This window comes from Salmo salar, chromosome ssa18 (assembly GCF_905237065.1).
Source record: "Salmo salar chromosome ssa18, Ssal_v3.1, whole genome shotgun sequence".
NCBI lineage: Eukaryota > Metazoa > Chordata > Actinopteri > Salmoniformes > Salmonidae > Salmo > Salmo salar.
In genome coordinates this window covers 74,078,992-74,146,653 of record NC_059459.1, presented here as the reverse complement: position 1 = coordinate 74,146,653, position 67,662 = coordinate 74,078,992, and the positions used below count along the sequence as shown (strand labels likewise).

General features: G+C 42.1%; 1 protein-coding gene and 1 non-coding gene across 2 annotated transcripts; one reads left to right on the top strand and one right to left on the bottom strand.

Annotated features, from left to right (window-relative positions):
• Positions 1–19,700: 19,700 nt before the first annotated feature.
• Positions 19,701–19,782, bottom strand: trnal-aag (transfer RNA leucine (anticodon AAG)). The gene has a single exon. It is a non-coding gene; the product is annotated as a tRNA-Leu (tRNA).
• Positions 19,783–30,934: 11,152 nt separating this feature from the next.
• Positions 30,935–64,094, top strand: LOC106577893 (histidine N-acetyltransferase). Its single transcript, XM_014156325.2, has 5 exons — positions 30,935–31,162; positions 51,266–51,489; positions 52,074–52,298; positions 52,674–52,943; positions 53,152–64,094. Exons 2-5 carry the CDS (start codon positions 51,274–51,276, stop codon positions 53,482–53,484), a joined length of 1,044 nt encoding a protein of 347 aa, XP_014011800.1. The 5' UTR covers positions 30,935–31,162; positions 51,266–51,273; the 3' UTR covers positions 53,485–64,094.
• Positions 64,095–67,662: the final 3,568 nt, after the last annotated feature.

Sequence of the window (67,662 nt, the reverse complement as noted above, 5' to 3'; positions counted from 1 at the left end):
ATCTGGCAGCCCACCAATAGCCGCACACCTCCCTCCTTCTAGCTGACTCTCCTGCAGTGTTTGAGGTGGGGCCCCCGCCTTGTCTCCAGCATCTAAACTGAAGGGCATTTTCATGGCCATCTTCTCTTCTTTGATCTACGGCCGTTGTTCTTCCTCCCGCCGCCACCGGGGACTACCAGGACCGGTGCCTTCCCGGAATGCCTTGGGAACCAGGGCTGAAGACCTCTCATGTACCTAGGGGTGATACGAAAAAAAGATTACACGAGTAATGTCATTTACATTGTGTACAAAACATTAGGAACACCTGCTCTTTCCATGACATAGACTGACCAGGTGAATCCAGGTGAAAGCTATGATCCCTTATTGATGTCACCTGTAAATCCACTTCAATCAGTGTAGATGAAGGGGAGGAGACAGGTTAAAGAAGGATTTTTAATCCTTGAGACAATTGAGATGGGGATAGTGTATGTGTACCATTTAGAGGATGAATGTGCCTGACAAAATATTTAAGTGCCTTTGAATCGGGTATGGTAGTAAGTGCCAGGCACACCGGTTTGAGTGTGTCAAGAACTGCAACGCTGCTGGGTTTTTCACGCTTAACAGTTACAAATTGAAGCTGTGCTGTGGGCAAAAGGGGGTGCAACTTAATATTAGGAAGGTGTTCCTAATGTTATGTACACTCAGTATATATCTCAAACGGGAGAGATGGTGGAAATAATATATTAAAGAGAAAAAAATGTAAGATGGTGGAGAGGTCTCACTAGCAAGAGGGCAAACTCCCTCCCACAGAAATTACTGAGGTGAAGATCTGTTACCCATCAGTAATTCTAGGCCTGGGGGCCTGTACTCACAAAGCGCATCAGAGTAGGAGTGCTGATCTAGGATCAGGTCCCAACTCTTATTTATTAAGATCAGCACTCTTAATCTAGGGGCAGGGCAATTGGATCCTAGATCTGTGGTTTGAGTGTAGAGGCAGAGACATCAGCAGATCCAGTATAACACTTTCTGGGAAGAAGAAGGTAGTGATGAGGAAAATGGGACTGACTGTCATAAGGTACAAAGTGTATAATTGACACACACACACACACACACACACACACACACACACACACACACACACACACACACACACACACACACACACACACACACATTAGGTATCGTCTCAACCATTGGAATCAGTCTATAACATTCACTCTGCACATGGACCGTACTCAGGAACATGCTCCCTAGGCCTGTGTATCTAGGAGTGTTCTCATCGCCATGTTACATTTTTCTAGGCCCCAGGATGCTGATGCTGTGACCCAGTAGAGGAGGCTGCAGCAAAGGGCTGTTGTTATGTTGACATACTGGCAGCATCTGGCCCAGTGGAGGTAGTGGTTTGTTGTTCTTGTTGTGTTGTCACACCAGCAGAGACCGGAGAGAACGTTCCTGCCAGCTGAATGACTGGCTGAGTAAAAGTGACGTTGGACGGGCGAGTGTGAGTACCACCTTGTGGCACAGACTGGGACTGCAGTGTTGTAGTAGGACCAGATGAGGCAGAATGGGGCTGTACTGATGGTACAGTGGCTGTGGCAGCCATTTGCACTGATAGCACACTGGACATGGCCAACGGTGAGGATGGCTCCGGAACGGAGCAAAATGGAACGGCATCAAACATGGAAAACCATGTGTTTGATGTATTTGATACCATTCCGCTCCAGCCATTACCACAAGCCCGTCCTCCCGAATTAAGGTGCCACCAACCTCCTGTCGAAATCTGATGGAGGCTGCTGGAGTCGAAGTCGTTGGGTTTACGTCCCATTCTACATTCTGATATTACCATGTTCTAACCAATAGATAATACTGTTCCTGCTATTAATTAGGTGATATAAAAATACTCCCCCATTTATTTATTTTCTCTAAACAGAGGGGGGGGGGACATCACCAAATTCACTGAGAAGACATTACACAGGATGAAGAAACAATACTCTGAGCCGCAGTTCCACGCTACTTGTCCAACTGATACTACATACTCATTGTTGGGGTGGAATTGGCGGGGGGTGTGGGGAGACTGTGGGTGGCTATTTACCATTTCTGTAGATTCCTCATGTTAGAAAAAAGGGTTGGTCCAAATCGGATGTTAGGTACTATATTTATTGAATATTATTAAAATCATATAAATTAAAGTGGCCAATTTGGGTGCAATCAGGTTAATTTCAACAAACATCTGAGACGGCTGGTGTTGATATCTTTTTTTCTTGTGCTTTTTGAGGTGGAACGACCAATGAGCGAAGGCCGAGGTGATGGGCTCCTCCAGGGCTCCAGCAATATCGTGAGCCAGCTCAGCCCACAGCTGGACGACCTTCTGCTGACTCCTCTGCCTCTTCACCAGCCCCACCACCGGTCTCATCACACACATCTGAGACTCCAACCGGTACTGAATCGGAGTAGATAAAGGAGAAACACAATTACATACCGGTAATATAATACCATAATATAACAAACAGAATTGGGTATTTTATATACAGTACAGTACAGTATATATCCATAGGAAACACTGTTGATATGTTGCCAACGAGTATAGCTACAGTGGAAACAGTAATGTTAGCAGACAAAGTTTACACACAAACCACTCGCACTCTCTCTCTCTCACACAGACAGACACAAAGAGAGACAGAGAAACCAAAGAGAGAGAAATAACTAACTTCTGCTGTGGACTGATTGGAAGAGTTTTGTCATCTTCAAATCAAATCAAAAAGATTGTCACATGCGCTGAATACAACAGGTGTAGACCTTACCGTGAAATGTTTACTTACAAGCCCTTAACCAACAATGCAGTTCAAGAAATAGAGTTCAGAAAATATTTACTAAATAAACAAATCTATATCTTCAAAAAGTAACACAAGAAAATGACATAACAATAACGAGGCTATATACAGGGGGTACCGAGTCAATGTGCGTGGGTACAGGGTAGTTGAAGTGATTATGCATAGATAATAAACAGCGAGTAGCAGCAGTGGTCCTGGATGTCAGGAAGCTTGGCCCCAGTGATGTACTGGGCCGTACTCACTACCCTCTGTAGCGCCTTACAGTCAGATGCGGAGCAGTTGCCAAACCAGGCAGTTATGCAACCGGTCAGGATGCTCTCGATCTTGCTCTGCTTGTTGAGGCAGCGCAGCAAGTTTACTTCGGAGCCTGCTTCACGACTGTCTTTTCAGTCTTCTTGTTCACATAGTGCGTTGGTTTTATTCGCGGACGAGAGGGTGTGCTAGCTAGGTATCAAAGACAAACAGTGAGACGGCAAGTAGCAAGCTCTGGTCGGATTTTAACTACGAGCTGACGTTCGACCAGAGCTAGCACGGCGGTAAGAAAAGTCAAGTGGGGTAGCTGCAGACCAATATGGTGACCAGAGTTAAACATTTTATTATTGAAATTCCAAACATTTTGAAGGATACAAATTCAAATGTTTGAAAAATCTATGCATCCTTCTTAAAATGTTTCACATAAAACATCACAAACAGATAAACACAAAAACACACACAGGGTTTTAACATTAAAAGAAATTTGAAAAGGTTAAGAGTATGAATTGATTTCAATACCTTTCTTATCCTTACAAAACATACTTTTCAATGTGGCAAAGTCATTATTTAAGTCTACCTTAAAACATATTGAATAAGATGTATTTTTCCTTCATTTAATTTTATGGATGTGATATTTAGCAAGAATCATAATCAAATGTATTACACACTTTTCGTTAGTGGAGAATCTTGAACTATCCGTAACAAAAAGAACATCACCAGCTTGTAGATGGATGTCCAGCCGAAGAGCCACCCAGAACATAGCCTCATACACACATTGGAAAAACAAATGCCAAAGTGATTCAGTCCCAGATTGACAACATGTACATTTCTCATCAACATTTCAAATGCTTTCATTGGACGGGAAAATATCTAGGAGTTATTTTAAAGAGTGTTTCCCTCACTTTGTTTGTGAGCACACATTTGCATGAGAAAGTCCATACCTTTCACCAATTCACAACATATTGTAAGTTCCACCTACATTTTGCTATTGGAACATCACTATCATAAAAAGCTTTTTCTAAAGAATGAATTACTGAATTGTTTTTTTTTAAATCAGTAATTGCCTAATAACTAGTATGGTTGAATTTCCAAGGGATGGATCTGGATTGACCACAGTTTGTTTCTAAAGGGTTAGAACACCCCCTGGTATTGCTTTACACACTGTTTCATGTTCCTTTGGTGAGACAGGGAGCTCATACGTTGTTAAAAAGTAATTGTACCTTATTTACCTTATTTATATATGTTTTCAAAATCTTTGCTATGAGACTCGAAATTGCCTCCTGTTTCCATTGATCATCCTTGATGTTTCCACATCTTGTATTAAATTCAATTGATTGGACATGACTTGGAAAGGCACACACCTGTCTATGCAAGGTCCCACAGTTGACAGTGCATGTCAGAGCAAAAACCAAGCCATGAGGTTGAAGGACTTGTCCGTAGAGCTCCGAGACAGGATTGTGTCAAGGCACAGATCTGGGGAAGGGTACCAAAACATTTCTGCAGCATTGAAGGTCCCCAAGAACAGTGGCCTCCATCATTCTTAAATGGAAGAGGTTTGGAACCACCAAGACTTCCTAGAGCTGGCCAGCCGGCCAAACTGAGCAATCGGGGGAGAAGGTCTTTGGTCAGGGAGGTGACCAAGAACCCGATGGTCACTCTGACAGAGCTACAGAGTTCCTCTGTGGAGATGGTAGAACCTTCCAGAAGGACAACCATCTCTGCAGCACTCCATCAATCAAGGTTTTTATGGTAGAGTGGCCAGACGGAAGCCACTCCTCAGTAAAAGGCACATGACAGCCCATTTGGAGATTGCCAAAGGGCACTGTGGTGGCTAATTTCTGCATTACCAAATGAGGAGAGTTAAACTTCACACAAGTCAGTTATACTTAAAACTACATCTTAAATTAAGAGCTTTGCAAAAGCACTTGACTTTCAACGATTCCCCATTTCTAATGAACCGTTGAGAGTGTCAACACAATGGCTACTGAGATCTTTATAGCAAAGATCCACCCCCCTTTGACATGACAAACCACAGATAGTTAGGAACGGTTCACAAAGAAAGACTGTTACTTGAGAGAGGGGTATCCACAGCCAGATAGCATTCGCTATAAATTATCATTCAGTTTGGTTCCCTTGACGAGGTTTCTAATCTCGTTCCTGGTACTTCATAGTACAAAAACACCAACTCATCCAATGGCATATTTCAATTGTCAACTCTAAATACTCCCATCTCAAGAAAAACCCCTCTTGACCCCACTCCTGGACAAGCTCACTGAGGGGAGTGAGCCTCTAGGTCATACACTATCCCAGGATAAGTGCAAGATCTAGAGAGAGGACATACAATGGTCCCAGACACTGGCATAAACCTCCTCACAACATAGAAAAGGAGGGAGTGACATGCGCATAGACATTGTGGAGACAAGTAATTGGTTCCCCATTAATCACGCCATCCCTTTACATGGATTAAGAATAGGTAAAGACACAATCACATATGAAGACAATGTTTCATTCTGACTTCTTCCCTCTCTGGGCCCCAAGTGACTGAGCCCTAGCTAAGGGAAAAGTACAACTGTCAACACCAGAGTCCAAAGGGCACGCCATCCTAATGACAAGTATCTCACATAAGCATATTATACAAATAAAACATCTTAATTATCTATGTTACCCAACTAATTCTGATTCATCCACCACAGCACCTAAAGGACTCTCAGACCATGAGAAACAAGATTCTCTGGTCTGATGAAACAAGATTGAACTCTTTGGCCTGAATGCCAAGCTTCACGTCCAGAGGAAACCTGGCACCATCCCTATGGTGTAGCATGGTGGTGGCAGCTTCATGCTGTGGGGATATTTATCAGCAGCAGGGACTGGGAGACTAGTCAGGATTGAGAGAAACATGTAAAGTACAGAGAAATCCTTGATGAAAACCTGCTCCAAAACCTGTTTTTGCTTTGTCATTACGGGGTATTGTGCGTAGATTGATGAGGGAAAAAAAACATTTAATCAATTTTAGAGTAAGGCTGTATCGTAAAACAAAATGTGGGAAAAAAGGGGTCTGAATACTTTCCGAATGCACTGCATGTATACAGATGTCCATCCGAGTTGAGCAGCTGGCACACAAGTAAAATGTCCTTCCTAAACCAATATTCTAAAAACAGTGATTATTCCATAAAACATATTTATTAGGGGAAAAATTTATGTTTGTATAGAAGGGACCAACAGATAAGCATTTGTTTCTGGAAATCAGCCAGTTTAACAGAACATTTTTTAACTACATAAGGACACTGCAAAGGGAAACGTAAGACACCAATTGTTCTGAAAAAAAGATTTGGTATTGTAAACCAAAAGCTGTTTGGTCCTTAAAGTATTGCTTTATCCAATAGATCTTTCAGTTGGTTAAATGTACAGTTGAAGTCGGAAGTTTACATACACCTTAGCCAAATACATTTAAACTCAGTTTCTCCCAAATCCTGACATTTAATCCTAGTAAAAAAAATCCCTGTTTTAGGTGAAATGTCAGAATAATAGTAGGGAGAATGATTTATTTCAGCATTTATCGCTTTCATCACATTCCCAGTGGGTCAGAAGTTTACATACACTCAATTAGTATTTGGGAGCATTGCCTTTAAATTGTTTAACTTGGGTCAAACGTTTCGGGTAGCCTTCCATAAACTTCCCACAATAAGTTGGGTGAATTTTGGCCCATTCCTCCTGACATAGCTGGTGTAACTCAGTCAGGTTTCTAGGCCTCCTTGCTCGCACACGCTTTTTCAGTTCTGCCCACAAATTGTCTATAGGCTTGAGGTCAGGGCTTTGTGATGGCCACTCCAATACCTTGACTTTGTTGTCCTTAAGCCATTTTGCCACAACTTTGGAAATATGCTTGGGGTCATTGTCCATTTGGAAGACCCAATTGCGACCAAGCTTTAACTACCTGACTGATGTCTTGAGATGTTGCTTCAAAATATCCACATCATTTTCCTGCCTCATGATGCCATCTATTTTGTGAAGTGCACCAGTCCCTCCTGCAGCAAAGCACCCCCACAAGATGATGCTGCCACCCCCGTACTTCACAGTTGGGATGGTGTTCTTCGGCTTGCAAGCGTTCCCCTTTTTCCTCCAAACATAACGATGGTCATTATGGCCAAATAGTTCTATTTTTGTTTCATCAGACCAGAGGACATTTCTCCAAAAAGTACAATCTTTGTCCCCATGTGCAGTTGCAAACCATAGTCTGGCTTTTTTATGGCGGTTTTGGAGCAGTGGCTACTTCCTTGCTGAGGGGCCTTTCAGGTTATATAGGACTCCTTTTACTGTGGATATAGATACTTTTGTACCTGTTTCCTCCAGCATCTCCACAAGGTCCTTTGCTGTTGTTCTGGGATTGATTTGCATTTTTCACATCAAAGTACGACAGAACACATCTCCTTCCCGAGCAGTATGACAGCTGCATGGTCCCATGGTGTTTAGTACTTGCGTACTATTGTTTATACAGATGAACATGGTACCTTCAGGCATTTGAAAATTGCTCCCATGGATGATCCAGACTTGTGGAGGTCTACAAATCTTTTTCTGAGGTCTTGGCTGATTTCTTTTGATTTTCCCGTGATGTCAAGCAGAGGCACTGAGTTTGAAGGTAGACCTTGAAATACATTTACATTTTAGTCATTTAGCAGACGCTCTTATCCAGAGCGACTTACAGTAGTGAATGCATACATTTCATACACTGGCCCCCCGTGGGAATCAAACCCACAACTCTGGCGTTGCACACACCATGCTGGCGTTGCAAACACCATGCTCTACCAACTGAGCCACAGGGATCCACAGGTACGCCTCCAATTGACTCAAATAATGTCAATTAGCATATCAGAAGCTTCTAAAGCCATGACATAATTTTATGGAATTTTCCAAGCTTAAAGGCACTGTCAAGACAGGAGAACACATAATAACATGCAAGCCAAATTTTAATCGCTTTGCTAAAATGGAGGCACGTACCTGCTAATCATTATTCAGAAGTGTGAAAGACCATGCTTTGGGGAAGAGGGTAATTCATCATAGATTCATCATAAACTACCAGAATACATTTTGTAATGTTATCTATAGAGGCTTTGTAAAACTTTGCCATTAACCCATAATTGCCCGGGGATTTATTGTTTTTGAAACTTTTATTTTTATTTCATCTATAGTTATGATTTTGGAACATTTAGTTTTTAATTCCTCATTTACATTACTGGATTAATAATTGGCTGAAATACACTGAACAAAAATATAAAGGCCAAAAATTTTCCATAGGGACAATAAGCTTATTTCTCTCAAATGTTGTTGTCGTGTCTTTGGGGGTACCATTAAACTGAAGACATGTTTATCAATTAGCTCCCTGTAATTACTATCACGCGACTAAACTGATTAATCGTTTAATTGTAATTAACTAGGAGATCGGGGCACCAAGGAGAATATTCAGATTACAAAGCTATAATTTTCCTAATATAACTTTCCTGTACTATAATATTCTATTCTATTATAGTATAGGCCGATTATCTTCTGGTTTAAATGGTGTATTTTACCTCGCGTTCAGTCTCATTCCAAACATCGTAAATTGTTGTATCTGCACGAACCCAGTCTTTACTAAAATCATCCATACATCAATTGTCTTAAAATCATTTATTTACTACACTAAGTAATTAACAGAAAACATACAAACAGTAATTATCGTCACAAAGGATTGGTATAGTAATGTGCGCTAATGGCTAACAGGCATGGCTGGTCTGTTAGACAATGGGTCATAAACGGTCAGCTGAGGAGTTACACAGAGTTCATTAATATTAACAATTGACAATTGAAGGCTCACTCATTCGGGAACAATTGCAATCAATATATATTTACGCTCAGTGTGTCGTCGTTCTTTGTTGGAGAGTTCGGTTCTGTTGGGGAGTTTTCTCCGCGTTCTCTCTCTCTCTCTCTCGGTTAGAATGGATCTTTCAGAGCGACATTCATTAATGTCGTCATAGAATGGATGTTTCGTTGGTCTTCGCGTTCGATGATATAATTTACTTAGCTGCAGACTAATAATTAATATCAAAGACTTGTTCTTATTCTGTCGGTATCAATAGTCTAAAAGTTAACCACGTGGTATGGTTCACTTTCAGTAGAGGAATTGGATGGTAAAACCTATTGGCCATGGAGTGGAGGCCTGGTCTGAAGAAATGTAAATCAGGGGGTGTTTTATAGTGCCCATCGAACAGGCTTGTCAAATGACGCCTGGTCCTGTATGTGTCCCTGGGGCGTGCCTATGACTGAGCTAGACTTGGTTACAGAAATACAATTCTATCACATTAACATCAGTACAATAGCATCTCAATGTATTATAAAAGCTTTATCCTTATTAATACATTCTATACACCCCTTATGATGCAAGTCTCAAGCTGAGGCTATTATATAAACAGTTTTATGGTAATATGGCTATATTGTCTCTTCTGAGTATCACAAAATTGTACCAAGCGGATCAGTTCGTAGCTGGATTCTTCTCCAGAACACAAAATGTCGCTTGGCTCTCCAATTCTATGAGTTGGAAGAATTTCCTGTGTCTCTCTATGGGCCATGTGGCCAGAGACTCTCCTGGAATTTTAGAGTTTTTACAACCCTTTACACACAGGGCCTGGGTTGGGGGGAAGGTAGGTTGGGTGGTGGTGCAAAAGGGAGGGGGTCAACTGTCCTCCCTGTACCAAAAGAGGCCAACGTCATGACATTGTGCACAAATTTGTTTACACCCCTGTTAGTGAGCATATCTTCTTTGCCAAGATAATCCATCCACCTGACAGGTGTGGCATATCAAGAAGCATGTTGACTGCAGGAATGTCAGTTAGAGCTGTTGCCAAATACTTTAATGTTAATTTCTCTACCTTAAACTGCCTCCAACATAGTTTTTGAAAATTTGGCAGTACGTCCAACCGTAAGCTACAGACAACAAACACAATTGCATTTTATCGATGGCAATTTGAATGCACAGAGATATTGTAATGAGATCCTGAGGCCCATTGTCGTGCCATTCATCCGCTGCCATCACCTTATGTTTCAGCATGATAATGTGTGGCCCCATGTCGCAAGGATCTATACACAATTCCTGGAAGCTGAAAATGCCCTGGTTCTTCCATGGCCTGCATACTCACCAGATATGTAAACCATTGAGCATGTTTGGGATGCTCTGGAGTGACTTGTAGGATAGCGTGTTCCAGTTCCTGACAATATCCAGCAACTGCGCAACGATTGAAGAGTAGTGGGACAACATCCCACAGGCCACAATCAACAGCCTGATCAACTCTATAGTATGTGAAGGAGATGTGTCGCTCTGCATGAGACAAATGGTGGTCACACCAGATACTGACTGGTTTTCTGATCCACGCCCCTACCTTTTTTTAAAGGTATCTGTGACCAACAGATGCATATCTGTATTTCCAATCATGTGAAATCCATATATTAGGGCCTAATGAATTTATTTCAATAGACTGATTTCCTTATATGAACTGTAACTCAGTAAAAACTTGTTGAAATTGTTGCATTTATATTTTTGTTCAGTATATTTCTGAACTTCCTTGTTGAAGAGTCCCCCGTGCATCCGGCAAAGGCGGAGGTGTTGCTAACATTTATGATAGCAAATTTAAATTTACAAAAAAAAACAATGACGTTTTCGTCTTTTGAGCTTCTAGTCATGAAATCTATGCAGCCTACTCAATCACTTTTTATAGCTACTGTTTACAGGCCTCCTGGGCCATATGCAGTGTTCCTCACTGAGTTCCCTGAATTCCTATCGGATCTTGTAGTCATAGCAGATAATATTCAAATTTTTGGTGACTTTAACATTCACATGGAAAAGTCCACAGACCCACTCCCAAAGGCTTTCGGAGCCATCATCGACTCAGTGGGTTTTGTCCAACATGTCTCTGGACCTACTCACTGCCACAGTCATACTCTGGACCTAGTTTTGTCCCATGGAATAAATGTTGTGGATCTTAATGTTTTTCCTCATAATCCTGGATTATCGGACCACCATTTTATTGCGTTTGCAATTGCAACAAATAATCTGCTCAGACCCCAACCAAGGAGCATTAAAAGTCGTGCTATAAATTCTCAGACAACCCAAAGATTCCTTGATGCCCTTCCAGACTCCCTCTGCCTACCCAAGGATGTCAGAGGACAAAAATCAGTTAACCACCTAACTGAGGAACTCAATTTAACCTTGCGCAATACCCTAGATGCAGTTGCACCCCTAAAAACTAAAAACATCTGTCATAAGAAACTAGCTCCCTGGTATACAGAAAATACACGAGCTCTGAAGCAAGCTTCCAGAAAATTGGAACGGAAATGGCGCCACACCAAACTGGAAGTCTTCCGACTAGCTTGGAAAGACAGTACCGTGCAGTATCGAAGAGCCCTCACTGCTGCTCGATCATCCTATTTTTCCAACTTATTAATTGAGGAAAATAAGAACAATCTGAAATTTCTTTTTGATACTGTCGCAAAGCTAACTAAAAAGCAGCATTCGCAAATGGAGGATGGCTTTCACTTCAGCAGTAATAAATTTATGAACTTCTTTGAGGAAAAGATCATGATCATTAGAAAGCAAATTATGGACTCCTCTTTAAATCTGCGTATTCCTCCAAAGCTCCATTGTCCTGAGTCTGCACAACTCTGCCAGGACCTAGGATCAAGGGAGATACTAAAGTGTTTTAGTACTATATCTCTTGACACAATGATGAAAATAATCATGGCCTCTAAACCCTCAAGCTGCATACTGGACCCTAGTCCAACTAAACTACTGAAAGAGCTGCTTCCTGTGCTTGGCCCTCCTATGTTGAACATAATAAACGGCTCTCTATCCACCGGATGTGTACCAAGCTCACTAAAAGTGGCAGTAATAAAGCCTCTCTTGAAAAAGCCGAATCTTGACCCAAAAATTATAAAAAACTATCGGCCTATATCGAATCTTCCATTCCTCTCACAAATTTTCGAAAAAGCTGTTGCGCAGCAACTCACTGCCTTCCTGAAGACAAACAATGTATACGAAACGCTTCAGTCTGGTTTTAGACCCCATCATAGCACTGAGACTGCACTTGTGAAGGTGGTAAATGACCTTTTAATGACGTCAGACCGAGGCTCTGCATCTGTCCTCGTGCTCCTAGATCTTAGTGCTGCTTTTGATACCATCGATCACCACATTCTTTTGGAGAGATTGGAAACCCAAATTGGTCTACATGGACAAGTTCTGGCCTGGTTTAGATCTTATCTGTTGGAAAGATATCAGTTTGTCTCTGTGAATGCTTTGTCCTCTGACAAATCAATTGTAAATTTCGGTGTTCCTCAAGGTTCCGTTTTAGGACCACTATTGTTTTCACTATATATTTTACCTCTTGGGGATGTCATTCGAAAACATAATGTTAAATTTCACTGCTATGCGGACGACACACAGCTGTACATTTCAATTAAACATGGTGAAGCCCCAAAACTGCCCTCGCTAGAAGCCTGTGTTTCAGACATAAAGAAGTGGATAGCTGCAAACTTTCTACTTTTAATCTCGGACAAAACAGAGATGCTTGTTCTAGGTCCCAAAAAACAAAGAGATCTTCTGTTGAATCTGACAATTAATCTGGATGGTTGTACAGTCGTCTCAAATAAAACTGTGAAGGACCTCGGCGTTACTCTGGACCCTGATCTCTCTTTTGAAGAACATATCAAGACTGTTTCAAGGACAGCTTTTTTCCATCTACGTAACATTGCAAAAATCAGAAACTTTCTGTCCAAAAATGATGCAGAAAAATTAATCCATGCTTTTGTTACTTCTAGGCTGGACTACTGCAATGCTCTACTTTCCGGCTACCCGGATAAAGCACTAAATAAACTTCAGTTAGTGCTAAATACGGCTGCTAGAATCCTGACTAGAACCAAAAAATGTGATCATATTACTCCAGTGCTAGCCTCCCTACACTGGCTTCCTGTTAAGGCAAGGGCTGATTTCAAGGTTTTACTGCTAACCTACAAAGCATTACATGGGCTTGCTCCTACCCATCTTTCCGATTTGGTCCTGCCGTACATACCTACACGTACGCTACGGTCACAAGACACAGGCCTCCTAATTGTCCCTAGAATTTCTAAGCAAACGGCTGGAGGTAGGGCTTTCTCCTATAGAGCTCCATTTTTATGGAATGGTCTGCCTCCCCATGTGAGAGACGCAGACTCAGTCTCAACCTTTAAGTCTTTACTGAAGACTTATCTCTTCAGTAGGTCCTATGATTAAGTATAGTCTGGCCCAGGAGTGTGAAGGTGAACGGAAAGGCTGGAGCAACGAACCGCCCTTGCTGTCTCTGCCTTGCTGGTTCCCCTCTCTCCACTGGGATTCTCTGCCTCTAACCCTATTACAGGGGCTGAGTCACTGGCTTACTGGTGTTCTTCCATGCCGTCCGTGGGAGGGGTGCGTCACTTGAGTGGGTTGAGTCACTGACGTGGTCTTCCTGTCTGGGTTGGCGCCCCCCCTTGGGTTGTGCCGTGGCGGAGATCTTTGTGGGCTATACTCGGCCTTGTCTTAGGACGGTAAGTTGGTGGTTGGAGACATCCCTCTAGTGGTGTGGGGGCTGTGCTTTGGCAAAGTGGGTGGGGTTATATCCTGCCTGTTTGGCCCTGTCCGGGGGTATCATCGGATGGGGCCACAGTGTCTTCTGATCCCTCCTGTCTCAGCCTCCAGTATTTATGCTGCAGTAGTTTGTGTGTCGGGGGGCTAGGGTCAGTCTGTTACATCTGGAGTATTTCTCTTGTCTTATCCGGTGTCCTGTGTGAATTTAAATATGCTCTCTCTAATTCTCTCTTTCTCTCGGAGGACCTGAGCCCTAGGACCATGCCTCAGGACTACCTGGCATGATGACTCCTTGCTGTCCCCAGTCCACCTGGCCGTGCTGCTGCTCCAGTTTCAACTGTTCTGCCTGCGGCTATGGAACCCTGACCTGTTCACTGGACGTGCTTGTTGCACCCTCGACAACTACTATGATTATTATTATTTGACCATGCTGGTCATTTATGAACATTTTAACATCTTGACCATGTTCTGTTATAATATCCACCCGGCACAGCCAGAAGAGGACTGGCCACCCCTCATAGCCTGGTTCCTCTCTAGGTTTCTTCCTAGGTTTTTGGCCTTTCTAGGGAGTTTTTCCTAGGGAGTTTTTCCTAGCCACCGTGCTTCTTTCACATGCATTGCTTGCTGTTTGGGTTTTAGGCTGGGTTTCTGTACAGCACTTTGAGATATCAGCTGATGTACGAAGGGCTATATAAATAAATTTGATTTGAAGAGTCAGTTTGTAAAGATTACTCTAAAAACTAGCCACAAAAGGTAGAGATTTTACTATCTTCACATAGCTCCATCAGTTGCTAGTTTCCTTAAAACATTAATTTCTGAATTATTCTCGCCTTCCTCCATCCATTGTCTTCTTGATGTAACAAAAGCCCCTCTAGCCTTCTCTTTGTACATTTCATCTAATTCATTTAGCAGTTCGTGTAACTGAATATCCTACAACCCTGTACCTTCGTTTTGACGTTCAGATAGGGAAGTCATTTCACTGACAATGCTTTTAATCCTCAATCTCTTTTTTTGATGCATGTTCCTTGCCATGCCTCATTGCCAATCTTCTCATCTTAAACATTAATAATTCACACTATTTCTCATAGTCATCATCATCAATGGATAATGTCCAGTGTTAAATAAGATAATTGACATTTGCTGTGAAGTTTTGAAATTGGATTTGAACATTTCTGTGAGTCATCACAAAGATTCAGTTTTATTTTTACTACTTTATGATCTGTTGAAATAGCTGGTGAGTTCTCAATTTAATCAACTTTAGGTTCTAAATCATTGGAAATCAGCCATAAATCTATTCTGCACTGTAGAGTGAAGTATTTTTTGAGAAATCTTTTACCACAGGTTTTCTATACCTCCATATATCAATAACATTAATACAATTACAGAATGCAGATAATACATACATTTTCCTAGAGTACAGGATATACGTATATGCTATTGTGTAGGACCATATTAAAGTATCCCCCAAATATCAGCTTTGCAGAAGTAAAATGATCTACGAGTGAATTTGCGTTCTCTTCTATATCTTCCAATAGTTTTTCTATTTGCATTTCTTGCGTTATGACCATAAACATTACAAAGTAAGAACGGTTTTTAAGCAGTTTCAATTACTAAAAGTCCCAGTGACCTCTTGAAAAGGTCTTAGTTGTTAACACTTTTCTTTGAGAATAGCGACCCCTGCAGAATAATTTATACCATGTGATAACCATAGCTCATTGATAGCCCCCACTGTTTTTTCCAAAATTGCACATCCTCTGAGTATGAATGGCATTTTTTTTTAAGAAACTTAAATCTTCCTTTGCCTCTTTACAAAATAGAAAAAAATGCTTTTCTTTTTACAATATCCTGTTATGTTAAAGGATATAAAAAGTAACAACAATAAAAGTAATTAACTACTTAACTGAATTGTTGTTGTCTCGCCTGCCCAGCCTGTGTGCGACGTCGACGGCCTCGCTGACTCACACCAAGACCGGGCACTAGCTTCTGACAAATGTCAATTACTTTTTGTTTTACGTCCACAACGTTGTATTCAGTCAGTTCGTACAGGCAACATCTTATATTGTATCGTTCAGCATTGGAGATTGTCTCCTCCAGCTGAGTGGTTCTTTTATCCATGGTTTTGCATTTTTCGTGAGGGTGCACTGTAGTTCTCTTATCTTTTTTCCATTGATCTAAAACGAGATGGCAACCGGAGTATGGGCGATTGGGTGTGTCGAAAGGAGTGGGTGTATGGAAAACCAGTCAGCTAGTTTGGCATATTTGTTGCCACTCAAGACTGTTTTGTGTGGCCTACTTGGTATTTTATTAGGGTCCGCATTAGCTGTTGCAAAAGCAGCAACTACTCTTCCTGGGGTCCACACAAAACATGAAACATAATACAGAGTGACATAATACAGAACATCAATAGACAAGAACAGTTAAAGGAGATAACTACATACATTGGTTTGCACGACGAGTCAATAAACCTGCGACCAGTGCACTGGTTTTGTATGGACATGCCTGCCAACCTGAGATCTGACCGCGATAATTAAGCTTCCAACTGAGTATCACTGCCATTTTTTCCCTCACATTTTTGTATATCAAGTAAGACAGCAGCCAACACAAGAAACAACTAATATTGATTGCTCAATGTGGAGGGAATGAACGGCAACAACACCAGGAGCTCCCGAGTGTTGCACCGGTCTAAGGCACTGCATCTCAGAGCTAAAGGCGTCACAACATACCCTGGTTCGATTCAGGCTGTGTCACAACTGGCCGTGATTGTGATCCCATAGAGCGGCGCACAATTGGCCCAGCGTCGTCCGGGTTAGGGGTAGGCGGTCATTGTAAATAAGACTTTGTTCTTAACTGACTTGTCTAGTTAAATAAAGGTTAAATAAAATAACGATAAAAGAACCGAGTCCTGTTCTCTCCCGCTTGACATGCACTACTTTCCGGTGCTGTGCCGAAAAGCTCCCCCCTGCCAGAATTGCTGTGACTTGCTTGCTAGTTGAGCTTTCTGATCACGCTAGGCTGCGTTTCATTTTATATTTTATGTCGGTTTGATAGCGGGGGAGGCACTAGTAATGTCTGCAGGTCTCGGTTTGGCTATTTGTTTCAAGTGTATTAGTCTATAAATACATCTCTTTGACAAAATTAATTTTATTCCTATTCGACTAGTAGTTGTTCTGAAATGTTTACTGCTAGCCTACAATTTACTCCCTCCTCTATGTTTAATATAACACACATACATTAATTATTCATTTTGGTTGCCTATCCTGATGTGAAGTGTGTTCTATAGAAAGTGTTTGGCTCTGATGTGTGCCACAGAAAGTATACTGCTCAAAAAAATAAAGGGAACACTTAAACAACACATTCTAGATCTTGCAGTGCTTCTCCTGCTCCTCCTTGCACAAAGGCGGAGGTAGTGGTCCTGCTGCTGGGTTGTTGCCCTCCTACGGCCTCCTCCACGTCTCCTGATGTACTGGCCTGTCTCCTAGTAGCGCCTCCATGCTCTGGACACTACGCTGACAGACACAGCAAACCTTCTTGCCACAGCTCGCATTGATGTGCCATCCTGGATGAGCTGCACTACCTGAGCCACTTGTGTGGGTTGTAGACTCCGTCTCATGCTACCACTAGAGTGAAAACACCGCCAGCATTCAAAAGTGACCAAAACATCAGCCAGGAAGCATTGGAACTGAGAAGTGGTCTGTGGTCCCCACCTGCAGAACCACTCCTTTATTGGGGGTGTCTTGCTAATTGCCTATAATTTCCACCTGTTGTCTATTCCATTTGCACAACAGCATGTGAAATGTATTGTCAATCAGTGTTGCTTCCTAAGTGGACAGTTTGATTTCACAGAAGTGTGATTGACTTGGAGTTACATTGTGTTGTTTAAGTGTTCCCTTCATTTTTTTGAGCAGTGTATTTGACTCTCGCCACAAAATGAGGGCAAGGCTATTTTCTTGCCTGGCGAAATCCCCCTCCATCCTTCTATCTTGGGACTGCAAGGCCTGGCACACTTCAGAATAATTTTGGTAGCTCATGTTGACCAGTAGTGTGTGCCACAGAAAGCAAAATTAAAGTATAAAGAAACATAAGCATTTGTTTTAGAAACATTTTGTCATGTTTAAGAAAATAATGATAATACACACATATTATCACACAGTAACAAAAAAATATCACAAAGTTACGTTTGTTAACAAACATTAAATAAGAAATACAAAGTTTGATCTTTGCATAATAAGATGTAAAATGACAATAAATCAAATATTAAAAGACAATAAATAACAAACAAATATTGAATAGCTGCAACAGCTCGACTGAACATTTAGTCCACTTTTTATGGAAAGTTTTCCAGGTGATACCGTCGCCTGGAACTCAAGCCTAACCTAGTCCTGATAGGTAGGCCTTGCAGTCCCAAGATAGAAGGGGATAAAAAAGAGATAGAAAATAGCCTTGCCGAAATCCTCCTCCCCCTTCCAATTTCCTTCATTTTGTGGCTAGAGTCAAATACTTTCTGTGGCACACATCAGAGTCAAATACTTTCTATAGAACAAACTTCACATCAGGATAGGCAACCAAAATTAATAATTAATGTATGTGTGTTATATTAAACATAGAGGAGGGAGTAAAATGTAGGCAAGCAGTAAACATTTCAGAACTACTACTAGTCCAATAAGACATGGGAGAGATGACGAATTTTGTCAAAGAGACGTATTTATAGACTAAATAGCCAAACCGAAAACTGCAGACATTACTAGTGCCTCCCCCGGTATCAAACCGAAATAAAAAATAAAATGAAAGGCAGCCGAACGTAATCAGAAATCTCAACTAGCAAGCAAGTCGTGGCAAAGAATAATTGAGTTCGTGCGCGTTCACACACGTCGGTGCTGGGGGAGAATTCTAGCAGGTGGAGCTTTTCGGAGTTTCTGCAGCTGTTAGGAAAGTAGTTGAAGTACCTAGTATCAGGGTCACCGTAAGCACACGCATACAACGCATGAAGCAACAATACATATTTTTCATAAGTGAAAATCTACAATTATTTGTGAAATACGACTCAGACTCATTATCTGGCTTCAAAACACAAGCGCAAACTCCCGCAGTATAATGTACGGTAGTTGTAGTTGCCTGGTAAGAAACGGAAGAAATAAACACAGCTCAATCAAAACCGTCTAACCACAGACAGAAGGGGAAACCCCATGCACATCACAGGGGCTATAAACACCAATTTAGAAAGTGTTCTCACTAGGAGTTTGGAGTTTGTACACACGCGTACTTCCCAAGAGGCGTTCCCTAATAGAAATATGCAAATACATGCAACAACTTGCCAATAGCATCTCGCTATCTCGTGCTTGGCTTTGCCCACCTGCTTCCTGGTTCTGCCCAGTATGCGTCATGTTCTACTGTATACAACACAGTTTAACTATCGTGGGTTAGTTATAAATATATTTTGTCTAACCTAACCCTTCGACACACCCACTCGCCATATTGAGCTGTAGCTACCCTTCTCAGAAAAGTGGCCAAAGGTCCTTTTCCTATTTTGGAAAAATTACACCCTTCACACACATATACAAATTATCCAGCACTCTAGCCAAATCGTTACTTCGGCTAGTTAGCTACTAAAGTATATGCAGTGCAGAGGCAACTCTGTAGCACGAAATACCAGAGCTAGTTAACATTTTACATTACATTTACATAGTTAACGTTACTAGCTTTAAAACGATTTGTCCCACATAACGTGTCTCACATAGCTATAGCTAGCTAATATAGTTCGTAGATATCTTTAAATGTTGCACTTTCACCGGGCTGAAGTGAATTATGTTTCTGTGCCTAGCGTTGACAACACATTTAAATGTACTGCTCAAGAATCAATACACCACGGAGTACCGCAGGTTTAAAAAGTCTGGACAATGCACCACTGGAAAAACACGTTCTACATGTTGTATTTGAGTGCGTGACGTATGCACATGAAATATAATTGATTATAGTAGTAACTATAAAATATTTTTTCAAAACGTCAAACAAAAAACTACTGGCAGCGGCGGGATTCGAACCCGCGCCTCCGAAGAGACTGGAGCCTTAATCCAGCGCCTTAGACCGCTCGGCCACGCTACCGATGGGATTTACTTGATGTGTTAGGGTTTTTAACTCAGCCAAAGAAGATAATATGTTTCTACTCATTAGTTTTTTTGATGGAAAAGTTTTAATTCCTTCAAAATCAGTAGACCTATCCCACTAGTTATCTCCCAATGGTACTGAAAACGTGTGTTTTTCTTCAGAACGCAGAAACACCAACCTTGTACACTACCGCCATCTACTGGTTGAAGATGCAGTGCAATAACTATCACGCACCAATCAGACAAGGTCAACTTTTTATTTTGTATTTATTTTTATTTAACCTTTATTTAACAAGGCAAGTCAGTTAAGAACAAATTATTATTTACAATGACGGTCTACCAAAAGGCCTCCTGCGGGGACGGGGGCTGGGATTAAAAATAAAATAAGAAACAAAGCCACATCATGACAAGAGAGACACCACAACACTAAAAGAGTGTTGTGGACATGAAAACACAGCATGATAGCAACACAGCATTACAACAACATGGTAGCAACACAGCATTACAACAACATGGTAGCAACACAACATGGCAGAAGCACAACATTGTAGCAGATCAAAACATGGTATAAACATTATTGGGCACAGACAACAGCACCAAGGGCAAGAAGGTAGAGACAACAATAAATCACGTGAAGCAGCCACAATTGTCAATAAGAGCGTTCATGATTGAGTCTTTGAATGAAGAGATTGAGATAAAATTGTCCAGTTTGAGTGTTTTTTTGCAGCTTTTTCCAGTCACTAGCTGCAGCGAACTGAAAAGAGGAGCGACCCAGGGATGTGTGTGCTTTGGGGACCTTTAACAGAATGTGACTGGCAGAACGGGTGTTGTATGTGGAGGATGATGCCTGCAGTAGATATCTCAGATAGGGGGGAGTGAGGCCTAAGAGGGTTTTATAAATAAGCATCAACCAGGGGGTCTTGCGACGGGTATGCAGAGTTTAGAGTGCAGTGATGTGTCCTATAAGGAGCATTGGTGGCAAATGGAATGGCCCGAATGGTAAAGAACATCTAGCCGCTCGACAGAACCTTTACCTGCCGATCTATAAATGATGATGAAACTTGATGATGTCTAAGTCTATTAAAGTTATCTCGTTGTGCCTAAACAAAACAATGTGAACTAACAACACAACAACCTTAAATTAGGAAAACTAGATATTTCTGCAGCCAGATCAGCTTGTTAATATGATACATACTGATGCAGTAGTTATTAATAATCAAGTAATCACATAACATTATTTGTGACTCAATAACCTTGTGGGATAACGATAATGCTTTATCCTCAGCCTGAGCATAAGATAGTGCACAATGACGTAGCCTAGTTGTGATTTGTGTCATAGTGACTCGTGACTGTCTCAACTCCTCGCTATGTAGTGGTGCATTGCTGCTGTATGCTGAGAGGTAGGGACCCTTTAGTCCTGAAGCCTATCCTATCCTGAAGCCTATCCTATCCTGAAGCCTTATAGACTGATTGTTATGATAATCGCCGTTCTATTTACATAGCTAACCTATTCTTCTTTTCCTCCTCACTACTCTCTCTCTCTCTTTCACATTCTGTTTAACTCTCTCTTTCTGTCTCACATTCTGTGTAACTCTCTCTCTCTTTGACATTCGGTGTAACTCAATTCAATTAAATTCAAGGGGCTTTATTGGCATGGGAAACATATGTTAACATTGCCAAAGCAAGTGAAGTAGATAATATACAAAAGTGAAATAAACAATAAAAATGAACAGTGAACATTACACTCACAGAAGTAACTCTCTCTCACATTCTGTGTAACTCTCTCTTTCTCTCTCACATTCTGTGTAACTCTCTTTCTCACATTCTGTGTAACTCTCTCTCTCTTTCACATTCTGTGTAACTCTCTCTTTCTCTTTCACATTCTGTGTAACTCTCTCTCTCTCTTTCACATTCTGTGTAACTCTCTCTTTCTCTCTCACATTCTGTGTAACTCTCTCTTTCTCTCTCACATTCTGTGTAAACTCTCTTTCTCACATTCTGTGTAACTCTCTCTCTCTTTCACATTCTGTGTTACTCTCTCTCTCACATTCTGTGTAACTCTCTCTTTCTCTCACACATTCTGTGTAAACTCTTTCTCACATTCTGTGTAACTCTCTCTCTCACATTCTGTGTAACTCTCTCTTTCTCTCACACATTCTGTGTAACTCTCTCTTTCTCTCTCACATTCTGTGTAACTCTCTCTCTCTCTTTCACATTCTGTGTAACTCTCTCACATTCTGTGTAATTCTCTCTCTCTTTCTCACATTCTGTGTAACTCTCTCTCTCTTTCACATTCTGTGTAATTCTCTCTTTCTCTTTCACATTCTGTGTAACTCTCTCTCTTTCACATTCTGTGTAACTTTCTCTCTCTTTCACATTCTGTGTAACTCTCTCTTTCTCTCTCACATTCTGTGTAACTCTCTCTCTCTCTTTCACATTCTGTGTAACTCTCTCTCTCTTTCACATTCTGTGTAACTCTCTCACATTCTGTGTAATTCCCTCTTTCTCTCACACATTCTCTGTAACTCTCTTTCTCACACTGTGTAACCTTCTCTCTCACACTGTGTGTAACTCAATTCAAATCAAGAGGATTTTTTGACATGGCAAACATATGTTTAAATTGCCAAAGCAAGTGAAATAGATAATAAACAAAAGTTAAATAAACAATCAAAAATTAACAGTAAACTTTACACTCACAAACGTTTCAAATGAATAGAGACATTTCAAATATCATATTATGTCTATATACAGTGTTGTAACGATGTGCAAATAGTTAAAGTACAAAAGGGAAAATACATTTACATACATCTGGGTTGTATTTACAGTGGTGTTTGTTCTTCACTGGTTGCCATTTTCTTGTGGAAACAGGTCACAAATCTTGCTGCTGTGATGGCACACTGTGGTACTTCACCCACTACATATTTATCAAGATTGGGTTTGTTTTCGAATTCTTTGTGGGTCTGTGTAATCTGAGGGAAATATGTGTCTCTAATATGGTCATACATTTGGCAGGAGGTTAGGAATTGCAGCTCAGTTTCCACCTCATTTTGTGGGCAGCGTGCACATAGCCTGTCATCTCTTGAGAGCCAGGTCTGCCTACGGCGGCCATTCTCAATAGCAAGGTTATGCTCACTGAGTCTGTACATAGTTGTTTCACAAAGACATGGCGGTTGGAGTCAAAAATCTCAAATTTGGATTCATCAGACCAAAAGCCAGATTTCCACTGCTCTAATGTCAATTACTTTTGTTTCTTGGCCCAAGCAAGTCCATTCTTATTCTTGGTATCCCTTAGTAGTGGTTTCTTTGCAGCAATTCGACGATGAAGGCCTGATTCACAGTCTCCTCTGAACAGTTGATGTTGAGATGTGTCTGTTACTTGAACTCTGAAGCATTTATTTGGGCTGCAATCTGAGGTGCAGTTAACTCTAATGAACTTATCCTCTGCAGCAGAGGTAACTCTGGGTCTTCCTTTCCTGTGGCGGTCCTCATGAGAGCCATTTTCATCATAACGCTTGATGGTTTTTGCGACTGCATTTGAAGAAATTGTCAAAGTTCTTGAAATGTTCCACATTGACTGATCTTGACATGTTCTTGCCATTATATGGACTTGGTGTTTTACCAAATAGGGCTATTTTCTGTATACCAACCCTACCTTTTCACAAAACAACTGATTGGCTTAAATGCATTAAGAAGGAAAGAAATTCCACCATTTAACTTTTAACAAGGCAAACCTGTTAATTGAAATGCATTCCAGGTCACTACTTCATGAAGCTGGCGACTACTGCAAGATGGCGTCGACAGAGATGGTCGCCTCGCTTCGAGTCCTTAGGAAATTATGCAGTATTTTTTATTTTTTTAATGTATTATTTCTTACATCGTTGGCCCAGAAAATCTAACGTGCTATTACATACAGCCGGGAAGAACTATTGGATATAAGAGCGACGTCATTTTACCAACGTTATAACCAGGAATACGACTTTCCCGAAGCGGATCCTTTGTTCAGACCACCACCCAGGACAATGGATCTAATCCCAGAGGCTGATCCAAAACAACATCGCTGTAGAAGGGGTAGACAGAGTGACCTCCTGGTCAGACTTCGGAGGCGTGCACACCACCCACCACTTCTGAGTATATTACTCACCAATGTCCAGTCTCTAGACAACAAGGTGGACGAAATTAGGGCAAGGGTTGCCTTCCAGAGAGACATCAGAGATTGTAACATTCTCTGTTTCACAGAAACATGGCTCTCTCGGGATATGTTGTCGGAGTCGGTACAGCCACCAGTTTTCTTCATGCGTTGCGCCGACAGAAATAAACATCTCTCTGGGAAGAAGAAGGGAGGGGGTGTATGCTTCATGATTAACGACTCATGGTGTAATCATAACAACATACAGGAACTCAAGTCCTTTTGTTCACCTGACCTAGAATTCCTTACAATCAAATGCCGACCACATTATCTCCCAAGAGAATTCTCTTTGATTATAGTCACAGCTGTGGATATCCCCCCCAAGCAGATACCACGACGACCCTCAAGGAACTTCACCGGAATCTATGTAAACTGGAAACCATTTGTCCTGAGGCTGCATTTATTGTAGCTGGGGATTTTAACAAAGCTAATTTGAGAACAAGGCTACCTAAATTCTATCAGCACATTGACTGTAGCACCCGCACAGGCAATACACTGGACCACTGCTACTCTAACTTCTGTGATGCATACAAGGCCCTCCCCCGCCCTCCCTTTGGCAAATCCGACCACCTTGCTCCTACCGTCCTACAGGAAGAAACTCAAACAGGATCTACCCGTGACTAGAACCATTCATCGCTGGTCTGACCAATCGGAATCCACGCTTCAAGATTGTTTTGATCACGCGGACTGGGAAATGTTCCGGGAAGCCTCAGAGAATAACATCGATTTATACGCTTACTTGGTGAGGGAGTTTATAAGGAAGTACATTGGAGATGTTGTACCCACTGTGACTATTAAAACCTACCCTAACCAGAAACCGTGGATAGATGGCAGGATTCGCGCAAAACTGAAAGCGTGAACCACCGCATTCAACCATTGAAAGATGACTAGGAATATGGCCGAATATAAATAGTGTAGTTAATCCCTCCGCAAGGCAATCAAACAAGCGAAATGTCGATATAGGGACAAAGTGGAGTTGCAATTCAACGGCTCAGACATGAGACGTATGTAGCAGGGTCTACAGGCAATTACGGACTACAAAAAGAAAACCAGCCATGTCACGGACACCGATGTCTTCCAGACAAACTAAACACCTTCTTTGCCCGCTTTGAGGATAATACAGTGCCACCGATGCAGCCCACTTCCAAGGACTGTGGGCCCCCCTTTCCTTCTCCATGGCCGACGTGAGTAAGGCATTGAAACGTGTTAACCCGCGCAAGGCTGCTGGCCCAGGCGGCATCCCTAGCCACGTCCTCAGATCATTTGCAGACCAGCTGGCCGGTGTGTTTATGGACATATTCAATCATTCCCTATCCCAATCTGCTGTCCCCACATGCTTCAAGATGGCCACCATTGTTCCTGTACCCAAGAAGGCAAAGATAACTGAACTAAATGACTATCACCCCGTAGCACTCACTTCTGTCATCATGAAGTGCTTTGAGAGACTAGTCAAGGATCATATCACCTCCACCTTAACTGCCACCCTAGACCCACTTCTGTTTGCATACCGCCCCAACAGGTCCACAGACGATGCAATCGCCATCACACTGCACACTGCCCTATCCCATCTGGACAATAGGAATACCAATGTAAGAAGGCTGTTCATTGATTACAGCTCAGCATTCAACACCATAGTACCCTCCAAGCTCATCATTAAGCTTGAGGCCTTGGGTCTCAACCCTGCCCTGTGCAATTGGGTCCTGGACTTTCTGAAGGGTCGCCCCCAGGTGGTGAAGGTAGGAAACAACATCTCCACTTCGCTGATCCTCAACACTGGGGCCCCACAAGGGTGCGTTCTCAGCCCTCTCCTGTACTCCCTGTTCACTCATGACTGCGCGGTCATGCACACCTCCAACTCAATCATCAAGTTTGCAGACGACACAACAGTAGTGGGCTTGATTACCAACAACGATGAGACGGCCTACAGGGAGGAGGTGAGGGCCCTCGGAGTGTGGTGTCAGGAAAATAACCTCACACTCAACGTCAACAAATCAAAGGAGATGATCGTGTACTTCAGAAAACAGCAGAGGTAGCACCCCCTATCCACATCGACAGAGCAGTAGTGGAGAAGGTGGAAAGCTTTAAGTTCATCGGCGTACACATCACGGACAAACTGAAATGGTCCACCCACACAGACAGTGTGGTGAAGAAGGTGCAACAGCACCTCTTCAACCTCAGGAGGCTGAAGAAATTTGGCTTGTCACCAAAAACCCTCACAAACTTTTACAGATGCACAATTGAAAGCATCCTGTCGGGCTGTATCACCACCAAGTACAGCAACAGCACCGCCCTCAACCGCAAGGCTCTCCGGAGGGTGGTGCAGTCTGCCCAACGCATCACCGGGGGCAAACTACCTGCCCTCCAGGACACCTACACCACCCGATGTCACAGGAAGGCCAAAAAGATCATCAAGGACAACAACCATCCGAGGCACTGCCTGTTCACCCCGCTATCATCCAGAAGGCGAGGTCAGTACAGGTGCATCAAAGCTGGGACAGAGAGACTGAAAAACAGCTTCTATCTAAAGGGCATCAGACTGTTAAACAGCCATCACTAACACAGAGGCTGCTGCCTACATACAGACTCAAATCATTAGCCACTTTAATAAATGGATCACTAGTCACTTTAAAGAAAATGCCACTTTAATAATGTTTACATATCTTACATTACTCATCTCATATGTATATACTATATTTTATACCATCTATTGCATCTTGCCTATGCCGCTCGGCCATCGCTCATCCATATATTTATATGTACATATTCTTATTCCATCCCTTTACATTTGAGTGTATTAGGCAGTTGTGAAGTTGTTAGATTACTTGTTAGATATTACTGCACTGTCGTAGCTAGAAGCACAAGCATGTTGTTACACTCGCATTAACATCTGCTAACCATGTGTATGTGACCAATAACATTTGATTTGATTTTTGAAGAGTGTGCAAAGCTGTCATCAAGGTAAAGGGTGGCTACTTTGAAAAATCTCAAATATAAAATGTTTTTTTATTTGTTTAACACGTTTTTGGTTACTACATGATTCCATATGTGTTATATATACATATAACACCCACAGTCTCCCTTCCATGTATCCAAAATAACTTAATTGACACGCATTAGGGCACTGAAGCCTCTCCCTTCAGGCCTGAGATTCCTGTGGAGATTTAAAAGCAAATATGTTACAAACATGGTATGAAATATAGGCCTACTGATAAACAGATCACTTCTGTAAATAACATACATGTCACATGTGAAAGAGTAGGTCATATGGAATGGCAAATAAAAGCATATATTGTCAAAAAGTGGTAGATGTGTGTGTGAGAGAGAGAGAGAGAGAGAGAGAGAGAGAGAGAGAGAGAGAGAGAGAGAGAGAGAGAGAGAGAGAGAGAGAGAGAGAGAGAGAGAGAGAGAGTGAGAGAGATGGAAAAAAGAGAATGTACTGCAAGGTTTTTATTTTGACAGGATTATTTATGCAGCATGTTGCTCCTGGACCGCAAGCTTGGCCTCGACGGATTCACGGCTCAGAGGTCAGAGGTGACAGCTGACATGACGAGATGGGAAAAAAACGGGATATTTCAGGGAGGACAAATATGTCACAACATCATCTCATTGTGTATTGGTATTCTAGCCCATATGGCTCTGGCCAAAAGTAGTGCCCTATGAAAAGAATAAGGTTCCATTTAGGATGCAACCTTAGTGTAGTCAAGGATGGCCATGGCCCGCATCTCTAATAAGATGACAGCCTTAAATTAAGTGAAACACTACAGTACACTGTAATAGCTTTTTACCCTAGTCTCGCGTGACAGACAAAACAAGAGAGATTTGGTTCTGGGTGCAACGATATTTTCCCTAGAGTCTTCCCACTGGGCACAGACATCAATTTAACGTCTATTTCACGTTGGTTCAATGTAATTTCATTGATATGACGTGGAAACAACGTTGATTCAACCAGTGTGTGCCCAGTGGGTATACTTTTTGCTGAAGACGCATATGGTTCACCCAAACATTCTCTCATGTAGGTGGGTGTCATAATGGATTCATTTGACGTGCAGATTATTGGGTCAACAATGGACAGGGTTGAAACTAATGAAATGGAATTCTCAGAATTTCAAAGTACAAGATGGAGTGAGGTGGAATATGATAAGCTTGCACGCAGACACACACGCACAAATGCTCACACACACACACAGACACACACACACACACACACACACACACACACACACACACACACACACACACACACACACACACACACACACACACACACACACACACACACACACACACACACACAGACACAGACACACACACACACACACACATTGGTTTGATTTGAGGGGCACTTTGGTTTGAGGTTCACGCTATCCTGGTTAGAGAGTCCTGCCTGCTCATCCCAAATTACTCTGACAGCCAATTGGGTAGCCTAGATTCACATCCACACTGGTGCAGGCGATGGGTGTATAGGGCATTAATTTAATCTGTTTCCAATGAGGATTTACACTGGCATTTTACCCATCTATGCGGACTGGCACCCGTGTCTCACTGGGCCATGGCTCTGGCGGACCTGCTCTGACTTGGGGGCAAGCCCAGGCTTACCTTCTCACAAAACAACAGTCTTGAATGATGCAGAGGTTGTTGATTCTGCTCACCCCAAGTCTTTAGTGTGACACTCCTGATGGAAACACAATTACACAAGAGCTTACGTTAACATAAACCACTGGCGACACACTGCTGTAAGTAGATGGAAAAGCACCAATAGATCAATCCATAACCCAGTGGTCACCGACTCTGGCCCAGGACTAGAGGGTGTGGGTCTATGTTGTAGTTCCAGACACACTTTAACAGAACAGACTACACTTGCGCTATTAAGGCTGGGCTGGAGTAAAATCCTGCACTCCCTAGTTTACCATAGATCAGAGGTAACTATAACTACTGCTATATCCCACTGATAAAAGCATTATCTCTATCTGTCACAAGGTGTCATTAAAAACAAATGATGTGATAATGTAGACCGTGACTGTGAATGATCATTACCCCATTTACATGAAAACGTCACTTTAATCTACTTCATCCACACATTCAGGCATAACCTAGAATTTATTGTCTGACTAGAACATGTTGTAATCTGGGGACAGCGGAAACCAGATGACTTCCCCAAATCTCTGAAGATAAAAGAGATTACCGGCCGTCCTGCCTCCCAAATGGCACCCTATTCACTATGTCGGCTACTAGTGCATTATTGACTAGAACCCTATGGCCCCTGTTAAAGCAACGTGCACTGTAAATGGGCAAATTTGGAATGCTGCCGGGGATAACTGCTGCATTCATATGATACCCCTCCCTCACGATAACAGCTGTTATTCCCACTACTTCCAAGACGAGTCGCTCTTATCCACTGATACCAGACCCGAGTCATCCAACCATCCCACATCCAGCTGCCATGCTGTCATTCTGCCAAAACCCACATTGCGTTCTCAAAACGATTTTGAGGTACATTGATCTAATAATTTGTCATTTAGAAGAAAAAATATATATATATATATATCACAGATGGGGGGGGGACAGGCTCGTGGTAATGGCTGGAGCGGAATAGGTGGAATGGAATCAAATACATCAAACTCATGGTTTCCATGGTTTCCATGTGTTTGATGCCATTCCATTTGCGCCGTTCCAGACATTATTATGAGCCGTCCTCCCCTCAGCAGTCCCCACTGAACTATATATATATATCAATTGAACTTAGATGTATAAACGTTGTTATATATACCAGTAGGGGAGCCTAAAGATAAATGATCCACTTGGTTAGAGAACAATATTTTGATCTGTTTTTAATTGAAGTAGTAAGCCCAACCCCCCCACCCTAATGGGGCAAACTGCCCCCAGGGCAATCAATGATACTTATTATTACCATTTTACTAATTATCTATAAGTAACTTCTTTGAGTTACACATTAGATTTTGAGATACTTTAGGATGATTTGGATAGGAAGGGCGAAAATAAAAGAGGAGGCTGTACATCAAAACCTCATCATAGTGAGGATATTAAATAATGTGCAAAGTTATTTTTTTCCGATATTTGATTTATTTAATTGAAATAAGATACCTAGACTTACGCTTTTAAGGTTCAATGACTCTGAAATTCCAAAATAAAACATATCAAATTGATTTTTAACACACTAATCTTCAGGGAGCATTTTGCCCCATAGAGTGGGCCGTTTTGCCCCTGACAAAACACCCCCTTTCTTAAATGTATGTTTTTATTGAATAATAATAAATTAAATAAAAGATCAATTATTTCCCTTCAACATGTGTTTGCTTAAGGATAGCCAGTGTGCACATACTGTATCTAAATATTACCAAACGTTGCCTTTTTATGTCAGAAAACAGAAATTTCCCTTAAGGGGCGCGTTACCCTTTGACACAACATAAGCATGCTGCATTCATGAATCCACGGTTCATCCATATGATGATATGAGAAAGAAAGATCATATGGCCTTTCCTAACTTTGGGATCCATCATTTAATGCATATGATTACATTAATTACAAAGCAATTATTATTAAATTAGGGTATGCATGCCATTTCTATTCTATTCCATACTGTGTAGTAAACATGAACTACAAATTAACATATACTACTGTATAGCCTAATCATTTTTTCTCTTTAATTGTGTTCGATATTAAATGTTCATATTGTCATGTTTCTAGGCCTACTTTAGCAAGGTATTCAATTCAAATTGAGAGAGAGAGAGAGAGAGACAGAGAGAGACAGAGAGAAAGAGAGAGAGAGACAGAGAGAAAGAGAGAGAGAGACAGAGAGAGAGAGACAGAGAGAGAGACAGAGAGAGATAGACAGAGAGACAGAGAGAGATAGACAGAGAGAGAGACAGAGAGAGAGAGAGAGAGAGAGAGAGAGAGAGAGAGAGAGAGAAAGGGTGGGGGCTATACTGGTGATGATGGTGTGGGTTAGACAGGGTAGCCTAGCCTAGCCTACTACGAGGGGGAGAGGGTTTGTAGGAGGGGCTTAAACTTATACATCTCTTATATTTAAAGTTCGAGCCAGTGGCTGGGATAATTTGTATTTTATCCTGAAACTGAACAGTAGCCGCTGGAACCATCCACCTCTCGCACCTGGCAATACACCTGCCTGTTGTTACCATCAACACCCGCACGAGACCTCCGGGCTTCGCTAACGGTAAGAGGAAACAAATTCCACCGGCCGGCAGCGCTAGATATTTGGAGCACGTTGTCGGCTGTGAACATAGTCTAGCCTATCGATCACTTCCGATAACGGTATCCATCTATGATCGATCATTATGATTTAGTAATTTAAAAAATATATATTCTAACGAATATTTTTTCCTCTCTTCTAAATACTGTTTTCATAGAAGGCAACGTTGCCTATAGCCTACGTGTGGTCGGGTTTTCTGCATAACCTTCAGTCTCTGTACCAAGCCTTTTCTCATATTAGGAACCGAATATCCCACCATCCTATTCTTATCCGCCATTTTGTGTCCAATTTAAGGAATGTATCAGAGACTGAGTAACGCAATGATTCGATGGATAGTCTAATGAAACGGGTTCATACTCCACATTTGTAGCCTAATGTAGGTTTGATATTCTACTGTATAGCATTATGGCATTGTGTGTCTGTCTGTGTTCTAGGCCTATATGCAATGCATAGGGATGAGTGATGCCGGTAGCCCATATGATTGAATATTGATATGATCAAAGATTCATCCAATCACCGTTGAGGATGCAATCCTGTACCTGACAGCGCCTCAGACTAATTTAATAAATGCATAGTCTGAAACGAAAAAGAAAACACACATATGTTTATCAGATATCACCTTGCAGCATCACTTTTGTGATATTTGTTTCTTCTTATGTCCAATGATAGCTATGCAGTCAATGTGGAACGCTGAAAGCCCCGGGAAAAGCAGTCCCATACGGACAGATGGGGGCGGGCGGAATCGGGGGATAAATTGCCAAATTATGATGAATAATTCCTTTATCGACAACATTGATTCGGATGATTCCTTACATTTCGGGTGCGTACATGTGTTCTAAACGTACGTGCGCAATGCCATGGCAGCGGTAAGGGAGCCTCTGAGCGGTGCGCCCGCCTCCAGTGTGTCTGCATACAGCATGTGTTTGGGTAGAAGAGTCGTGACAACTACAATTGTGAGGTTCTCTATACGCTGGTGCGCGTGTGGTGCCATTTACGTAGGTCCCTAGGTAGGCCTATAAGCTTAGGCTATTTCTCAGAAATGAGCTATAACAGCAATTCCTGTAGTTCTAGGTATAAGTTTAACTTCAATTGTAAAGAAAATGTATAGGCGCACATTATATGCATGCATTATGGACAATGGTTATTTTGTAGCCTATGGCGGGTTTTATTTCTCCACATTCCATTGGGGTTGAGATACTCGGTCACGGGCAGCACGAGGAGTTGAGTGCTGGAGACGGAGTGAGACTTATTCTTCTATCCAACCTGCCCATACAGTGCGCCAAAGAGCGCGTGTGCGTGCGCTCGCGTGTCTGCTCCTTCCCTCGGCCTGCTTTGTGATCTGATTCCACTTGGCAGTTTGGAATTCGGGAATGAAAGAGGGGAGACGTGACTGTGTACCCATGATTAGACGCATCAAGGGACAGTTGGAAGATGAGAGCAGATTCGGAGCATCAACTGCCCAACATTTTATAGATAGACACATTTCTCTTTCATCCCACTCTCCCCCGGCCCTCTCGCTCTCACTCGACCTCTCTCCCTTTACTCTTATGCATTCTCTCACTCTTTCGCTCTCTCTCTATCTCCCCCCCCTCTCTCTCTATCTCCCCTCTCCCTCTCTATCTCCCCATCTCTCTCTATTTCCAACCCCTCTCTCTCTCTCTCTATCGCCCAGCCTCTCTCTCTATCTCCCCCTCTCTATCTCCCCCCTCTCTCTGCTCTCTCTCTCTATCTTCCCCCTCTCTCTCTATCCCCCCTCTCTCTATCTCCCATCCTCTTTCCCTCTATCTCCCCTCTCTCTCTTTCACTCTCGTTCTGTTTCTATCTCTCTTTTCCTCTCACTTTTATTGTATATATCTATCTCTCTATCTGTCTCTCTTGTCTGTCTTTCTCCTCCAACGCTGTCTCAGTCAGACAAATGTATTAACACCTTGTAGCATCATCCATCCTTCCATCCCTCTGCACCTTGCATATTTACAACTTTCTAGCAAGTCTCTTATATGCTAGCATCCTTCCATCTGTCTATAAAAATATAGAAAAGCAGCTTTTAACAGAGGCTCCGTAACAAGTAGCCTGATAGATTCAGAGTAAGTAAGCTGTTTTGGACATTAGCCTAAAGCATTTTCAAATAGCATGCCTGAGGGAGTGCGGCCCAAATGGCACCCTATTCCCTATGTAGTGCACTACTTTGACGATGGCCCATAGGGGTTCTGGTGAAAAGTAGTGCACTACATAGGGTGCTATTTGGGACTTAGCCTGGGAGATTATTCAGTCTATAGGTGCTGGTGAGGCAGAGGGGGAGAGGTGGGGGAGCAGAGGTGAGGCAGAGGTGGGGGAGAGGTGAGGCAGAGGGGGAGAGGTGGAGGAGCAGAGGGGGAGAGGTGGGGGAGCAGAGGGGGAGAGGTGGGGGAGCAGAGGGGGAGAGGTGGGGGAGCAGAGGTGAGGAGAACCTTGCACCATTGTTTTTATTTTTATTATTTAAATATTTTAGTCATTTAGCAGACGCTCTTATCCAGAGCGACTTACAGTAGAGAAAGCATACATTTCATTTATTTATTTTTCTTCTCCGTACTGGTCCCCCGTGGGAATCGAACCCACAACCCTGGCGTTGCAAACACCATGCTCTACCAACTGAGTCCCACCTGAGCAGTTTTATGTTTTATCATGAAGGGCCCCTACTACTCATGGTTGATCGGGGCAACTGTAAAGTCATCTAGGGAGTAAAGCTTTAGTTTGCACACACACACACACACACACACACACACACACACACACACACACACACACACACACACACACACACACACACACACACACACACACACACACACACACTTCCATCTGCTCCCCCCTTCATCCGTTCTCTTTTTTATCCATTCACCCCCTCTGTCACACACAGCACAAACCCATAACTCTATAAACACTCAATCACCACCCACTTTCCACTCGATTTTCATTCGCCTGGTCACATTCATCCACCACTACCCCCTCCCTCCCGTCCTTTTCCACCCAAAAGCAATTCTGGTGAAGCTCATTGATTCAGACTCACTGGGGTGCCCTCTATATCCACACAGTACTGAGTACTGACCCTGCAGTACACACACGCACACACACACACACACACACACGCACACACACGCACACAGTTGGTCCTCATGCATAGCCTACATACTGATCCAAGAAAAGTTCTGTATTTTTCCACCCTAATAGTTAAGGTTAGGTGGAGGTGGAGGTTAAGCTGATCCTAGATCTGTGTGGATGGGCTAACTCTCTTCCCGGAGTGAGTGACAGATAGAGAAGGGTAAAAGCAGAGATGAGATCAGTGCAGTCATCAACATGATAACCATCAGCTGTTCAGTCTTGGCAGTCTCTTGCTGCGTTTGCTTGTTCTTGATGCCGACCTAAAGGGTTGGTCGTGTTGATTGGGCACAAAACAGAAGACAAAAGACGGAAACAAAAATAAACGGTCATTTTATTTTCCGTTGCGTGTCCTACTGAAATGATGAGCCATCTTTCTTGTTTAATGGACCTCTAGGGAGACAGACTCATGCCTTCATCATTCACACCTGGATAAGAATAGGATTGTTTGTTTCATATCTGTTTTATAAGAGTCTTTTTATTTTTATTTACATAATGATAAGAATAAAAGGTGTACGCACTTGTAATGTTTTGTTTCACTCTCTTCCCCCACTCCCCCATCCCATCCCAACTCATCAAATGGTTGTCTGTTTTGTTGATGGTTATGTTTGTGTGTTAGTGTTTGCTTGGTCTAGTGCAGCTCTAGTATGATATATGTCTATATTTCTGCAGCTCTAAAATTATGTATGTCTATATTTCTGCAGCTCTAGTATGATGTACATCTATATTTCTGCAGCTCTAGTATGATGCATGTCTATATTTCTGCAGCTCTAGAATTATGTATGTCTATATTTCTGCAGCTCTAGAATTATGTATGTCTATATTTCTGCAGCTCTAGTATGATGTACATCTATATTTCTGTTTTTTGAGGGTTCCTAACCTAAATCAAGGTTATTGTTTGTAATCGCCCTTAATAATCAGATAGAGACATGGATGGGGAAATGAGTCTTTTGAAATTATGCCAGATATCAGGATAGTAAGTTTGGGATTGTGACAAAAAGATAATGATAGGATAAGAGAGAGAGAAATGCGATATAGAGAGATAGATAGAGAGAGAGCACGAGAGAGAGCGACAGAGAGTGAGAGATAGAGAGAGCTAGAGAGAGGGCTAAAGAGAGAGATAGAGAGAGAGATAGGTAGAGACAGCGAGAGAGAGCTAGAAAGAGGGCTAAAGAGAGAGATAGAGATAGGTAGAGAGATAGATAGAGACAGAGAGAGAGAGAGTCAGAGAGATAGATAGAGAGAGAGAGAGAGAGAGAGAGAGAGAGCTACGGATGGGGTGATAGAGAAATACAGTAAAAAGAGGTAGAAAGAGAGTGAGATTTACTGCACTCGTGTTTGATGATGATGCCCTCAAAAAGCTCTAAAACTAGGCCACATATTGATGACAGTTAAATGCGATGTCCCATAACGTGTGTGATATTCTCTAGCGGAGAAATGATCTAACTCCGACTGATTAACCATTATACGAATGAGAGCTCCGGGTACAAGCTGCCATAAGAACAGATCTAGGATCAGCGCACCCTCCCCCAATACTAACCTTAACCATTAGAGGGGGGAAGCCAAAACTGACCTCAGATCAGCAGCTATAGGAGTGAAATACTGTACAGGTGAAATCCAGAGGACAAGTGTATAAATATGTCATGGGATTTTACCACAGAGAGTTATGTAAACACAGAAGCATGAACACATGGACTAGATCTGGAGGTCGGGAGGAAGGGAGGAAGGGAGAGAGAGAGCGACAAAGGGAGATGGGAGGGAGGGCAAAAGGGAAAGGGAGGTAGAGAGGGAGGGAGGGAGGGAGGGAGAAAGAAAGAGATGAAGGGAGGGAGGGAGGGAGGGAGGGAGGGGAGGGAGTGAGGGAGGTAGACAGGGAGGAGGGAGAAAGAGAGAGAGCGAGAGGGAGGTAGAGAGGGAGGAGGGAGAAAGAGGAGGGAGAAAGAAAGAGAGAGCGGGATGTAGAGAGGGAGGAGGGAGAAAAAGAGAGGGAGGGAGGTAGAGAGGGAGAGAGAGAGTGGGTGGGAAGGAAGGAGGGATGGAGGGAAGGAGGGAGAAAGAGAGAGATAGAGAGAGGGTGGGAGGGGGGGCAAAACTGACTTCAGATCAGCAGCTATAGGAATGAAATACTGTACAGTGGAAATCCAGAGGACAAGTGTATAAATATGTCATGGGATTTTACCACAGAGAGTTATGAAAACACACAAGCATGAACACATGGACTAGATGTGGAGGGAGGGAGAGAGAGAGAGGGAGGGAGAGAGAGAGGGAGAGGGGGAGAGAGAGGGGGAGAGAGAGAGAGAGAGAGAGAGAGAGGGGGTGGGTGGGTGGGTGGGTGAGAAGGGAGGGAGGTAGAGAGGGAGGAAGGAGAAAGAGAGAGAGAAGGTGGGAAGAATGGATGGAGGGAGGGAAGGAGGGAGATAGAGAGAGAGGGCGGGAGAGAGGGGGAAGGAAGGAGGGAGGGAGGTAGAGAGAGAGAGAGGGAGGAGGGAGAAAGAGAAAGAGTGAGAGAGACGGGGGGACACTGCAGCAAAAGAGGAAGAGAGATTTATTTAAATGTCAGATTCTTCAATGTAGCCTAATTCAGGAATCAGGACTGATGTTTAGTATATGGATATTAGATCATGTTGATTGGTCCGTCCTGTTCAGATGAGAAGAGAGAGAATTGTCTAATGAATTTATTTCAGTTGACTGATTTCCGTATATGAACTGTAACTGCATTTATATTTCTGTTCAGTGTAATAGGTTAATTGATCTGTCATTTATTTGTCCCTTGTTGCCCACGGGATAAAATAGATGAAAACAAAGGATATCTCCCACTCCCACATGTATGCACACACACACACGCACACACACACACACACCCACACGCACACACACACACACACCCACACGCACACACGCACACACACACATGGCCAGAGCCATGATCGCATGAAACTCCCTCCCATCACCAATTACTCAAGCAAACAGCAAAATGACCTTAAAAAAAGATGAAAGAACATTTCATGGGGACTGTGAGGGGACACACACAGACACAGTACAATTAATATTATTATTAGCGTTTTATTTTTAATGTATGTGACTGTCCTTGTCTATCGCTGCTGCTTCGGCAAAATCGAATGGGGATCCGAATAAACCAAACACGCACGTGTCTTCACTAACATCTTCAAACTGTCCCTGACCAAGTCTCTAATACCAACATGTTTGAAGCAGCCCAAGAATGCCATGGTAACCTGCCTAATGACTCTCGCCCCGTAGCACTCACATCTGTAGCCATTAAATGATTTGAAAGGTTGGTCATGGCTCACATCAACACCATCATCCCAGACACCTTGGACCCACTACAATTCGCATATCGCTCCAATAGATCCACAGATGACGCAATCTCTTTTGCACTCCAAACTGCCCTTTCCCACCAGGACAAAAGGAACACCTACGTGAGAATGCTGTTCATTGACTAAAGTTCAGCTTTCAACACCATTAGTGATGAGTGACCTCCAAGCTCATCACTAAGTTCAGGACCCATGGGACTGAACACCTGCCGCTGCAACTGGGTCCTGGACTTCCAGATGTGACGCACCAAGGTGGTGAAGGTAGGCAACAACACATCCACTACGCTGACCCTCAACATGGGGGCCCCGCAGGGATACGGCTTAATCCCCTCCTGTACTCCCTGTTCACCCATGACTGGTATGGTTAGGGCTGTTACAGTGTCCGTATTACAGCCACTCCGGCGGTCACGAGTCATGAAGGCAGCCAAATTCCATGTGACCGTTTAGTCACGGTAACTAGGCTTCTCCAAACTCTGATGCCGCTGCTGGTCATTAGTAGCCTACCAAACTTGCTAACTGCCTGGTACTCAGCACTCTATTGTCCATCTAATAAATCTGACATCAATGCAAATGTGATGGGAAATCTAATCAAACACTTCATGAGAGCCCATGAGCTCATGTTGCGCAACATTTCTATAGGCTATGCAATTGCGTGAGAAAACAGAGTGATGGCCTCTATTAAAAAGAGGAGGATCCCATCAGCTTTCTATAGGCTAGGCCTACTATATTTATTTCTCAACTTTCCTAATATTAAGCACATTTCTTCTCTTTACAACAGGAGTATAGCCTACCTGGCTGGCATGAAAATGAAACACAGGAAACAGCGTCCTCCATTCGCTATTTAAGTGCAAAGATTACATTTTTCCACCCCCTGCCCCTGCTTCGAGACAGGGTTATGATAATGGTTCATTCTAAATCAAAACAAATTTAACACATATATTATTTAGTACATGTAAAGACAAGATTAAATCAAGAATAGTCTGATGGGTGACAATATTAGCCTATCGCTTGTGAATCATGCCCAGCTTGTGTGCAGTAAGGCAAGAAAGTGCGCATGCCTTTTTTTTGGTGACTTTTTCAAATCATAGTTGCATAGGCCTATACAGTGCATTCGGAAAGTATTCAGACCACTTCCCTTTTTCCACATTTTGTTACATAACAGCCTTATTCTAAAATGGATTTAATGAGTTTGTTTCCTCATCAATCTACACACAATACACCATAATGACAAAGTGAAAATAAACCTGGCACCATCCCTACGGTGAAGCATGGTGATGGCAGCAGGGACTAGGAGACTAGTCAGGATGGAAGGAAAGCTGAATGTAGCAAAGTACAAAGAGATCCTTGATGAAAACCTGCCGCAGAGCGCTCAGGACCTCAGACTGGGTGGAAGGTTCACCTTCCAACAAGACAATGACCCTAAGCACACAACCAAGACAATGCAGGAGTGGCTTTGGGACAAGTCTCTGAATGTCCTTGAGTGACCCAGCCAGAGCCCAGACTTGAACCTGATTGAACATCTCTGGAGAGACCTGAAAATAGCTGTGCAGCAACGCTCCCCATCCAACCTGACAGAGATTGAGAGGATCTGCAGAGAAGAATGGGAGAAACAGGACAGGAGTGTGTGTGTGTGTGTGTGTGTGTGTGTGTGTGTGTGTGTGTGTGTGTGTGTGTGTGTGTGTGTGTGTGTGTGTGTGTGTGTGTGTGTGTGTGTGTGTGTGTGTGTGTGTGTGTGTGTGTGTGTGTGTGTGTGTGTGTGTGTGTGTGTGTGTGTGTGTACAGTGGATTCGGAAAGTTTTCAGACCCCTTCCCTGTTTCCACATTTTGTTACGTTACAGCCTTATTCTAAAATGGATTAAAAAAAAACATCCTCATCAATCTACACACAATACCCCATAATGAATAAGCAAAAACAGGTTTTTAAAAATGTTTGCAAATGTATTAAAAATGTAAAACCTGAAAATAGTTGTGCTGCGACGCTCCCCATCTAAACTGACATACACTACCGGGTCAAAAGTTTTAGAACACCTACTCATTCAAGGGTTTTTCTTTATTTTTACTATTTTCTACATTGTAGAATAATAGTGAAAAGATCAAAACTATGAAATAACACATATGGAATCATGTAGTAACCAAAAAGTGTTAAACAAATTCAAATAGCCACCCTTTGTTTGGATGACAGCTGTGGCTGTCATCCAAACAAAGGGTTAGTTAGGTAACATAGATCATTAAGATGTCATATCTACATAGATAATTAAGATGTCTTATCTGCATCCAAACAAAGGGTTAGTTAGGTAACATAGATCATTAAGATGTCATATCTACATAGATAATTAAGATGTCTTATCTGCATCCAAACAAAGGGTTAGTTAGGTAACATAGATCATTAAGATGTCATATCTACATAGATAATTAAGATGTCTTATCTGCATCCAAACAAAGGGTTAGTTAGGTAACATAGATCATTAAGATGTCATATCTGCATAATATGCTTATGTGATAGACTTGTTATTAAAATGTATCCTTTCGGACTCTGGTGTTGGCAGTTACACTTCCTCCCTCAGCTGGGGCTCAGTCACCTGGGGCCCAGAGAGGTCAGGCTCATCTTTCACATGTCCCTGGTGCTATGCAGAATATCAGAAAGAGAAGAGGACAGGAAGGAAGATTGTCTTCATATGTGAATGTGTCTTTACCTATTCTAAACCATGTGAATGGATGGTGTGATTAATGGGGAACCAATTACTTGTCTCATTTTACATTACATTTTAGTCATTTAGCAGACGCTCTTATCCAGAGCAACATTTCATACATTATTTTTTTTTCCCGTACTGGTCCCCCGTGGGAATCAAACCCACGACCCTGGTGTTGCAAACACCATGCTCTACCAACGGAGCCACACGGGTCTCCACAATGTCTGTGCGCCAGTCACTCCCTCCTTTGGCCTTGGAGGAGATAAGGTCTGAGAAAAGATGTGTGTAGTTGTGTCTGGAACTATTGTATGTCATCTCTGACGTTGCACCTATCCTGGGGTAGTGTATGACCTAGAGGCTCACTCCCCTCAGTGAGCTTGTCCAGGCGTGTGGTCAAGAAGGGGTTTTACTTGAGATGGGAGTATCTGAAGTTGACAATTGATTTATGCCATAGAATGAATTGGTGTTTCTGTGCTATGAAGTACCAGGAACGAGATCGGAGCCTCATCTTAGGAGCCAGACTTAACAATAAGTATAGTCTTCATAGCAAATGCTATCTGGCTACGAGAGACTCCTTTCTCATATATCAAGTTTTACCTTGTGACCCATTCCATACATCTGTTGTTTGTCATGAAGACTAAAAGGGTGTGTCTTTTCTATAAAATATATTTGTATTCTTCGTATGTCAGAGCTCCTCGCCACAACACTTGGAAGTGTTGAGCCTACCAGCCTCATCATTATAGAAGCAATTGCTTTATGCTTTCCTTATTAACTTGTTAGGGCTAGGGGGCAGTATTGACACGGCCGGATAAAAAACGTACCCGATTTAATCTGGTTACTACTCCTGCCCAGTAACTAGAATATGCATATAATTATTGGCTTTGGATAGAAAACAGCCTAAAGTTTCTTAAACTGTTTGAATGGTGTCTGTGAGTATAACAGAACTCATATGGCAGGCAAAAACCTGAGAAGATTCTGAACAGGAAGTGGCCTGTCTGACAAGTTGTTGTTCATCTTGGCTCTTTTTATTGAAGACTGAGGATCTTTGCTGTAACGTGACACTTCCTACGGCTCCCATAGGCTCTCAGAGCCCGGGAAAAAGCTGAATGATATCGAGGCAGCCCCAGGCTGAAACACATTATCGCGTTTGGATAGTGGCTGGTCAGAGTACTCTGAGACTCAGGCGCGTGCACGAGGGCACGAGATGTTTTTATTTTCTCTCTCTTTGTACGTATACACGCTTTCCCGGTCGGAATATTATCGTTTTTTTACGAGAAAAATGGCATAAAAATTGATTTTAAACAGCGGTTGACATGCTTCGAAGTACGTTAATGGAATATTTAGACATTTTTTGTCACGAAATGCGCCATGCTCGTCACCCTTATTTACCCTTTCGGATAGTGTCTTGAACGCACGAACAAAACGCCGCTGTTTGGATATAACAATGGATTATTTGGGACCAAACCAACATTTGTTGTTGAAGTAGAAGTCCTGGGAGTGCATTCTGACGAAGAACAGCAAAGGTAATAACATTTTTCTTATAGTAAATCTGACTTTGGTGAGTGCTAAACTTGCTGGGTGTCTAAATAGCTAGCCCTGTGATGCCGGGCTATCTACTGAGAATATTGCAAAATGTGCTTTCACCGAAAAGCTATTTTAAAATCGGACATATCGAGTGCATAGAGGAGTTCTGTATCTATAATTCTTAAAATAATTGTTATGTTTTTGTGAACGTTTATCGTGAGTAATTTTGTAAATTCACCGGCAGTGTTCGGTCGGAATGCTAGTCACATGCTAGTCACATGCTAATGTAAAAAGCTGGTTTTTGATATAAATATGAACTTGATTGAACAAAACATGCATGTATTGTATAACATAATGTCCTAGGGTTGTCATCTGATGAAGATCATCAAAGGTTAGTGCTGCATTTAGCTGTGGTTTGGGTTTATGTGACATTATATGCTAGCTTGAAAAATGGGTGTCTGATTATTTCTGGCTGGGTACTCTGCTGACATAATCTAATGTTTTGCTTTCGTTGTAAAGCCTTTTTGAAATCGGACAGTGTGGTTAGATTAACGAGAGTCTTGTCTTTAAAATGGTGTAAAATAGTCTTCCGGTGAATTTACTAAAAATTTACAAAATTACTCACGATAAACGTTCACAAAAAGCATAACAATTATTTTAAGAATTATAGATACAGAACTCCTCTATGCACTCGATATGTCCGATTTTAAAATAGCTTTTCGGTGAAAGCACATTTTGCAATATTCTCAGTAGATAGCCCGGCATCACAGGGCTAGCTATTTAGACACCCAGCAAGTTTAGAACTCACCAAAGTCAGATTTACTATAAGAAAAATGTTATTACCTTTGGTGTTCTTCGTCAGAATGCACTCCCAGGACTTCTACTTCAATAACAAATGTTGGTTTGGTCCCAAATAATCTATTGTTATATCCAAACAGCGGCGTTTTGTTCGTGCATTCAAGACACTATCCGAAAGGGTAAAGAAGGGTGACGAGCACGGTGCATTTCGTGACAAAAAATGTCTAAATATTCCATTACCGTACTTCGAAGCATGTCAACCGCTGTTTAAAATCCATTTTTATGCCATTTTTCTCGTAAAAAAGCGATAATATTCCGACCAGGAATCTGCGTTTAGGTAAAAAGAGGAAAGAAAATAAAGCACAGGGTCGACTCGTGCACACGCCTAAGCCCATTGTCCTCTGATCGGCCACTTGCCAAAAGCGTAAATGTGTTTCAGCCTGGGGCTGCCTCGATATCATTCAGCTTTTTCCCGGGTTCTGAGAGCCTATGGGAGCCGTAGGAAGTGTCACGTTACAGCAACGATCCTCAGTCTTCAATAAAAAGAGCCAAGATGAACAACAACTTGTCAGACAGGCCACTTCCTGTTCAGAATCTTCTCAGGTATTTGCCTGCCATATGAGTTCTGTTATACTCACAGACACCATTCAAACAGTTTTAGAAACTTTAGGCTGTTTTCTATCCAAAGCCAATAATTATATGCATATTCTAGTTACTGGGCAGGAGTAGTAACCAGATTAAATCGGGTACGTTTTTTATCCGGCCGTGTCAATACTGCCCCCTACCCCCAACAGGTTAATGCATTTGAGCCATTCAGTTGTGTTGTGACCAGTCCATATAATGGCAAGAACATGTCAAATAAGCAAAGAGAAACGACAGTCCATCATTATTTTAAGACATGAAGGTCAGTCAATCCCGAACATTTCAAGAACTTTTAAAGTTTCTTTAAGTGCAGTCGCATAAACCATCAAGCGATATAATGAAACTGACTCTCATGAGAACCGCCACAGGAATGGAAGACCCAGAGTTACCTCTGCTGCAGAGGATAAGTTCCTTAGAGTTACCAGCCTCAGAAATTGCAGCCCAAATAAATTCTTCACGGAGTAACAGACACATCTCAACATCAACTTTTCAGAGGAGGCTGTGTGAATCATGCCAAATTTCTGCAAAGAAACCACTACTAAAGGACAACAATAAGAAGAAGAGACTTGTTTGGGCCAAGAAACACAAGCAATGGACATTAGACCGGTGGAAATTTGTCCTTTGGTCTGGAGTCCAAATTTAAGATTTTTGGTTCCAATCGCCATGTCTTTGTCTTTGCCTCCACAATCCCCCGACCTCAACAAATTGAGATGGTTTGGGATGAGTCGGACCGCAGAGTTAAGGTAAAGCAGCTAACAAGTGCTCAGCATATGTGGGAACTCCTTCAAGACTGTTGGAAAAGCATTCCAGGTGAAGCTGGTTGAGAGAATGCCAAGAGTGTGCAAAGCTGTCATCAAGGCAAAGGGTGGCTATTTGAAGAATCTCAAATATAAAATATATTTTCATTTGTTCAACACTTTTTTGGTTACTACATGATTCCATATGTGTTATTTCATAGTTTTGATGTCTTCACTATTATTCTACAATGTAGTAAAAATGAAGAAAAACCCTTGAATGAGTTGGTGTTCTAAAACTTTTGACTGGTAGTGAAGCTTGAGAGGATCTGCAGAGAAGGTTGGGAGAAACTCCCCAAATACAGGTTTGCCAAGCTTGTAGCGTCATACAGAAGAAGACTCGATGCTGTAATCGCTGCCAAAGGTGCTTCAACTGTCACGTCCTGACCAGTTAAGGGTTATTTGTTGTTGGAGTTTGGTCAGGATGTGGCAGAGGGTATTTGTTTTATATGGTTTGGGGTGGTGGTGTAGGTAGTAGGTTGTTTTATTGATGTATTCCGGGGGTTTTGGGCACTGCTCTGTGTTTATGTATTTCTAGGTTTAGTTAGTTAGTTGTGGGTATAGGTTCTAGGTTTGTTTTCTATGTAGAGTTAATTGGGATTGGACTCCCAATTGAAGGCAGGTGTGTTGAGTTGGCTTTGATTGGGAGTCCTATATTAGTAGGGTGTGTTTGTCTGTGTGTTTGTGGGTAATTGTTTGTGAGCACTGCTTGTTTAGCCTGTCACACTGTTTGGTCGTGAGTATCGTTTATTGTTTGGTTTTTCCTGTGGATGCTTTGTGTTTTTTTCATTAAAAGAATAAGTATCCACATAACCGCTGCAGTTTGGTCAATTCAACACGGCACTTTTTGTGACATCAACAAAGTACTGAGTAAAGGGTCTGAATACTTATGTAAATGTGATATTTCAGTTTTTAATTTTTATATATTTGGAAAAAAATCTAAAAACCAGTTTTTTCTTTGTCATTGTATGTAGATTGATGAGGAAAAAAATACAATTTAATACATTTTAATGTAAGGCTGTAACGTAACAAAATGTCGAAAAAGTCAAGCGGTCTGAATACTTTCCGAAAGCACTGTATATATATTTTTTATGTTTATCTTACATAATATAATGTAAAAGTATGCATTAAGGTGTCTGTAATAGAATAAACAAATGTAGACATTAATAAAAACCTTTCTATAGCTTCCAACACATATTTTTTTACAATTGAGGAGTACCAAGATGGCTGCGCAGTGGCTTCAATTCAGTCATCCTGGGTTTATATACATCGTTGACGGCACCATGTCTGCATGCCAGTTGATGGAAAAGTACCAGAGAGAGAGAGAGTTGGGGTCTGGTGGGGCGAGACAGTGTTTTCTCTGTCTCATGCAGGCGTCCGGCCTCTCTCTCTCTCCCCCTCCCTCCCTCCCTCCCTCCCTGCCGCCCCTTCTCCAGCTCAGACTCACATCTCCCATCGACAGATTATCAGAAATGTCCAGCCCTGCTTCACCGCGTCAGCTAGAAGCCTCATTCCCCCTGGGGCCAAATAACACTAACTGTCCATGCATGCGTGGGGCTGAGAACACACACACAGACGGGGACAGAGATACACATACACACAGACGGAGACACACCGACACACACATACAAACAGTCTTTAACTACCCAGGCTTCCCTGCACCTTTGGAATCACATTCCAACGACCTGAGCCCTCCGCTCCTCTCGCCCATATCGCCCGTCTCGCCACATTCTTTTCCCAAGCCTGGAGAAGTGTGTTTGTTTTCCGAGCGAGACTGTGTTTTCCGAGGAATCCAAAGAGGTTACCAAAGGGATTAGGGGGGTAGGGGGTTGGTAGAGAGGAGTGGGAGGGGGACAGATGCCAGTCTCCTCATTCCGTGCCACATGCAAACTGGTGCCAAACTGGACGGGCAAAGTGGCCTGGCATCCTGACAATGACCAGACCAGAAACTACACTAGTGCCGTCTGTGTGATTAGGGGTCGTGTTGTCTGTGTGGTTAGGGGTTGTGTTGTCTGTGTGGTTAGGGGTTGTGTTGTCTGTGTGATTAGGGGTCGTGTTGTCTGTGTGGTTAGGGGTTGTGTTGTCTGTGTGGTTAGGGGTTGTGTTGTCTGTGTGGTTAGGGGTTGTGTTGTCTGTGTGGTTAGGGGTCCTGTTGTCTGTGTGGTTAGGGGTCGTGTTGTCTGTGTGGTTAGGGGTCCTGTTGTCTGTGTGGTTAGGGGTCGTGTTGTCTGTGTGGTTAGGGGTCCTGTTGTCTGTGTGGTTAGAGGTCCTGTTGTCTGTGTGGTTAGGGGTCCTGTTGTCTGTGTGGTTAGGGGTCCTGTTGTCTGTGTGGTTAGGGGTCCTGTTGTCTGTGTGGTTAGGGGTTGTGTTGTCTGTGTGGTTAGGGGTTGTGTTGTCTGTGTGGTTAGGGGTTGTGTTGTCTGTGTGGTTAGGGGTTGTGTTGTCTGTGTGGTTAGGGGTCGTGTTGTCTGTGTGGTTAGGGGTCCTGTTGTCTGTGTGGTTAGGGGTTGTGTTGTCTGTGTGGTTAGGGGTTGTGTTGTCTGTGTGGTTAGGGGTTGTGTTGTCTGTGTGGTTAGGGGTCCTGTTGTCTGTGTGGTTAGGGGTTGTGTTGTCTGTGTGGTTAGGGGTTGTGTTGTCTGTGTGGTTAGGGGTTGTGTTGTATGTGTGGTTAGGGGTCCTGTTGTCTGTGTGGTTAGGGGTTGTGTTGTCTGTGTGGTTAGGGGTTGTGTTGTCTGTGTGGTTAGGGGTCGTGTTGTCTGTGTGGTTAGGGGTCCTGTTGTCTGTGTGGTTAGGGGTTGTGTTGTCTGTGTGGTTAGGGGTTGTGTTGTCTGTGTGGTTAGGGGTCCTGTTGTCTGTGTGGTTAGGGATCGTGTTGTCTGTGTGGTTAGGGGTTGTGTTGTCTGTGTGGTTAGGGGTTGTGTTGTCTGTGTGGTTAGGGGTTGTGTTGTCTGTGTGGTTAGGGGTTGTGTTGTCTGTGTGGTTAGGGGTCGTGTTGTCTGTGTGGTTAGGGGTCCTGTTGTCTGTGTGGTTAGGGGTTGTGTTGTCTGTGTGGTTAGGGGTTGTGTTGTCTGTGTGGTTAGGGGTTGTGTTGTCTGTGTGGTTAGGGGTCCTGTTGTCTGTGTGGTTAGGGGTTGTGTTGTCTGTGTGGTTAGGGGTTGTGTTGTCTGTGTGGTTAGGGGTTGTGTTGTATGTGTGGTTAGGGGTCCTGTTGTCTGTGTGGTTAGGGGTTGTGTTGTCTGTGTGGTTAGGTGTTGTGTTGTCTGTGTGGTTAGGGGTCGTGTTGTCTGTGTGGTTAGGGGTCCTGTTGTCTGTGTGGTTAGGGGTTGTGTTGTCTGTGTGGTTAGGGGTTGTGTTGTCTGTGTGGTTAGGGGTCCTGTTGTCTGTGTGGTTAGGGGTTGTGTTGTCTGTGTGGTTAGGGGTTGTGTTGTCTGTGTGGTTAGGGGTTGTGTTGTCTGTGTGGTTAGGGGTTGTGTTGTCTGTGTGGTTAGGGGTCCTGTTGTCTGTGTGGTTAGGGGTCCTGTTGTCTGTGTGGTTAGGGGTTGTGTTGTCTGTGCGGTTAGGGGTTGTGTTGTCTGTGTGGTTAGGGGTCCTGTTGTCTGTGTGGTTAGGGGTCCTGTTGTCTGTGTGGTTAGGGGTCGTGTTGTCTGTGTGGTTAGGGGTCGTGTTGTCTGACCAAGACCCACTGTGGTCAAAACACTAGGATGTGACAGTTAAAAGGTATACATTCCTAGAAAAAAAGGTGCTATCTAGAACCCATAGGAGAACCCTTTGAACAACCCTTTTTGGTTCCAGGTAGAACCTTTTTGGTTTCCATGTAGGACCCTTTCCACATAGGGTTCCACATGGAACCTATGTGGAACCAAAAATGATTCTCCCTGGGGAAAAAAATGGTTATCCTACGGGGACATCCGAAGAACTCTTTTGGAACCCTTTTTTCTTAGAGTGTATGTCTTGCCTGACCAATACACAATACATTGTGGCTGAAGTGTTGTGAAGCTACTTACTTTGTCTGACCAATACCCATTGATGTAAAAGTCGATCCATTGATGTGAATTACTGGGATGTGGTTGAGTGTCGTGAAGCTTAAAGAACCGAGGTATCTAAACAGTGTGTATGGTTGTGATATGAATTTCCAGGAGTTGAATGGGGTAACTTAAGACCACTAAAGTTCATATACAGTTTGGAGTGAGTAACACGATGTTTAGCATATTTATATGTTTTCTATTTCTGCAATACACATGAATTCCAGTGTTCTATTCGTAACACACACGGTCGATGGTCACTAGCCTTGGTGCTGAATGTTATGCATCATTCTCATATCTGTTGATAGTGATTGATGCCAGACTGGAGGTACAAGGACAGAGGACACACTGATTATTCACTGTTATACATTTTGCTTGGCTAGTTGTAGCCTAATGTTAGCTAGCTAACGTTGAACCTGGTTGGTTAGTTACCTGCAGATTCATGCAGGGTTGTAACGTCATGAGTTGTGATTATGGTTCATTGTTTAGCTAGCTAGCTAGCTACATGTCTTAACAAAAGACTCTACTATTCAAGTATCCATTTCAATAGAATGTCACTGTGACAACTGTTGATAGACGTAGCTGGTAAATTCGCTCTGGCTATCTACTCCGATTTCCGACCCCAGGTAAGATAGTCTAGCTAGCTACATTTTCAGATATTACAAGTTTCAAATTTTAACATGAAGTCTTTTTATTTCAAGTTAGATAGCTAGCTAATGTTAGTTAGCTGACTGGCTCACTAGCTAACGTTACGTGTATGATCTTATTACTTGTATCTCAGAGCTATTTACTTGGCTAGATATAGTCTAATCTTAGCTAGCTAACATTGAACCTGGTTGGTTAGCTACCTGCAGATTCATGCAGAGTAGTAACGTCATGAGTTGGGATTATGGTTCATTGTTTAGCTAGCTAGCTACATGTCTTAACAAAATACTCCACTATGCAAGTGTCCATTGTAATAGAATGTCACTGCGACAACTGTTAGCCAGTTAGCTTGGGTGCTTGACTGCTGTTGTTAGGACAGAAGGCTCGCATCAACTCTTAAAGAGATTGGTTGAACTAAAGCTTAAGAGGGTGTGAACGATGCTGAATGGGTGTAGACAAAGAAGAGCTCTCTAGTAGGTACCAAAAAATTCAAAGGCCATTTTCTCAAAAGTGAGGTTACAAGTTCATCAACTTTCAAAGCAGAATTGCTTTCCCATTGTAGCTCTGTGTCTCTGCTTTTATCCAATGTAAAAAACACAATTTCAAATTTTTCTACAGTACATAAGACCGAATCAAGGCTCTGAGATACGAATAATAAGATTGTTAATGTAACGTTAGCTAGTGAGCCAGTCAGCTAACATTAGCTCGCTAGCTAACAGTACACTTTAACTTGAAATGAAAACGACTTTGTCAAAATTAGAAACATGTAATATCTGAAACTGCAGCTAGCTAGACTATTTTACCACTATACATGATGGTTGGATGCTTCTTCCTGTCACAGAATGCCATGGTTGCCCTTAGTTTGAAGATGTAATCCGGAGACGGTTGTTTTCTCCATCTCCTTAGCTATCATACTCAAATTCCACTGATTTCAAAACTCGTTCCTCCAGAAAGTGGAGAGCAACACTTATGTAGTTTTACATTTTACTACACAATACATTTAAAAAAAGATGCATTAGACAGGATTACCTAGACGTACTGACCAGCTCAACTAGACAGAAGCATGCTATATAGCAGACCAATCTGAATTCATCTCTCGGCATGTCCAGCCCACTCATTATCTCAGCCAATCTTGGCTAGCGAGAAGGTTGCTGACTTTTTCTGTGGCTAAACCAGCTAGGCTCGTAATTTAACAATTTTATTCGAATTTACAGATTGAATACAAGTTTGTTAGTTAGGCACATGAAAGTTCACGTGTTCCAAAAGGCATTTATGCAACAACAAAAAAAAACATACAAAATGTATTAAAAAAAGATTGCGTGTGCGGGAGTGACCCGTGACATACACCTCGTTTCCTGAAACGGGTCACATAATGTATTGATGACATTCAGCACTATCAGCAGTGAATAATCAGTGTGTCCTCTGTCCTTGTACCGCCATATTATGTGGCAGGTAGCCTAGTGGTTAGAGTGTTGGACTAGTAACCGGAAGTTGCAAGATCGAATCCCTGAGCTGAGAAGGTGAAAATCTGTTGTTCTGCCCCTGTACAAGGTAGTTAACCCACTGTTCCTAGGCTGTCATTGGAATAAGAATTTTTTCTAAATTGCCTAGTTAAATAAAGATATAAAATCATTATCAACAGATATGAGAATAATCCATAACATTCAGTATAACGTGACCATCAACCCACACATGGAAATCATGAGTACAGATGTAGGATCTTCATTTGAGCCAGTTTGCTACAGCAGGAAAATAATCTTGCAGGAACAGAAAATGTGAATTATTATGTCTGCGTTTACACAGGCAGCCTAATTCAGATTTGTTTTGCCCAATTATTGGCAAAAGAGCTGATCTGATTGGTCAAAATACCAATTAGTGGAAAAAGATCAGAATCGGGTTGCCTGTGTAAATGCAGTCCAAGTGGGCTATAATTTATGGATATTTTTGTAGGGGTTGATAGATTTTTTTTGAAGGGACAATGACAAAAAATGACAAACTTCAGAAGCCTTTTTAAACCTCAAATACACTACAGGTTTTACATTTCCTGCATTACAGATCTCCTGGATCAGGGTAATCAAATTAAGATCCTAGATTTGTAGGCCTATTACATAAAGCGTCAAATATATACACTCTTTGCCAGATTAATTGAATGAGATCATATTCTCATTTGCAGCAACAGATGTGCAATCCTATTCATTTGCTTTATACTCTTACTCTTGGTCCCACTATCTTTACCTTTATCTTTCTCTCTTCCCCATCTCTATCGATCTCTCTCCCTCTCAATCTACTCTCTCCCTCATTCCTATCCTCTCTCTACCCCATCTCTTCATTGATCTATCTCTCTCTCTTGCCTTTTTCCACCTTTCTCTCTCACTCCCTTTCTCTCCTTCATCTTCCTTCTCCAACCCTTTTCCTCTCCTCCATCCCCACTTTCTCTTTCCTTTCCTTCCTTTCCTTCCCTCCTCCTCCCTCGCTTCCCCCCCAGCTGTAAGGATGAAGATTGAGAACAGCCTGCCCCGCCCCCAGCTCCCCGAGACTCCGCCCCAGACAGGCCTGCAATTCACTGTGGCGACGGAGGAGGACTTTGATGAGATCATGGCCATAAGCCAAGACATCTACGGAGGGCTGGACTACCTACCGACCCGCTACACCGCCTGGCTATCCGAGTCCAACCGCACTGTCATACTGGCCCGCAAGCAGGGCAAAGTGGTGAGAAAAGGTTATTAAGTGTGTCATAAACCTATTATAGCATGTGTATAAGGGTTCTATTAAGGTGTTATAAGAGTATTATGAACGCTAACAAGCATGGCTGTCCGAGAGCAACCGCACCGTCATACTGGCACGTAAGCAGGTCAAAGTGGTGAAAAATGGTTATTAAAGAGTGTTATAAATATGTTATAGCATGTTTATAAGGCCATTATAAGGGCTGTATTAGAAGCTACCAGTATCTGCTACATCGCCTGGCTGTCCGAGACCAACCTGCCGCCACACTACTTCTTTGCACGCAAGCAGGGCAAAGTGTTGTGAGAAGGAGTGACAAGAGCATTACAAGGGTGTTACCATAGAAATAGAATCCATGTTAGAAGAGTCCTAAAGGAACCTGGAGATGATAAATGTTCTACTTTGGAACCATTGAGAGTTCTATTACCTAGAAACAACCATGAAAAAATAACAAGAAAATTACTCACAAAATGTATTTATTCAGTTATTCATAATCTCCCTTTTTTTTTTTCTCCCCCCTCTCCTTCTCCTTTATCCCTCTCTTCTTCGTTTCTCCCCTCTTCCCCCAACAGATTGCCCTGGAGTCAGTGTGTGTGATTGACGATGGTGAGACCATGCTGGTGGAGGGGTTACGTGTGGCCCCCCAGGAAAGGGGGAAGGGCGTGGCAGGGGTGCTGCTACGGTTCTGCTCTCAACTGGTCAAGTCCAAGTGGCCTGAGGTGAAGGTGACCAGGCTGACCCGCGACGACCAGCTGGGGCCCAAGGACTTCCAGAAGTACCGCCTCATCACCAAACAGGTAGGTATTGGTTGATTATTTAATTGCTTGGTTGATTGGTTAATTGCTTGGTTGGTTGATTGGTTGATTGCTAAGTTGATTGGTTAATTGATTGATTTGTACCTTAAGTCAAGTATTCCAAGTTGTCAATTTTGTTTCTAGTTATTTCTATAGTCGTTATATTTGTGACTAGACTCAGACTTGAGTCAAGCCATTATAACTCAAATCTACTTTTGCAGTTTACAAAGAATTATCAGGGAAGCATGTTTTACCAAAATTACAGATTTTACCTTTCACAATGCTTCATTATGTGATACATTTCATTCACAGTCTATTATCCAACCATACAACCATCTCTTTACCCTACGTCATTTCACCACTGCCTCTCTCCCTAAGGGCATACTGCTGGTTCGCTTCAACGCTGAAGATCTCAAGCTCCGTCTCGCCGAACTGGGGCCGGTTGTGACCCTCCCCACCTACTCTGAGGGTACCCCACAGGGTTCTGACACCCCTCTGGTTCCCCCGGTCCTTCTGGACCTCAACGAGGCCCACCAGATGTTCCTTAACTCGGGTCTGATGTCCAACGTGCTCCCTAATGCTACCATCGTCCAGGACTGGCAGCCGTTCAAGCCCGTGCCCAGCAACATGGTCATTCTTCTGAAGAAGGTAAGATTATAATCACAGGAGGACCACAATGGAAATAAGTCAGTTGACTTTATCATGCTTTAGGATTGCAAACTTCTGGAAACTTTCCGAAAACTTTGTGTTTTTAATCATTGATGATTTTTTATGTATTGTTGTACTCCCATTGCTGGGTCAGCTCTATATGTATTTGAAATTTCTCAAATAAAATTGATGAATTGATTAATTAAAGGACATCGACTGGATGGTGGATGACCGCTACACCCCCACTGTGGCCAGCCTGTGCACCCACCCCTTCTGGGTTCCCGGAGGTCCTCGCGGAGTTGGGACGGACACGTACTACCTCAACATCGACGTGTTTGGCAAGGACATAGGCCTGGTGCTCCATCAGTTCCTGAGTCACCTGAGGCGCCACGCCACCACCCTGAAGGGGCACGTCATGTGCCAGATGTTCCTGGATCCTCCCATGTGGAAACCCATGGCCGAATTCTGCTGCCAGACACTGAATGTGGAGCTGGTGAAGGAATACACGGAGCAGTGCGTGGTCGAGTCGGATGTCGTGTAGCCCGGAGGAAGAGGGAGGAGGAATAGGATGAGGAAGAGGATGAGGATGAGGAAGAGGAGAGACGAGACGAGATGGAGGAAGTAACATGAAACAATTTGAAAAGTTTCCAGAGACCCAATGAACAAATGAACCTCATTCTCTTTAGAAAATGAAATGGAAAAGTTCCCCAAGAAACTTCAGAAGGATTGGCAACAACCTCCCTAAGCGACTATAGCGAAACACCTCAGAAGCTGCATTATATTTGCAATATATTTGATTTGAACACTACCGCTAACAAAAATATTTTACAAAAAAAGGCAGCTACATGAAATACGTTTGACTAATTAGTTTGAATTAGTTTCTCACAGTTTTTTTTACCATTCAGTCATTTACACAAATCTAGCTCTTAACAACAGGATGCTAATGTTATTCCTTTTAAAAAGAAAAAAGAAATATACAAGCTAGCTTGGAGAATATCATGCCTTTCAATCCTTTTAATGTAAATATAAAGTATAAATATGTACACATTCTGAATTGCAAATATGTCTGCACAACTCTTGAGGCACTTTATTAAACCATATGGGCTGTTGTGCTAAAGTGCAAGTGATGACGTCAGGAGGAGAGGAGTCGTTTAGCTTTTAGAAATAACAGAATATAACGGATTTAGAACGCATCACTCCCATGGTAACGGTAGAAATCCTTATGGACCTATTCTCTCCAACGCCAAATCCCAAAATACTGTCGAACAAACAATAGCCCTTCAGTGAATCTTACAGAGCATTTGCACGCTTATAATTCACACAAAATGGCTGAAACGGAACAGCTATAATTACACGTAGCTTATAACACTAAAACATGGCCAGTTTGCTTTTAGAACAATTTCATTTTTTTAAAACAATTTCTCAGCTGTTTTGTTTTTATGTTTTTAAGCACTTAATCATATTGCTAATTTATTGTTACTTTTCCTCGTGTACTTGAATGCAACCGTAGTACCTAAAGAGGTAATATATTATCAGCAGAAGCTTTCTGGAGGCTTTCCAATACTTAATGTGCAATCCAAGCTTACTCTATAGTACATTGCTAATAGTGTGAAAAAGGGAGCTGTACTTACTTTACAGTATACCACAAAGACTAAAACAATTTAACTAATATAGTTCTGATTGACTTAACATTAACAACATTGTTCAGTAGCTAGAGAAATATTTCCGTGGTAAATGTCGCCATTGCAAATATTAGCTGACAACCTTTGTAAAGATTGAATCGTAGTCCCTCATCAACATAGACTCAGTCATCAGACATGCTGTGAAACAGCCCTCTGAAACCATTCTAAGCTTCGTAGCCACTCTAAGATGCTTCATAACCCCTCTACGAAGCGCCATAGCGACCCCAAGAAGCTTCATAAGCTTTGGGACATGATCAGAGCTCAGCTAAGCAAATGGGACACCCTTTGCTCTCGAAGGTTTCATAACCACTCTACTAAGCTTCATAGCCACTCTAAGAAGATTTATAAGCTTTTGGCTCTTGAACGTTCCCTTTAAGACATGATGCCCTTGACACGACGTAGCACGGAACGAGCCTACATTGCAACCCCCAACTTGAGACTAAAACCACTACAGATCAGTTACTGGCCACTTCATTGACTCCAACCTGCCCTCGTTGTAAAAGGGACCTTGTTGTAAAGGATGAAATGGACGGAGGAAGAGGATAACTTTTGATTTTTTGGTAGACTGATCAGTGGTCTGCCTGTCTTTCCCTGACTCTAAAGGATGAACGCACTCACCCATGATAAATGAAGGATTTAGGACTGGATCGATATCGGACGATGGATGAGATGCCTGGAGAAAGTGGAATGAAGAATGAAGCAAATTATATAGCGGATTCCATATTCTTCAAAACAACAAAACAATACTTTGTCAAGGCTGACAATGATTTTCTCAGTTCTCTGAGAAGCACTTCCTATTTTTTTTCACCGATCGAAGAAGCAAACATGGACTGACCCCCCTTTTTTGCTGTGGCGAGTCGTGAGGAAGCCAAAGATGAAGATGAAGATGTGAGAAGCCTGACTCCAGTGGTGAAGAGAAGAAGCAGTACACAATCATTCCTAATCCACCCCACCCTTGTCTCTAAAGGCATTCCCCTATACAACATACGAAGCCCCACATGAAACCCCCCAATCAAATCATTTCTAAGAAATTCTCCATAATATGGGAAGGTGGAACTTTTCCTCACAAGCCCATACAACCCCTCTCTCATTCCATCTCTCTTCATGAATAGATTGAAGACCAATTTAAAGCCACTGAGTTTAAAATCACTATGTAGGTTATCTAAAACTCTTGGCTGGTCAAAGGTAGGGTTCCCTGGATGTACTGTCGTATCCATGCCGACCATCTGGTGTATGTAAATGATCTTGGAGAGCGTGCTTTCCTGCTGCTAGTGTGTGCCCACAAGACCAGATGATTTACTAAACTTATTGTTCAGAAAACCGCATAGTTAAATTTCTCCCTATTTTTTTAAAGCTGGTTTGAACAATTCAGATTTTGGCTTCGTAGGCTACGCCACAACACGAGAGCAGTCGTTTTGAATTTACCTTGGTGGTGGTTGGACATTTAATGAATAGAGCTCAGTGTATTTACAAAAAAGTCACTGAGATGGGAGAATATGAGCTAATTTGTCTCTCTGATAAGACAGAATACTGTTTAACATTTTAAAAACTCCAGTCCAGTCCACACCCCATATCTGTGACGGAACGGTCTGTCTGTCTGCACGATTGGCAAATGGAAAGCAGTTCTACTGTTACTTCATGTTCTCCTTATCTCGCCATGGTAAAGATGGAGCTTTCAGTTGTTAAAAGCATCTGAGTGCGAGTGAGGAGTGTGATTTTATAATTCCACAGTGTCACGGTGGTGTTGGTGTTCGTGGTGGTAGTGGACTTTGCATGGTCACAGACACACAGTGATGTATTGTATGACTGCCAATATACCCTGCAGAGTCCACAGATCAACTGATCCAATGGCTTTCCAAGACCATATGGCTAAAATGGATACCAGTACACCGCAGCACGTCCAGGGATACGACAGGTTGGAGGGTATTTGGTTGGAGGGTGAACACAATCTTTGATATGATGCACACAGACATGTATTAAAAACTAGAAAACTATTCCCACAGCCTCACCACGCCCATGCAATCTATTGCCCAAATGCCCACTACTTACCCACCCAACAACGTGTTCTAATCAATGTTGTATCCACTACTACCATAGGGACAAGTTTGTTGTCGTACAAACTGCCTCAGTCCTCAACATACCCATCCAGTAAAGACTATATCCCCCTACACTCCATCTTCATACGGACTAGACATTATGGTTTTATCTTAATTGTTGTCTGGTGAATTGGTGGTTTGTCACCTGGTATATTTCTACACTGTATATTTCTATATTTGACATACAGATATATGCACAGTATTTCAGGGGGATGTGAATGTTGAAATAAGATGCAGTACTGTAGGTGTCTTTTGTCTTGTTCCTGAAGGTATGTTTTGTGTGTTTGAGGGAAAGCTCGAAGGAGAATGTTTGGTAGAGATCCAAGGAGATTTGATTGGTTATAGAGTGCTCCAAATCTGATAATTCCGGACTCATTCCAGAATTGAAGTAATTCCAGGCACTGTTAAAAGATTATGTAGCAGTACAAGTCATCCACTGTTGTAAAATAGGAACTCTCCTTCCTCTCTTGTCCCCCATTCCACACAAACACAGCCGAGAGAACAAATGATGTTGAACCAACAGCCTTGGGAATAGATATGATGGACAGGGTCTGTATTTAAGGGTTACCTAAAGCACTGTGTATTAGTATGTGACATGCATTTTACATGTGAAAGATACTGTATAGTTATGTACTAAACCAGGAGGAGGGTATTTAATGCTCTCCCTTGATTAGGGGTTCTTAACACAATGAGGTTACTGTTACTGTACTATGCTGCTGTTGAGCGGGAGCTCGGTCTGAGGGCGGTAAAGTAAGCACGTTGTTCAGCCCATTCATTGGCTCTCTGCTGCTGTGATAATGGCGGAGAGGGCAGCAGGGCAGTGAGTGAAACCGAAAGGATGTAACATCAGTCATTCATAGTTCTAACTGAACAGCTGGTGTGTTCTGGTGTGTTCTGATGTGTTCTGTCGCGCTGTCATCGTCGCCAAGGTCGATGTTAATCAGCCACCGTTATGGAGCAAACATTAGATTGGCCCTATTATTGAATAATTTCTCGTTATGAATCTGATTGCATGCTTAGTTCGATATTTGCTGATTAACATAAATATCATATTTTCCCCCCCAAAATATTTATTTTTATTAATTAAGACGTCATCAATTTAGTTTGATGTACAACCCGTACTTCATTTGATGGCTGGTTATCATTTAGCTGTGACTCTGTGTTCTCTAATTGTACAAAATGTATGCAGGTTTTTTTTGTGTCTTTTTTCAAATACTAATTATTTCCTCTTATATACCTTGTTTTCCACCCATCCCATTTTTTTTTCATTTTACTTCCTCACCGCTTTTCACTTTGTTCTTAAAACCGTCACATTTAATCTCTTTAAATCTATATTTGGTCATTTTGAATACGGACACACTTACAGTATTATAAACAGCTGGAGCTGAGATGAAGTAGATGAACGAAAGAGTTGCTACAGATCTTAGCATTTTGTCTGACAGAAAGTGTGACAGGTGCCATGGTGACGTGGTTGAAACAAATGGGAGGAAGTTCAGAGATCAGCTTGTATTGATAACATAGCCTGATCCCAGATCTGTTTGCGTTTTAGCCAACTCCTCTGTCTATGATAGTCAGACAAATTTGGCTGAAGTACGTACTGATCTCGGACCATTATAGTGGCTAGTCTTAATAGTAGTTATGGCTATGCTTGGTGGTGGAGAAGGGGAGAGGAAACCGAAACCCTAATCTCTCATTTATGAAATGGTGAGGTCATAAAGATGAGGGGGGTGATGGAAGGAGAGGTCAGGGAGAGAAGAGAGAGGGAAGGAGGGATGGTGTGGGTGTTGTGGAGGAGGAGATGAGGGAGTTTCTCTCTGTCTCTTATTGCAGTACCTAAGAGGCAAAACCAGGGGAGGATGGTTACAGTAGGTTACAGAACCCTGAAAAATTATATGAAGCTTTGTCGCCAAGCTAAGATGCTTTATAACCACTCTATGAAGCTCCACACTGTAGAGTCTGATCTTTAACCCACATGCACAGTATGTGGGTAAAAGTTCAGACAAAAACGTGGGGGAGACAGAGATAGCAACAGTAGGGAGAGGTGAATGACAATAGAGGACCAGGCCGGTCAAACTATTTATATCGACTACATTGTTATGTATCCACACTATGTAACCTTCTAGTGTCTAGGGCAGAGCACGTGACTTCCTGGTTCTCTAGCTACCCATGGACAGCAGGTGTAAAACACTGGTGACAATCTATCACTGACCACGCTGACATTGAGACACTGACTAGACCGGAGCTCTCCAACCCTGTTCCTGGAGAGCTACCCTCCTGTAGCTTTTAATTCAACCCCAGTTGTAACTATCCTGATTTAGCTTATTCACCAGCTGGGTTATTAGAATCAGGTTCGCCGGTTTAGGGTTGGAGTGAAACCCTTGAGGACGGTAAGCTCTCCAGGAACAGCGTTGGAGAGCCCTGGTCTAGAGTCAGTGTGTCTCAATGTCAGTGTTGTGAGTGATAGATTGTCACCAGTGTTTACACCTGCTGTCCATGGGTAGCTAGAGAACCAGGAAGTCAAGTTAAAGCTGTTCTGTTTGCAGACTGAGGCTGTGTTCAGAGTGAACATCTATTCCCTACATAGTGCACACTAGGCAATAGTGTGCCATTTGGGACGCACAATCAGTGTCCTTTCCAAGTTAAAATACATTTGGCTTATCGTTGAATCGCCTATGGTGAGGTGAGAGCCAGCAAGGTTTGTACTTATATCTATAGACCAACTCCACATGAGATGGAGTTGAAGGCCCGTCACCTGCTGATATTAGGATACATGATACACACACACTCACACACATGCACACACACACACACACACACTTTATACACAGACAGGAGAGTCTATTCCTCTCCTAAACTGCTTACTGCTTAGCCAGTGACATTTAAGAGGCTACGACGACAGTTAGCTAGAGTTTCAGCTTTGTGTGTGTGTGGGTGCGTGTGTGTGTGTGTGTGTGTAGATGTGTGTGTGTGGGGGTGTGTGTGCCTGTGTCTGTGTGTGTAATCTGTCGATGTGTCACAGTGTCTGGTTGCACGGCGAGAGACACAGAGACCCTTTTCAGACAAATTTCTCAGCTGGTTGTGAATGGAAAGTCTGGCTGTGTCCCAAATGGCACCATGCTACCTATGTAGGGTACTACTTTTAACTAGGGCCTATAGGGAATAGGGTGAGATTTGGGGCAACAACTCTGCGAAAGAGAGAACGGGGGGAAGGGGCAGAGGAAAAAGAGGGAAGGGGGGAGGTTAGGGAAAAGAGAGAGAGAGTTTTTCAGATGCTTGTTGTGGGTTTTGGAGAGAGACAGATGGCTACCTACAGTACTGTCTGGTTTTATGGCTGTTGGAAGCTGCTGCTGGTGAATGTGGTTTTGGCTGGGTGTTTAATAAGGATCTAGGACCGCGTGGAATGGATTCAAACAGCTGTCTCGTCCAGTCATTGGGATCGAGTAGCCACAAGTAATGTAGATGTACACACACACACACACTTGCAACATATGTAACACACACACGCGCACACACACACGCTTGCACATTTAACACATTTAAAAACTATTTTTTCATGATCCTATTTTTCTATATTTTCTAAATGAGTAAAAGCAACGACCCTAATGCATGTTTTATTATGGCCTTGTCGACTTCAGAAAGGGCTGTTGAATTGATATTTCATTTTGTTCTCGGTTTTTCATCCATTCATTTATTTGTTTATTTCTCCTTCTTTGAACCCTCTGTATTCAGATACATCTTAATCTATGACAAAGATTAGGATAATTTTATGCCCCCATTTTGTCTGAACCTGGGAAAGGAATCAAGAAGAAAAGCACAAATGAACCCTTGATTACCTGACTACTAGCAAATATAAAGTCTTTGCCAAATTATAAATTCAACTAAAACCACCATCAAAACAAAACTGAAAATAAAATTGGAAAGACAAAACAAAACTGAAAATAAAACTGGAAAGACAAAACAAAACTGAAAATAAAACTGGAAAGACAAAACAAAACTGAAAATAAAACTGGAAAGACAAAACAAAACTGAAAATAAAACTGGAAAGACAAAACAAAACTGAAAAGGCAGCTGGAATTGACCAGTGGGTACAAGCTTTTGAAGTATGTTCTTCTTAATGCCCTGCTTAAGGGGAAAACGAAGAAAAATCCCTAGTGAAAAAAACCGAATCTAATCTTACTACTTGGCCATACTGCACCATGCCGATGCCTCTTTTGTGAACAACTACTGTATTTGTGCTTTTGTGCAATTATCTCTTATATTACTGTTGATGAGAAATACTGTAAGGAACATGGGAGTGGTAGAAACCATAGGAATAGAAACATGGCCGCTGTTACCGTTGATTTGAATGGGAATGTCCTTTCTAGGAATTCTATTTCGATGAGTGAGAAACGCAACTGGACCTTCTACCCTATCAATCTGTGACCATGCATATAGCCCAAGTGTTGTGATAGCTAATCATGCTACGTGCATGTTATCCAACTCAAATTATCATCTGACTGTCCTGCATATACAGTACAGTAATATATGAGGCCTGGTCACGTTCATGTGTACATTGTAAATAACCTAAAAGCCTGTTTATCCATCTGAAGGGAAGAAAACAAGACACAGCATATTGTAATTTTGAACAGAGATTTTAGATGCTATATGCAAGATGAAAAGAAACACTAAAACACCGTTTCTGGTTTCTGGTCTCCACACCCAAGTTCTGAAAATGTTTTATATGGGGAATGATTTTTCTGTAACACCAGATGTGAAGGGGGGGGGGGGTAGATTTCTGTGTAACACCAGACATGGTCATTCAGTGGGCTTTCATTCAATTCAATTCAAAGGAACTAGAGCTTTGTGATCAAATAGTCCACCAGCACATTCATTCCTTAGGTGATGTTGAGTGAATACTCTTACTCCGTTTCCTTATTTCTTTCTTCCTCACATCCAAACATGTAAAGAAAAGAAACAGCATACTATGATATTATTCCCTTTATTAGGTGGAATCCACCTGAACACTGGGGGTTTTGGGGTCTGAAGTCGTACCAAAGACTTCTCAGATGGTCTCCCAGGCAGCGCAACAAAAACTCAACTGTCAATCTATATACTATTGTTATCAGAATCAGCTTTGGTTATCTATGATAACAAGGTCCAAACACAGCTTCTCTGTACGACCTACTATACAAATTCTCCTAAATGTACCTGTGCAGAAATTGACTGATTCCAATAACTGCTGAGCCTTAAAGAGATTTAACAATAATTAGAGATATTTTGAGATTAGATATATCTGGATACGCCAAAATAATCAAATTAAACAAACAGACAAAGACATGGCCACTGTTGCTCATGATTGTTTCTATTTTTCAACAACAAAAAATATTCACACTTACCTTGCCAAGCTTTCACTATAGCGGTCCAACTAAATGACCAATGTCTGAATAAACATACATACCTTACATAGACTTAGGTTAGATGAAAATGCCCAGACCTTGACCCCTGCTCGGAACCACCAAGGTCATAGGTCAAAGGTCATAGAGCAAAGGTTATGGTTCCGGAGTTTTCATTTAGCCCTTTTTCCTTGATATGGCTGCAGCTGTTGAGTATCCCCTAGAGTTTCACGATTATATACAGTACAGTGTAAAATATATTGTGCGTTGAAGCCTATATGTCATTGAGTCACAGTTATAACAGGTTATAACCTATAATCAGGTTACACTGATCGATATATGCTAAAATGACAAGATCCTGTGAGATAAAAGACAGGGTATATATTTATTCATCTCATAACTTTACAGTTTTAAATCATTTTAGTGAGACTTCTTATTGGATTCACAGCTGTGTGTCTGTCGAGGTGGTAAATACAGTGGTCATGCCATTCGAAGGTATGTTGGTAATCTGGAAAGAAATGTATATTTTGTTTTTCTTGGTCCTATTCACTTTAATATTTTATTTTATACCCAACTTTCTCCGCTTATTCTCAAGCGGTGATTTGGATAATTTTTGGGGGGTTGAAAAAAACAATATCGTTTTTTCAATTTATTATAATGATTTTTGATTGTTATTATTTTTCAGTTTTCAGAAGCAATTTTCTTTTGTGAGACTGAGATGCAAAACTATTTTAAATACAATACTTAAAAAAAATACTTTACAATCTACGAGAGATCTATGGGATGTGTTTTTCTTCTCCAATTCGGATGCAAAAATGTGTGTATGTTGGGGAGTGACGATGGGTATGGCACAGAAACATGTGGCTAGGTTTACACAGAGTCCAAACACACTCAACATAACACTTAAGAAACATCTTAAGACAATACGTAAGATGCTAATTAATAAGATATGCATTTTTACTTTGTCTAGGGCAGTACTTATTCCTGTTTTGACCTAATGTTCGAATTATGCATTTATTTTTTGTTGTTAAAGCTAGGCAGGTTAGCTAGTATTATTAACGTTGTAAAAACTAGACAGGTTAGCTAGTATTATTAACATTGTATAGATATTAACGTTGTGCTACTATTATTTTGGGGGAAAGTATAGACTTAGTTATGGGGCACAGGGTAGATGTTAAAGTTAAATAACACACACACACTCCCAAAATGATTTTTCAGTGTAAACCTAGCCATATACTTACATGGAATACAATTTTTTGAATGCTTTATAATCATAAAGTGATGGCTACAAACGGGGTAGTAGTAGTATTTACTGATAAAAAAATATATATAATAATTTTGCTTGTGTTTATATAATATTGTTGTAGTAGTACTGTAAAAAAATATTAACATTTCAACATACCTCCCTTTCTCTCCATTCTCTGGATAAGTAGTTTAACAAAGGAGATTTTAACATCTACAAACATATAAACCTTATTAAGTGTATATTGCAACATTGTTAAGGACAAACAGCCGTGGAACACAGTAACTTTGTGTAACTATAAAAAACTATTGTGAAGTCATTCTAACATTGTGATGATAACAGTAAAAGTCCAGGCTGTTTATGTATGTAGTAGTATTTGAGTAGTATTTTTGTAGTAGTATATTATGAGATGAAGTAATGATGAAAGTAACTAACATGGCAGAAATGCAAATTGTTAGAAAATGAAACTCCGCACTACAGACTGACGTTTTCAGAAGTTCTTTGTTGATTGTTTCTTTATTATTATTTTAGTTCTTTTTTTTTACATTTATTTTTTACTTTCTCTGTTCAGATTTTTGCCTTTGTTAGGTGTTGTTAGCTAAAACGAAAACATTTTTTTTTTTTAAACGAAACAACAAGTGTATGTCCGAATGTTAAGCTCTTTCTATATATTAAAAGAGCTCACTTTTTGTGTTAGAGTTACGGAAATTTACAAGGACAAAGAAAAGAAAACAAGAAAAATAAAGGTGGGGTGGTGAGATGTGTGTGTTTTAAAGGGGCACAAACAAACAAAACGCCAATACAACGTGAGAGTGATATTACGCATCGCAATATACTAACACACAAACAGACACAGAATTTCCCCTCAAGCACTTCTAGCCTACCCATGGAACATAATTGACCAAAACTGGCATATTTAATTTCCTTTCTTCACATTTTACATTTACATTTTAAGATAGCTATGTTAAGATAGCTAGGTGAGACAGCCACATATATCAATTATAGTAAGTACGTTTAAGAGTGTGTTTACATACAAACACAGTAGAATGTTGTGTGGGTTGTAAGAATCAACGTTAAGTTGACATTTGGGTAAAAACGTTTGCAAACCTTGTCTGAAATGGTGAAACTTAAAGGGGCTTGATGGGTGGTTGGTTTCTGAAATGGTCAAGTGAAAAGGGACTTCATGGATACATTACACATTACATTATAGTCATTTAGCAGACACTCTTATCCGGAGCGACTTACAGGAGCAATTAGGGTTAAGTGCCTTGCTCAAGGGTACATTGGCAGATTCGAACAAGCAACCTTTTGGTTACTGGCCCAATGCTCTTAACCGATACACTCTTAGAAAAAAGGTTGTCGCTATAGGAGAACCCTTTTTGGTTCCATGTAGAACCCTCTTTGCAAGCAAAAAGGGTTATTTAAAAAGGGTCCTCCTATGGGGATAGCCAAAAAACACTAAGGTTCTAGATAGCACCTTTTTTCCCTAAGAGTGTAGGCTACCAGCGCTGATTGTCATTACTTAACATATTTCAATGGGAAACAATGTTACTCAAGCAGTTAATATGTGGTGGAGCACAGAGATTCACAGGGTTGGGTCGAAACCATGAAAAACCAATATGATTGGATTTTCCCATCAAAGTACCATGAAAAATACGGTGTGGATTTTGGGTCACGCATGCACACACACACACGCTTACACATTTGCGTCACAACCTTGGCCCTAACACTGGGTTTGACAGAGCCATTACTAAACAACAGTATAGCCAAGCACAGTGGTATATATGCCTCAGGGACACGGTCGATGTTGGAACTCAATTTTTAATGCAAATGGAAAACGAGGTGGTCGATACACAACAATACAATAGAATGGCACAATTACCATATAGCACAAATGGGTATTTATAGGTTATATAATATGTTATATAGAGGTTATAACAGGCTATATAGAGGTTATCAAAGGGTTACAAGGTTTTCCTTGTCATTATGGTTTGCAATACTAGGACACTGTATGTAAAGGGTTCCATGAGTCAGGGGTTCCATTAGTCAGGGGTTCCATTAGTCAGGGATTCCATGAGTCAGGGGTTCCATTAGTCAGGGATTCCATGAGTCAGGGGTTCCATTAGTCAGGGATTCCATGAGTCAGGGGTTCCATTAGTCAGGGATTCCATGAGTCAGGGGTTCCATTAGTCAGGGGTTCCATTAGTCAGGGATTCCATGAGTCAGGGGTTCCATGAGTCAGGAGTTCCATGAGTCAGGGGTTCCATGAGTCAGGGGTTCCATGAGTCAGGGGTTCCATTAGTCAGGGGTTCCATGAGTCAGGGGTTCCATAAGTCAGGGGTTCCATGAGTCAATGTTGCTGTTGGTCAGTATTTGTCTGAAAAGTCCTGTAGCTACAGTACCTACCCAGCTACTTTGGGTAGTCAAATATCAGTCCCTTTTTCTTTGACAAGAAAATCAGTGTGGGTGTGTGTGTTATGCGCTCCCTGACCCAGAAAGTAAACAAATAACCCCCTCTCCCCATCAAAACAAAACAAAGCACAGAGATAAGGACAGTGGGTGTGATAAGGACAGATGCATTGTATGTAGTCCTCTGGTTAGATTTTTTCCCCCAGGTGCCTAGTGTGTGTGTGCGTGTTTGTGTGCTTTTGGGACATGAATTCCCTCACTCTGTCCCTCTCTCTCTTTCCCTCTCACTTTCTCTTACTCTGTCTCGCTCTCTCTCTCTCTCTCTCTCTCTCCCTCTCTCTCACTGTCTCTCTCTCTCTCTCTCTCTCTCTCTCTCTCTCTCTCTCTCTCTCTCTCTTTCACTCTGTCTCTCTTCTCTTTCTCTCTCCAGGTCAAGCTCTATCCAATTCTCTCTGTGTCTACCTTTATTTAAAACACAACAACCCACCCACACATCTAAATGTATCTATCTGCTGTATAACACTGTTAAATAACACAACACCACGTGTTAAGGATAAGTGGGCAGTTTAATAGAAATCCAAAGCTTTGGAATCTATAGCCTCTCTATGTAGCCTATGGTATCCTCTCTGCTGAGGTGTTGGGTTGATTTAGGGGGAACAACAAATGGCTGTGAATATTTGACAACATGCAATGACGAGATCACACTCCCACCCACCCACCCACACACACATACACACACCACACACACGTACACACACACCTGTCTTGAGAGGGAGATGGAGAACGAGTGAAAGAAAGAGGAAGAATGACAGAGAGAGAGATATCTTTGAACAGAAAGAGGTAGTGAAGGTAAAGGCTTTATTTTGCGACAGAGGAAACTACATGAGAGAAGACACATTCTTCTAAGATGGCTGGGGCCATATAGTTAGAGCAGGGTTTCAGAAACTATGGGTCGGGACCCAAAGTGGGTTTGGGCATGTGAGAGGTGGGTCATTTGGGTCTCGAGCTGAAAAAGTGTAAGAACCCCTGATTTAGAGAGTTGGGGCATCTTTTAGAATGTTTTCTTTTGTTCTAATTCTAAACATATTCCCCATTTCATGTTAATGTGAGCTAACATGGCTGCCATAGAATGTTGTAGTGTTATACTCTCTAAATGCATGGCTCTGGTGTCTGGTTGGGATAACCAGTGGATTAGGGTTTATTTCTAGTAACAACAAATGGTGTCCATGTTTGACAGGTGGGGTTAGAAGGGGCTGATCCACCAGGGCCCGCTGACCCCACCTGCTCTAGAAACAAGACCCCAGATGGTGGCCCCTCACTGGGGAAAGACAGACAGACAGTACCCTCCCACAATCCTGAATCTAAACCCAACCACCTCTACCATGGTGCAGCTAATACACACACACACACACACACACACACACACACACACACACACACACACACACACACACACTGGAGAAAGACAGACAGAGTCCTCCCCTAACCTTGACCCTATCACCCCCCCCCCCCTCCCCCGTAGAGCTAAAAATCTGTAGGTTCAAGTTCCACCTCAAAGATTTTAGACAAATGTTCTTCAATTCCAGACAGTCCAAGGGCCCCACTGGGTGTGTAGACTTCTGTGTCCAACAATTTAACCAATCATCACATCCTTCATAAATTGACACAGATTTTATGGTTACAACATCTACCCAGAGGTGTCACATTAATATTAATACATTCTTGGTCATCCCAAAAATTGCCAAAGAATCCAGCCACCCAAGCTGTTCACTTTGCTACCATCCGGCAAACGATACCGGAGCATCGGCCCTCGGATCAACAGTAACCGAGACAGCTTCTCCCCCCAAGTCATTAACACTGCTAAATAGTTCATTCATGGTTAGCTGGATTATCTGCAATGACTCTGTGCACACACTA

What these genes read in the sequence shown, in the direction of transcription:
- LOC106577893 (XM_014156325.2), top strand. Translation starts at nt 51,274, where the DNA reads ATGAAGATTGAGAACAGCCTGCCCCGCCCCCAGCTCCCCGAGACTCCG. An exon ending in ACCGCCTCATCACCAAACAG is followed by an intron (nt 52,299 to 52,673) that starts GTAGGTATTGGT and finishes TCTCTCCCTAAG; the next exon opens with GGCATACTGCTGGTTCGCTT. An exon ending in TGGTCATTCTTCTGAAGAAG is followed by an intron (nt 52,944 to 53,151) that starts GTAAGATTATAA and finishes GATTAATTAAAG; the next exon opens with GACATCGACTGGATGGTGGA.